The sequence below is a fragment of the Amblyomma maculatum genome, chromosome 10 (assembly GCF_055883805.1).
Source record: "Amblyomma maculatum isolate TAMU_Amacu chromosome 10, ASM5588380v1, whole genome shotgun sequence".
Classification (NCBI taxonomy): Eukaryota; Metazoa; Arthropoda; class Arachnida; order Ixodida; family Ixodidae; genus Amblyomma; species Amblyomma maculatum.
In genome coordinates this window covers 84,643,308-84,715,396 of record NC_139353.1, presented here as the reverse complement: position 1 = coordinate 84,715,396, position 72,089 = coordinate 84,643,308, and the positions used below count along the sequence as shown (strand labels likewise).

Sequence of the window (72,089 nt, the reverse complement as noted above, 5' to 3'; positions counted from 1 at the left end):
GATCAGGATTGCTTCGAGTTTCACATTATAACAAGCATTTGTCAAGTCCAGGCGGGGAATTACTTTGGCGTATTTAGAACGCCAGTCTATTTTATCGTGTTTGAGTCGGAGCAGCACGCCCTGCATGCACAAGTCCGGTTGGTAACCGACCATCTCGTGCGGCCACAGGTCGGTTTTCTCCATAAAGTGAGTCAGTCTGGTCTGGACTACGTGCTCATTCAATTTCCCCAATCACGAGGTTAGAGACGTAGGTCTTATATTTTCGAGTTTCGGGAGTTTGCCCGGCTTTGGGATCAGAATTACATTTGCCTACTTCCACTGCCGAGGCAGGTGGCCTTTAGTCCAAATTTCTTGCATATACTCCGTTAAAACGCTGATGAAGTCATCTTCAAGGTTTCTTAAAATTTTGTTAGGTATCCCCTCAGGATCAAGAGCCGATATCGTTCTTAGTCTAAATATGTCTGCCTGACCTCCACCTCCATGATCAGTGCATCGAGCTCCTCGCTGGGAACTCCGTCGCATTCTGGAAGTGGGGTGCTCTAAGTATCGGCAATGTACATGTTGATTACTGTGTCCAAAATGTTCGTGTCTGTACCCTTAAACGGGTGCCTGGCTTTTGATAATCTAATTCCTGATTGGAATTTCGAGTCGGATGGATCTAATAAGTGTCTAAGCAGACCCCACGTTCTGGAAAGACTAATGCGGCCTTCCATCTCCTCGCATCTGCTGCACCACGTCTGTTCACTTAGTTTCACAGCATAATTTTTAATTTCTTTTTTATGTCTAGCCATCCTCCTTTCAAAATTAAGGTTCTATTTTGCTTCCATACCATGTATGCGTGAGGCAGCTTGCTTGCACCTACCTCCGGGGCATCGTGCCCTTCAAGAGTCTTTCTTTCTTCTCCAACGTGACGCATGAGGGCCTCCGTTCATTTTTATGTTTCTAATCCTCCATGTGGCAACTCTCTATCTGCTTCCTTAATAGTTCCCATTGTGTAACCATCGGTTGGCGCACACGGCACGTCTTTGCTCCTTCATAAACGATCGAAGCCAGAATGAAATCATCGCTGCTAAAATTTTCCTCTGAGTTTTAACTATTAAGATCGGTCACATTTTTCGAGAAGGTAAAGTCACGGGAAGTGTCTACACAGACGCTGTTACCCACCCTGGATGGACTACTGGACCGTGTGCTAGGTGAATCTCAGATCGCGAGCGTCCTCACATAACTGCTGAGCTTTAGGATCTTGTTTACGTAACCCCATTCTGGATTTGCCGCATTAAAGACACTGACAATAGCAAGGTGTTACTCCCGGCTGTCAATATCGCTTTCCAAGAGAGGGCCCTGACTATCACCTTTTTTTTGCTTTGGGGTACAGAAAAACATTAAGAGGAAGATGCTCGGTGGCTCTTTTTGTCTTCAACAATTTGCTAAAGCACTGCCTCAATTTTTTTCCAATTGGTTTTGTGCACGATTGGCTCAATGTTCCTCTTAACCAACGTTGTGGCGTGAGATTTCTCACCTCTCGTACTTGCAAAAGATTGTTATGCCGAGAGTTTTTATACTTTGCCTATCGCCTGCACGGCTATAGCTAGCGGTTTCTCATCTAATAGCGTCGAGTACTGTTGCACTAACACTTGCTTCCGATGGAAGCCGCCACAGTTCATTTGCCAGATTAAAGACTGACTTGATGCGCCTCTCGTCTATTAGGAGCAGATCGAATGTTTCCTCAGCTCTTTGTTGTCATTCTTTGTGTCATGAAATATTCAAAATTAGGTTCTAATTTGGTCTTTAATTTTTTTGTAGTTGTACCAATGCGTTAGCGTCTTCACCATTGCGTTTGCATTGTGGGCGGTTTAGCCGAGTCTACAATCTTTTCCTCCGCCGGTGCCGCAGGCTGCGTGGGAGTCGCAGCCTTAAGGTCTAGGGCAGTTGGTTTCGATACCAATTTAAGTTACGCTCTGTGGGGAAGATGGACTGAGAACGAGCCTGTCGTTTGTATATGAAACTTTTGAGTGAGCTTATTAACAATATTTTTAAACGTCCTGACCTCCTTTTTTGAGTTCATATATCTCCTCGTCCTTCTCATCTTGTGCCTGTAAAATCACACTCCTAAAGTTTACATTTTTGACGTCCCTGTTTGGGCTCCGCATCGGAACTCAAAGGTTTTCCGCGTCCCTGAAACTCGATCTCCCACTGGGTCTGGATCCGGAGCGCTCTTTGGAATGGGTGTTTGACTGGCCGTGCTGCTGTCGCCCTTCGGTGGTCTCCTCCAGCCTCGGGAAGGAGTCGGTTCTGGCACGAAAGTCCTCGTTTCTGCGCCTGACCTTGGAACAACCTCGGCGATTCTGCTCGACAATAGCTCCGACTTGCTGCAGCTGAATCAAGGTGTGTCGCTGGGCGAGTTGGTGGCTGATCATCAGGCCTATCTTAACTGGTAATGATGAGCACGGCATTCTTTTGGGTTGACGTGGTGGCCCTACTTTTTTTGTCCTTTTTGCGCATCTGTCGCTCAATGTATTCATACGCTCACGCTTTGAACGCAATAAGTTGTTAGCGCTCACGTTCTGTCTACTTCCTTGTCCCGTCTTTAGCGCTATTTTCTTCTACCATGATTCCTACTGTTTCTTCTGAAGTTGCTGCTGTTGTTGCATATTGACATTGCGTTCCCATTTCCCCTTCTTCACCTCGTAAGGAAGGCCGTAGAGTTCTCTACACTTTCTGTCACCAAGAGGGTGTCCTTTCCAGTACAGTTGACACTTGAACTCTGAACACTGAACACACCCAACATACCTCCTTTAAACTTTGATCAGATGTCCCCCATTCACATCAATTTTGAAGGTATTGAAAAATTGTTCGCCAGCTTAAAATTGTCAAGTAGCCCTGGCCCTGACAATATACCTGCGAAGGTACTTAAGTCCATCAAAATTATTTTCAGCCTTATCTTTCAGATCATATTCACCCAGTCCTTAGTTAGCAGTTCGATTCCGGATGACTGGAAACTAAGTAGAGTATCCCCAGTGTTCAAATCAGGAAACCACTCTGATCCATCCAATTATCGCCCTATTTCGTTAACTTGCATAGCCTGTAAAATAATGGAACACATCATCTACTCCCAAGTTGCAAGCCACCTCGATAATAACTCATTTTTCTTTAAGAGCCACCATGGCTTCCGCCCCGGTCTTTCCTGCGAGACTCAGCTCTTTGAATCCACTACTGACCTTCACTTTAACCTTGACTCATCTTTCAAAACCGATGTCATATTCCTGGACTTTTCCAAAGCATTCGATCGCGTCCTTCACAAAAGACTGATGTTTAAACTTTCTCGCCTTTGTATTGATCCATTAACTTTATCCTGGATTAACTGCTTCCTCACGAACCGCTTTCAATACACCGTCATCGGAGGGCATCATTCCGCCTCACACGAAGTAATCTCGGGCGTGCCACAAGGATCCGTGCTTGGGCCATTGCTGTTCTGTGTCTTTATAAATGACCTCCCCTCTGGCATAGCATCATTCATTCGCCTGTTTGACGACGACTGCGTCTTATACCGTCGCATTTCTTCTCACGATGACCAAGTAACCCTTCAAAACGACTTACGTAAAATTGGTACCTGGTGCTCAGACTGGATGATGGAACTGAACGTAACCAAATGCAAATTCATGCAGGTGTCACGTAAACGTTCTAATATTTCCTATACATATTCACTAAAGGCAACTATGATATCACAGGTTGAAACTTACAGGTATCTCGGCGTCCTAATCAGCAGTAAACTAACATGGAATGAGCATATCCCCAAACTAGCTGCTGACAATTCGAGAACTCTGGGCTTCATTAAAAGGTCATTTTCACTATCACTGGCATCCATTCGCAAACTTTCGTACGAAACTTTCATTCGCCCGAAGCTCGAATACGCATCTGCAATTTGGTCCCCTCATCAAATGTGCTTAATTAACGAAATTGAATCCATCCAGAATCACGCTGCCCGTTTTATATCTTCAAACTATGAATTTCGTTTCAGCATCTGCAGCATTAAGACATCTCTCGGTATCAGCCCTTTAGCCCTAAGACGCAACATTTCTCGCCTATGCCTGTTTCATAACCTGTACCACAACTTCCACCATATCCGTGATTCTCTGTTAGTTCCACCATTGCGCACATCATTTCGTCTCTTCAACTTTATGAGCATTCAGCGCTTACATGGATCTACTAACGCCTTTAATAAGTGTTTTCTACCAGCTGCAATTCAAGAATGGAACCAGCTTCCCGAACACATTGTAACTGAACGTGACCCTACTAGATTTAAAGAACGCTTGACATGTCATTTCGCTTCATAACCGATCGTTTCCTCTTCCTTTTTATTTGCAGTGCCTCTTTCATTTGAATTGTTGTATTTGAGCATTCTGAGTTTTTGTACCTATGTTTACACCATGAACGATTGTTATCTTTATGTGTTACCTCCCCCCACTTATGTAATACCCCACCCGGGGCCTTTGAGGGTATAATAATGATGATGATGATGAAATGGTATTTTGGTGGTTGCGTCAAGCCACAGCCACGGTATTTCACATTTGCGGGTTCCGGCCTGTGATGACGTCAATACAAAGCGGCCTACTCATGCGATATGCATAACCAAGCCATTTAGCCATCTTAAGTGACACCACATGGTCTATGATGGCGGCCACCTTATGTGACAAAACTATACATAGGGTGGCCCATATGACAGCCGCCATCTTGGATCAGTCAGTTCAGTCGTTCAGTCGTGTCCGACTCTTCGTGACCCTATCGACCATATCACGCCACGCTTTCCGGCCTCTCACTATCTTCCTAACGTCACATAACTTCATCTGCAGCGCCTCGAGGATGCCATCTAACCATCTAGTTCGCTGCCTACCCCTTCTCTAGTGACCCTCAACCTTTCTCAACATGAAATATTTCTCCAGCGACTCCTTTCTTCTCATCAAATGATCAAAGTAGCTGAGCTTTAACTTTAGAATTTGACCCTCCAATGAGCAGTCAGGGTTTATGGTCGACAATATCGACTGATTTGATCTTCTGGCAGTCCAAGGAACTCTCAAGAGTCTTCCCCAGCACCACAATTCAAACGTGTCAATTCTTCGGCGTTCAGCCTTTTTCACAGTCCAACTCTCGCATCCATACATCACACTGGAAAGACCATAGCACGAGTTATACGGATCTTGGTTGGCAGACTAATGTCTCTGCTCTTTACTAGGCGGTCAAGGCTAACCATTGCTCTCTTTCCCAGAAACAGGCGTCTCCTAATTTCATGGCTGCAGTCTCCTTTCGAGGTAATCTTGGAGCCCAAGAAGAGGAAATCTGTCACAGCTTCCACTTCTTGTCCATTGATGCTCCAGCACTTGATAGGCAAGACGCCATGATCTTTGTCTTTTTAATGTTCAGTTTAAGCCCAAACTTCTACCTCTCTTCTTGTACGCGCATCAGGATTCTCTTGAGTTCCACTTCACTTTAAGCCATTAAAATGGTACCATCCCATATCTAAGGTTGTTGATACGTTTCCCAGCAATCTTCACTCCAGCTGAAGACTCGTCCAGACCGGCCTTCCTCATGATGCACTCAGCATATAGGCTAAATAGGCAGGGTGACAGTATGCAGCCTTGTCGCACTCTTTTCTTAATCGGAAACCAATCAGTAAGACCACGCCCAGTTCTGGCTGCGGCCTCTTGCCCTTCATACAGGTTCCCGAGGAGATATATGAGGTGATTTGGAACTCCCATCTCTTGGAGAGCTTGCCACAATCTACTGTGATCTACACAGTCAAACGCTTTCGCGTAATCAATAAAGCAGAAGTAGGTGGGTTTTTGGAACTCTCTTGCTTTTTCCATGATCCAGCGAAGGTTGGCAATCTGCTCTTAGATCTTCTTCCCTTGCGAAACCCAGCTTGCACGTCCGGAAGCTCCAGATCCACATACTGCTGCAGCCTACCTTGGAGGATTTTCAACATCACCTTGCTAGCATGCGAAATAAGTGCGATCGTGCGGTAGTTGGAACAATCTTTGGCACTGCCTTTCTTTGGAATAGGGATGTAAACTGACCTCCTCCAATCCAGTGGCTACTGCAGGATTGTCCAAATTTGCTGACATAATGTATACAGAACGCTAACAGCGTCGTCATGGTTGAGGTTTTGAAGCAACGCAGCTGAAATGCCATCAATTCCGCTAGCTTTGTTTTTAGCAAGGCTGGCTAAGGCCCATTCAACTTCTCTCTTCAGGATGCCCGGCTCGAGATCAGAAATCACAGCCATCTTATGCTGGGTTTGCACAACCGGGTCCTTCTTGTACAGTTCTTCTGTGTAATCCTGCCACCTCTTTTTTATCTCTGAGGCTTCCTTGAGGTCCCTGCCTTTTTTGTCCTTTATCACGCCCAGCTTAGCACAGAAGCTTCCTTTGATATCTTTGATTGTCTTATACGGAGCTCTTGTGTTCCTCAATTGGCTGTTGTCCTCAACTGCTTGGCACCGTATGTTCAGGAAGGCATTCTTATCTCTTGCGATTTTCTGAAAATCCGCATTGAGCCTCGTATCTTTCATTTTCCCCCATAACTTTTGCCATCCTCCTTTCCTCAGCTATTTACAAAGCCTCTTCAGATAACCAGTTTGCTTTCTTGCATTTCTTTTACATTGGAACTACCTTAGTAGCAACTTGTATTATATCACGCACACCAGTCCACATCTCTTCAGGCTCTCTGTCTTCTAGATCTAATTCTTGAAATCGATTCCTCACTTCAACAGCATATAACTGATGGAATTTGATCCAGATCATACCTGAAAGGCCTTCTAGTTTTCTGCGTTTTCCTCAGTAGAAGCTTAAATTTGGCAACAAGAATCTGAAGCTACTAGGAATCGCCCTTTGTTCATCCCCAGTAACATATGGGACGCCTTCCAACCTGGGGGGCTCATCTTCCGGCGCCATATCATTAATGCTATTGTGACTGGTCATAGGGTTTTCTTGGCAGGAAATACTGGAGTGGGTTGCCATTACCTTCTCTAGTGAATCACATTTTGTCAGAACTCTCCGGCGTGACCTGTCTATTTTGGGTGGCCCTACAGAGCAGAGCTCACGACTTCATCGAGTTTCGTAAGCCCCTCCGCCATGACAAGGCAGTGATCCATGAAGGGGTTCCTGGATAGCACAATGTGAATTAGGCTTGACCTTAAGATGGCTGCCTTCTTGGATGGCACTACTTCACTCAGTGGGGCCACGGGTGGCCGCCATCTTGAGTGTAATGACGTCTTCAAGGTGGACGCCAACTTGGACTGCTAGGGTGGCAAACCACCCTTTTGAGCACTGCTCCGAACTTCTATCTCATCCTCTTGATAGTCATCTGATACATTAGCTATCTTGAATTTTGAGCCACCAGCCTACCGACAGAAATCTCCATACGTGAAAAATAAGAGTTCACTAAGAGCTTTCAAAAGACCAGACGCTATTTCTGAAATCATACAAGCATCCCTCTAACGGCTTTTCATGTCAGGTGCTTAGATTAAGAAGCGCGAAACACCAGCAGTATCCTCGGTCCCCTCAATATGCCTCCAAGCAGGGTTGTACATTTGTTAATTATGTGAAAGTTGTATACCTAAACCTTTGGCTCTCATTTTCATGTCTATGGAGATACGAGTAATTTTTACGCAATAAGGCTCTGTTTGAAGGTAAATAAAGTGCTGAAAAACTTGTGTAAGCGATATGCTATAAAAAATACACAACAGGCACGAGACCAATCAAACAAAAGGAAGTATATTGGTATGTACAGTCAGGTTGTGATTTTTTTCCTCTGCAACAATTAGCGCACGAATTCGGTTTTGTGTTTTTGTGTTATGTTTAGCCTTCTGCAGTGGTTTGAACTGTCCGGCATCATGCCGCCAGACCATCAGCCCTCCAAATTTGGTCTATTGATTGAGCTGTGAGCAGCCCCGAGTGATGAGCATATACGTTTTTATCGACTCCACACTTTAGATCAGTGTGGTGAAGTAGGACTTGTGATTAGACCTGACTGTACATTCGATTCCGTTTTTTCAACCCAGTTTGGGCGTAATGGCCCTTATAAGAGTTCTACACATCGAATCGTAGTTTCCAATTGGCCAGTTAATTCCGCAGGCAGCGATTGTGGGTGGCAATGGGTCTGCTATAGCCCTTTTTCCTTATACATACCACATATCTTGGCCCGTGTAAATCGTTTTATCCCCTCTGGTATCTATGTTGTGAACAATATTGTGATGTGAGTTACGCAAGACTTTTTTGATGCTAATGAAGTCATAATGCCATGTTTCACGCCACATGAGAATAAATTGCGCCATAATGATAAATTGGCCATTTTTGTAAAGCATGCGCTGCGAATCGTCGCTGCTCTGCTTTGTTGTGATGTACAGAAACTGATAAAACACCCATCTGCCGCACAATAGTAGTGCGCGCGGAAAGATGAGGTTGTAGACACGAGTTATATTTCTCCAATGTCACATATTTATCAGTTTCACGTCTTAAATTTTACAATTTCCTTCGCACGACACTCGAGTTATGCAGTAGGTCTGAAAAGTGTGCCTGAGCATTCCTTTTCTCTTTATCCAAGCTTTAATTTCTGTCATGCTTTGGTTTAAGTTTTAAACGATAGGTGAGATCGTTTTTTCATCTTCCATCCTTACAAAATAATAATACTTCCGGTATTGCAAGGGCGAAAAGCGTTCTGGTTGCGAGGAATCTTAACTTATGTCGACCGTTGCGTAAAATCTCACAACCGATTGAGCACGAGCTCACATTCTGTGTCGTCAGGCCGAAGTTATTAATAGCTTCCTATTTTAACTGTCTTAATTGTTTTTCTTGGGTCGGGTCAAACACAAATGTTTGTCAATTCGCATTGAACAAAAAGCTTCCTTAGCCATCCTTGAGGCTTAGTCGCTCTGGTGATCATAACCCCCGCTTCCATGCGATCCAGCTTCTTTCGAAGCAGCTGTTCCTTGAGACAAATACTCATGCGTTAGCTGCGCAGTGTGCAGGCTACAGGTGAAAAACTATTTGCCAAAATCTTATTAAATGTTTTTTCAAAGCAAAGCATAACGCAGTGTACTCGCCGAGATAAAAGCCCAAGTGACTTGCAAGCCAACAGCGGCATTGTTTCACAGCCTCCCTTGAGTGTAACCCTGACATTCTTGTGAATTTACGGTGGATGCGCGCTATCTCTCATTGAAGATTTTAATGTACTTGCAGTTATTTACAGTTGCGGGCTGCAGCAATGTCCAGCTAGGATTTAAGGGTGACCGTGAATGCATTTTGTTGTGGATTACCAGCTACGGGTGATTAGCCTAAGACCTGTTGCTTGATTTCAGGTTAAGCATTGCTTCTCTAATCTTCGCTTCCTTGACCCAGTCTGAATGGCTGATCAAGATGTTGGCTGTTAGTATATCAGAATCGTCTGCACTCCCACGAAAACTTTGCAAAGTAGTTTCTCAAACAGCCACTAGGTGGTTCTGGACGCTGGGCATATTCGTGTAGCATGTACTCGTCCCCTCTATCTGAATTTATGCCTATCTTCCTGCACTAAATTGAAATAATTGCAGCCTTTTTTCTGAAGCAGTGATTGTGAGTTGTTTTTTTTTCACAGTCAAATATCTCGCGTTGCTGTTCCTTCCACTCCTTCCAATGTTCATCTACTTTCTGTCGTAGAATTCTTCGGCTCTTTTCTTGTTCGTGCGTGTCCCTAACGATCGGTTCTTTGATCACTGATTCGGCTAGCAGTTCAAAATTCGAGCCTTGTTCCAACCTCGTATAATAGGTCAAAATTGTTTACACGGCTTCTGAAATCGCTTCCAAAATGGATAATACTTATGTACGTTGTTCGCCGCCGGTAAGGAGCCGGCATCGCAAATTTTGACCACCTTAGCCCAGTCATTTACATATTCGTCTCACTGGAATAGGAATGCATTGCATACGTGGATGTTTCTTTTTCAGCGATCATCATCATCATCATCATCAGCCTGGCTATGCCCTACGCTACGCTTTCCTTCCCTTGGAATCCAGTTTGTTACCCTAAGCGACCATCGGTTATCCTCTCTTCGCACTGCATGTCCTGCTCATGCCCATTTCTCATTCTTAATAATCAGCAGCAAAGCGATATTCGTTGGCTGTGATAATGAGTGGCACTTATTAAAGCCACAAATAGTTCAAACGGGTTCTTGACAAACATCCAGTTCTTGGTTACGTTTACGTGCACTGCAGAGCTCCCATTGGCAGGACAAAATCCATCCTGCTTCTCTAAGTTGGGCTGTCGGTTTCTTTCTGACGTGTCTCTACCGGAGCATGCTTGAGGCTCTCACACTGTGTAACAATTTGTGATATCGAAGAGGCGAGCATGAGGTGGAAGGTACCATACAAATCCCCTGTAGTTATTGTGCGCGCGCTGTTGTACCGTAAATTGGGGCAATCCCCTTATCATCATCATCATCATCATCAGCCTGACTAAACCACATGCAGGGCGAAGGCCTCTCCCACATTTCCCCACTTAACCCGGTTCTGTGCTAGCTGCATCCACTTGACCCCTGCGAACTTCTTAACCTCATTCCCCCACCTAACTTTCTGCCGCCCCCTGCTACGCTTTCCTTCCCTTGGGATCCAGTTTGTTACCTATAAGCGACCATCGGTTATCCTCTCTTCACCCTACATGTCCTGCCCATGCTCATTTCTTGTGCTTAATATCCACTAGAATGTCGGTAACTTGAGTTATTTCTCTGACCCACTCTGCACGCTTCTCATCTCTTAATGTTACCCCTACCATGTTTCGCTCCATAGCCCTCTGGGTTGTCCTCAACTTAAGTAGAACTCTCTTGGTTAGCCTCCACATTTCAGCCCCATAGGTGAGTACAGGTAAGATGCAACTGTTGTATACTTTCCTCTTGAGCGATACCGGTAAGCTGCTAGTCATAATCTGCGAGTGCTTGCCAAATGCGCTCCATCCCAATCTTATTCTTCTTGTTATTTCCTTCTCATGGTCCGGATCTGCGGTTACTACCTGTGTTAAGTAGACATATTCGCCTACTACTTACAGTACTTCGCTACCTAATGTGAACTGCTCTTCCTTCCCGAGGCTATCACCCGAATACCACCCGGTGTGCGAGCGACATATTATGTCAATATTGGGATTAATGATTTTATTTGTCAGCACATCTGAACGCGCTTTTTATAATTGAATTTATCCTGGCCCAACTGCACAAAAAAAAATCAAGAGCAAGGAAAAAGCAGTCATTTAAATGCGAAGTACTTTAGTCTTAAAAATGTGCGCACTAATACTTTACGGGTGCACACACATTTTCATGTAAAGAGGTATTGCCACCGGCTGCTAAATGTCTACAACAAGCAAAAAAAATGTAAGAAAACGTTAAAATGAGAATTTCCGAGCAGATAATACACTATCCCGTGATGGAAATTAAATATGTTGAGCGAAATGTTTGATCGAGAAAGTGAACAAGAGGAAAGACAAATTGAAATGATATATAACCGTCAATGCTGGTAGAACAAACAATATAAAAGAGAATACTGCAGTGTACAGAAACAAAAATTGCTGCTACTTTATTTCCTTCCACCTTCGTAATCGCCAGTAGGTAGGTTCCATAGTAAGTGGTTGCTTTAGCGCGTACATGTTCTTGACATTGCATAAAAGACTGACAATGTTACATCCTTGATGTTTGCGTAGTGGAGCCTTGCAAGTTGCAACTTGAATCTGTGAAATCACACGAGGATTACAAAGGTCCAAAGATGAATATACTCAAAACAAAAATACACACACCTTTCTCCATTCGAGTAGTTGTATCGTTCAAAATAAAGATATCCCCGGGTTGCGTTAACTGTCACATCCACGATGCAAGAAACGTTGGTCCTCGAGTCAACCATTGCGTCATATGTCCATACCGGTTGTGTTGTATTGTAAAACTGAGATATGAAAAGAACAATGCATAGAGAGAGCATTCAATACACCATGCATTGAAGCATACAAAGGACTAATCTAGATTTTGAATAGGCCCTTCCTGGATTAAAACACTACCCAGCTATAGGCACGGACACTGAGTGAAACAATATTGTACATACTATTCAGCTCCCCCTTTGTACAATCTCTATCCGCAAAATTAAGACACGCGTTTATATTTTACCACAAACGGAAGTTCGTGGTTTAGGGCTATTAGGCAATAACGAAAACATAGATCAGCTTCAGGCGGGGTTTGATATCTATAGTAATCTTCACTTCCATGTACTGCGGATAAAAATGCTTCCTGTTAGTAAAATTATAAGTTTGCAGTACCACTTTTCATTTAGTAAAATATATCAAAAATTTTTATTCGCGGACTGCCTGAACAGCTGACACATAGATAGCTCGGCATATGTAAATTATTTCGCCGCGTAAAAAAGCGGGAGCCAATACTAACAGCAGAAATAACACCACATTGAGGCCGCTGAAGAAAGGAACATATGCGTTCACATTCTGCATATTACGAATTATTACTTACGCTGAAGGCAAAATGAAGGTAGTTTGAATGGATTGCAAATAAGCCTCTCTGTTTTCTTGACTGCATCGAACTGGCGCATTTAAGAGGAGCAAAGACCTAAACATTTGTACTGCCCCTCAATTGCTGCTAACAGCCGAAACAGACATATAACACTTTACTCATAACGCGCCGATCAATGTCGGTAATATCTGGATGATTTTTTCTTATGTGTTTGTTCATGCGAAGTTGGGCCTCGATGGGACGCTATTGCTGCCACGCGTGACTGATTGTATTGTTTGTTTTAGATTGATTTTGATTTGATTTGTTGATTTTGTTGTTTGCGCTACCATGAAGTGTAAGAATTCGTAGTGCTACCAGAGCCCAGCAAACATGCATCAAACGCATCCTGTAATTTTTCGGTTCTTTGTGGCAGGACATCAGGCCTCTGAAAATCCCATTTCACTTTCAGGCCAGTCTCCTGAATTTTTGCGTACGTCTTATTGACATCCTATAGGACATCTAGTGGAGGTCTTTGGGCCTCATGTCTTTGCAGTTTCGCCCTAGGTGGAACAGAGGAACCAAAGCCGTGCGCATAGAGTTGCGCTCTTAAAGCCACTTCCAAAGCGATCTTCATACAACTTGACGTACGAAACGCGATAGCTCAATCTCATTACTATAAGTGCAATGACTGCTGCCAAATGGCATCCGACCACTAAAACTCTTAGTGTCTACGTAGGCCATGACTGGTGACGCAGTTAGCGACAAGAATGCCCTCATAGAAGTTGTCTGAAATATAATCTACAAAAGACCCGCCATCTAACCTCCTAACACCCTGCTGCGGTCGCTCAAGGGCTAGGGTGGTCACTTACTGAACCCAAGGACGCGATATTGCATCCCGGCCGTGGGTCCCGCTTTTGAATACAACAAAAAGCAAGATGTTCGATCATATGCTCTGCGATGTCAGCGCGGATTAAAGAACCACAGGTGGTAGAAATTGTCGGACACCTCCACTACGGTGCCTTTCATAGCCTCAATGGTTTTGGGACGTTAAACTCTGCAAACAATTATTGGGCTACCATATGTGCAAAGATTGTTTTTGGGTTTAACTCGCGTACAAAAGGTTGGTGCGTCGGCATTGACCATGCTTATTACCCTAGCCTCCAGTGTTCTGTAGCATTCGCGCGTGCCGGCAGTTTTCTGCGACTCACCGTGTGACCGTAAATCCAAATATACGACCTTGTGGCGGCCCTAAACCTCCGCGTCAACACCACGGAACCGAAACTTGGCTACGTGTTATTTGCCCTCGAAAGAATTTAACACGCCTATGAAAACTCAACGTCCTGCATAAGGACCAGGAACACATGAAGGCATGAGTTACTGAAGGCTTCCATGAGTGTTGTGCGCAAGAAGGCTGGGCTAATGCTGCACTCATCCATTGAATGTTTTTTTGGAACCGGCCTTACTGATACCCAAGAGATGTTATGTATTTTAAGACACTGTGGCCCGGAAGTATACATAAAAAGAGGAATTGTTTGTTGGACTAGTGCGCAACCTTCCGAATAAAGTTACTCAGTTCATACAACGGCTCTACTTTGTTAAAAAGGTCCTCAGCTTAGAGCGTTTCGATAAAACTATCAATCCAAAGCCTCAGCTATTCACCATTGACGTACCATCTCCAAAGGCTAAAAACCTGCAGGCCTTGTGTTCAAAAATAGGCCGGGAAGACCCGGCCTATTCACCGACAGATTTTAATCGCCAATGAAGCCTCACATGGAATCACCCAGCGACATCGTGCGGTGATTGTACAAACAGTGGGCGTTCATCAGGCGATAGTTTCGACTCAAGAAGCTCGAGTGATTTTATGGGCCGCTTCACAACAACGCTCTTGGAAACGAAGAAACACGCCTATTGCTGGTCTTTCTGATCCTTTTTATATCTTTTCCCCCCTCGAGCTACTTATCCTACGGCTGAAGCCAGAGACCGAACAGATCTGACACCTAGAGGACTTCCAACAACAGCCCGTTTTGGTCTTATTGCAATGAAAGCGCCACATTCATGACTACTGTCCACACAGAGGGCCAGCTGCGTTCTTCCACCATGCCCACTCCTCGACCTTCCTCAGCGCAGCGTACAAAGGAAATAAGTTATTCTTCGCGCATACAAAAATGCCTCAGATCATCCAGTCTGTCTCTTATTTTATTGCCGGTCAGCAAATAATTTGAGAAGCCTGGCCGCAGCTACTTTCCTTCTATGATAGGAGCGTCGGGTCGCATAGACACAGTAGACCAAAGTGAGCAATCCATATTTTATAATTTGGTTTTCTTCGCTGAAAAATAACGCACAACCTTCGACACAGGCGCTAAGTGCGAAAGCCATAGCTGTAACGATTTTATACACGAAGACAGTTCGACCATAAAAGGACCAGGCTTACAACAACAACTGCCTCCAACAAAACTAAAAAAGAGAGCTCCATAAGCGCCCATTCTGCAGAATCAAGCTGGAATTAGACACCGATGACAAAAATGTAATCTCGAAATGGCTGTCAACGCTGATAAGGTTACTGCCTCAGCGGGCACAGGCACGGACTACTAAATCATTAGTGGATCGCTTGCCTCCCATCTTAAAAACCTGACAAGCATATGGGATGACTTGTTGATCCACACCGCTGATGCTAACTTTATTGTGTAGCCATTAGGATACACCGGATGCGTAGGAGTAAAGAAACGCACTTTTAACACTACGCTCATTGTCCTGCACTACTGTACCATTAGGGTACATAGACGTTTCCATCGATCAGCACGCGATCATCGACCTCCGAAGAAAGTGCATGAACCTCTCGACGGGGAAAGTCATATTGGTATGTCAATATTTACACATCATGTTGCTCTAATTTTCTGCGACGAAGAATGGAGCCTATAGTACGATAAAACGTTATAGTCAGGTAGAATTGCTGTTAAGTGGTGTAGGTGGTCTTGTAGAGCACTTCTTTAGTCCCTACATCTCAAGGCACGATTTAACGTACTCAGCAACATCGTCACGTTTAAGGGGAAAAACAATACCTCTGTTAGATTGGGCGCAACGTGCGTGCTAAATGTAGGCAATAAACAGAGGTATTTCACGAGGCCCCGGACCCTTTTGGGCACAGTATGATTTTGTTCATTTATTTTTTGGGTGTAGCGGTAGCTTCAAAAATTTATTGGTGTCCAGCACTTGGAAACTCATAATGAGAATATCAAAAATTTTTGAAATTATTGTAGACAGTAGCACACAGTTCATCTACGACCAACTGCTCACCATTGTTAGTGGCTTTGCATATGGCCATGAATGTGCTAAGATCCGTAGCTGGAAAAATATCAGCGAATACAAGCATCCACGGAAGGCAAAAATGCTTTTATTGCCGAACTTACAAATATTCGGAAGTCTTCGCCCTACCGAGCCTACCCACGGAAGGATCACCTGACTAGTCCTTCGACACAGTAGTACTTAGGAGAAGAACGGAGGAGATGAACATTTAGTCAAAGCGGCAGCGAATGCCTTTTATAGGCATCGAAGGGGCCAAAAATATTATTTACCAACCACCGCATTGTCACTGACTTAAATAGATAATATTTGATTCATATCCCCGGTTTTGTACCGCATAAACAATGGCAAGCGGTAAAGGAATAAGTGTACTGAATGCTTACAGCCATCATCAAACCCTTGAAGAGCTTTGTCGTGGCCTCATTCGGTCTGAGGAAGAAAAAGACACCACGCTTCGCTATTGTTTGAATTATCTGGCCGCAAAGTAGATTCGCCGCGTTCCCGCATATAGGCACAATATTGTGACTCTGCCACGCTAGGGTCTTTTCTTCCATGCCTCAAAAACAGTTCTTGAGAAACTGAAATCGGTGAAATAGACCGCAAGACGACCGCGTGGAGGACACAATATGTCATACTGGTGTTTAAGATGATGCTATTTGACCTGTGATCCGCACTGGTGAGTATCCAGCACGTAATTTATAGTGTGCTGAGAAGTGTCATGTTACAATGTACAAACTATTCTAACATTTCTAAGACATATCGCTGTCTCCATTTTAAGATTACGTTCGCCTGAACAACTTTCTGCAAAACACAATAAATTGGTATCCTTCGCCAAAGAGGAGCTGGTGCTCCGTGTAATTACGCCCTTTCATACCTCAGTTCGCACCCCCCTAGAGTCGAATCAATCTAAAGTAATATTTTATCCGCCTTAAGGTGACGATTTTTACTTTGCACAGTACGTTACATCATGCCGTACACAATCAATGACTTAAGACCCTACTGAAAAATCCTGTATAAATTCCATACAGGAAATCGTATACAGGTTTACTGTACAGGATCTGGGATACAGGATTGTGGGCTATATCAGAAAATTCCTATACTGCCTTGAAAAGTCCAGAATAAAATCGCGCGAAGCTCTGATACCGGCATGACCTGTATGATTGATGGCCCTCGTTTCCGGGAAGAAACGCGTCGCCAGTCTGGAAAACGCATGCAGAGCTATAAAATAACACGACTATATGTGGAAAATAAAAACTAAAAACTGATTGGTCCCGACGCGGTAGGTCTATGTGCTGACGTCCAGTATGTGGCGCCATCTATCGGCTTTAAGGTGATCTGGGCATGCGCAGTGGAACACGTGGTGGAAGGTCAGAGTAGCGGATCGCGGATCCCGGTAAACTAAACCTTTCTATTGTTACGTCAATTACGCTGCGTCGTTCGGTGTTGAAAGAAAAGGAAGAAGTGGACGGTTGTGCATGTGAAAAAGTAGGATGAAGTGGATGCGCGTAGACTGGTTCTGGGACAAGACTGTGCCTGAGACTTGCTTTGCGTAGCTGTCATGCATCCACCGCATATCTTGTGAATATTAAACCCATTTCCCCGTGTCAACTTGGTGGATTGTGCTGGATAGTCCTCGAACCTACCAAACTTCATCGACGAAGCAGATGCTTGGCCGCCTGACCTCCCATCATGGCAAGCCACGACGACAAAGAATGTCACTCTTCCTGCTCAACTGGAGCGGCTTCTAATTCTGGCCGGGAGCATCAAGTACCGTTCAGCTCGTGAACTCATCAGCGGGAGGTCAGAACATTTTCTGGTCTGGCCTATGAGGATGTCGAGTACCGGCTGACCCACTACAAAACGTGTCAGCAAATATAATCGCTCGGACTCGGCCATGCAACTCGCGAACGTGGTATTCTTTCTGGCCGGCACAGCGCTGCTGTGGTTTGAGAACCTTGAAGACAACCTTTCTACGTGGGAGAAGTTTGTGGAAGAGATAACCAACTGTTTTGGAGGCTCCACATCAAAAAGGCACAAAGCTGACAAACCCCTTCCCCATAGAGCACAGTTACTTGGAGAGACTTGCACGACATACATCGAGGAAGTCCTGAAGCTCTGCCGCATTGTTAATAGACGCCACGTTGGCCATCTCATGAAACGTTTCGCCGAAGATATTTAGATATTTACAATTTTCTTATCACAAGAGAACCCCTGGCCAGTACTTAGGACATTATCCAGTACTGCCGTACATTTGAAGCTTTAAAAATGCGGCGTATCGTCTCAAATTTGAACGCCTCTCCAACGTTCCAACAGTTGCGAGCGTTGACTACACTGTCCATGACCATCTCGCCTCTTTGGTCCGCAGAGTTGTCAGTGAAGAGCCAGCCAAGCACCTGCAAGGCGCCGACGCGCAACCTGTGAATTTATAATGCGCAGTTCAGCAACAGCAGGCTGAAAATCCAGCCTCATGGGCGTGTCAACCAGAACTTCCGCACTACTCTTACAGAAATTAGCGCGCCACTTCACCTCTGACCAGCCGCTTTTCTCCAAATTCAAACGTGCGTCATGCAGCTCCTATCGTCTCTCAACCACCGTCAAATTCCTCTGTATCCAGCGCCTACACTTTTCGTGAGTCGCCCGTTTGTTACAACTGCGCCCGCACATCGCGTGGTTTTGCCAGCGCCGGCGACAGCAGGCCTCACTTTATTCGACCGGCCTTTGGACAAGTTTCCGTGACCACGACAACATTGAGTGGCGTCAACCTCGTCCCCTACAGCCTTGCCTAGATGTCTTTGGCAGTGACTCTGCCGCTTCTGACCACAACTTTACACCACCATCCCCGCAAAGAGTACGGTCTCTATCCCCACGTCGACCGTCACCTTGCGTCGCGCACGTATGGACGCGTGGCACCTCGGCACCGTCACTTTTTGACAAGAGCTACGGACCAATTCGTCAAACCCCGCAAATTTGGCATGCATCCCACGCAGCAAGTTGCCCGGCAAACAGGGACACCACTTCAATCCCGGTGAGAAAAATTTTCACCACTTTAGAGCGGACTCGCGCTCGGTGGCGCCGCCGCTAAGCCTAACGGCTGCGCCCGCGTCCGGCGGCGAGGAAGCCACTCTCTGCAACAACATGGCGAACGCCCTGTCTCAACGCAGCTACGACCCGGACGCCATGACCTGGTCGACGGTTCCTCAAGCCGGGGAACCCAATTCGGCACAATCGGATCAGCTCCGGGACTCAGATCTCCTCCGTCTCGTTGACAGCCGCTCTCAGCGTCGGAAAGCCAAGATGACGACCGACGCCATGTTGACGTTCGGCAAGTAAACTCCACCTCAGCACGACCGCGTCTCGCGCGCGGCCAAGGATCGCCAACCTAAGTCATCGTGGAGGCCCAGACCTCTCCAAAAATTCCGCCCCAACGATTTCGTCGTGATCATCAAGCCCCGAACCGCTGTGGCCATCGGGACTGTCTTCCAATGTGGTGAGCTGGGCAAGCCTTGCGTGCCTATCTCGGCGTGCAAATGGCATCTGAACTCATCTTCGTAGTTTCCCGCGAGCAAAATCTACTCATTGCGAGCATCAAAACGAATACGTGGCGGACCGTCTGCTTGGTGATTTCGCTATCAAATCAGCTCAGGGAGATGTGCAACTGCGAGGCCATCTCAAGCAAAATGGCGAAGAAATTTGCTACGGCGTCATCACTGTGGCAAAGCACGAAACATCGGAAGCCCTGAAATATGGTGTCCAGTGGAGGCATGGCACTATCTTGGAAATTTGCAAATTTGGAACCACTGAAATGTGGATTTAATGGTTGGTTGGAACGTCTAGCGCTGGCAGTAATTCGGGCACAGCAGGATCGAATTACCAGCCGCAGGGCACAGCTTCAGCGCGAGCGAGATGGGCGCTGGAGACCAGCGATGGTGATCGCAATGCCGCAGCGTTTTCTGTTCTTTGTCTTCTTTACATTCCCCCGCGTGAAGAAGTCGCCATCCTGGCGACTCAGGGAGAAGAGACGACCAGAGTGTTGTAATATGGCTTGAGGCGGCTGACGTGGACAACCTCGCGGCCGCGACGGCGGTGGTCGGAAGAAGGGGTGACGAGCTCGATGGCGTAGTTCACAGGGGATATGCGTTCCAAGACGCGATAAGGTCTGTGTTATTTGGTGTCTAGTTTGTTGGTGGCAGGAACGCATAGCCAAACGAAGCTGTCGGCCAGGAACGTGGGAGCAGGGGTATCAGTATCATGCTGATCTTTGCGATAGCCTTGAGTGTTGGAGGTAAACGTGCGAGCTAGCTGACGGCGTTCCTCGGCCTTCTGTGCAATATCTGACAAAGCACTGTACTCAGAGGCATCTGGATGGTATGGCAAAATTGTGTCCAGAGTACAAGATGGTTCACGGCTATATAAGAGAAAGAAGGGCAAAAACCCAGTTGTTGCTTGGGTGGCAGTGTTGTACGCGAACGTTACAAATGACAGTACCTGGTCCCAGTTGGAGCTTTCCGATTCAGATGTAACATACATTGCGAGCATGTCCACAAGCGTACGGTTGAAGCGCTCCGTGAGGCCGTTTGTTTGTGGGTGGTACGCAGTTGTAGCCCGGTGTATCGATTTACAAGATGACAGGAGCTCTTGGACTACCTCGGAAAGACACGACCTCTATCACTCAGTAGCTCGCGAGGGACAACGTGTCGAAGAATGAAGTGGTGCAGACGAAAATGGGCTACCTCTCGGGCTGTCGCCGCGGGAAGTGCAGCAGTCTCGGCGTAATGGGTCAGGTGGTCGACGGTGACGATGACCCATCCACCAGCGACACTGCATGGTAGCGGACCATAAAGGTCGATTCCCACGCGACAAAACGGGCGAGCTGGACACGGTAAAGGCTGGAGAGGGCCAGCAGGGTGGCGAGAAATCTTGCGTTGTTGACAGGCGGTACAAGAGCGAATGTAGCGACGTACGAAATTGTACATTCCCCGCCAGTAGTACCTCTGACGAATTCGATCATAGGTTTTGAGGACGCCGGCATGAGCGCTTTGCGGGTCAATGTGATGGTGGGCACAAACCTCGGAGCGGAGGTGGCGCGGAATGACAAGAATCCACGTTCTGCCGTCGGAGTTGTAGTTCCTGCGGTAGAGAAGGCCGTCCCGAATGGCGAAATGGGAGGCCTGTCGGCGGAGTGCCCGAGGATGCGTAGCCGCGGAAGTAGTGCCAAGAATATCTAGCAGGTTAGAAACCCAAGGATCTTGTCGTTGCTCGAAAGGCATATCCTCAATGGTGAGTGCTGACAAGAATGCTTGAGGAGGGGACGATGAGTTAGGCGAGCGCACCGGTGACCGAGAAAGAGCGTCGGCGTCAGAGCGCTTGCGGCCAGAGCGGTACACTACACGGATGTCGTATTCCTGAAGCCTGAGAGCCCAGCGCCCGAGACGGCCAGACGGATCCTTGAGAGACGAGAGCCAGCAGAGAGCGTGATGATCTGTAACTACCTCGAAGGAGTGGCCGTATATTTAAGGGCGGAACTTCGTTACAGCCCACACGATAGCTAAGCACTCCTTTTCGGTAACGGAGTATCTAGACTCGGCTTTGGTGAGAGCACGGCTTGCGTAGGCGACAACGTATTCGGAGAAGCCAGGCTTGCGCTGGGCGAGGACGGTGCCGAGGCCGACACCACTGGCATCGGTGTGAAGTTCTGTAGGTGCAGTAGGGTTGTAATGGCGAAGAATTGGTGGTGACGTCAGAACATTGCGCAAGTCGCGAATGCATCATCGGAGGCGGGCGACCAAGAGGAGAGGTTAGGGGTGCCTTTCAAGAGCTGTGTAAGGGGGGCTATGATGGTTGCGAAATTCCGAACAAAACGACGAAAGTACGAGCAGAAGCCCACGAAGCTTCGCAGTTGTTTCAAAGTGGTCGGTTTCGGAAGTGCAGCGACGGCGCGCAGCTTCTCAGGATCAGGCAGAACTCTATCTTTGCACACAACATGTCCGACTATTGTGAGCTGGCGGGCACCAAAGCGGCACTTTTTGAGGTTCAGTTGGAGACCGGCGCGGGTTAGGCAGGTGAAGACCTGACGAAGTCGAGTCAGGTGGGTCGGGAAGCCGGTTGAAAAGACGACGATATCATCGAGGTAGCATAAACAGATTTTCCATTTCAGGCCGCGCATTACAGTGTCCATCATTCTTTCAAATGTGGCTGGGGCGTTACAGAGTCCGAATGGCATAACATTAAATTCGTATAGTCCGTCTGGAGTAATAAAGGCGGTCTTAGGACGATCCGCCTCTGCCATGGGCACCTGCCAATACCCGGAGCGTAAATCGAGTGAGGAAAAGAATTCTGCGCCTTGCAAACAGTCTAGGGCATCGTCGATTCGTGGGAGGGGGTACACATCACGACGAGTGATTTTGTTGAGGCGGCGATAATCAACACAAAATCGTATGGAGCCATCCTTCTTTTTAACTAGCACCACAGGAGACGACCATGGGCTACAGGATTCTCTAATTACTCCGCGTTGCAGCATGTCATCGAATTGTTGGGCAATAACACGGTGCTCAGTCGGGGACACCCGATACGGCCGCTGATGAAGAGGTGGGTAAGCGCCAGTGTCGATGAGGTGGGAAACGGTCGTCGTGCGGCTCAAGGAAGATTGCGGAATGTCGAAGGAGGCGCGGAATTGGTGTAGAAGGTCAAGAAGTTGCTCGCGATGGCGCGGTTCTTGAGCGCTGTCCACAGAATGGTCACAAAGGTCCCGCTGTAGCGGATCTGAGGCCACACGAGTTGGAGTCAAGGCGTCAACTTGGCAAACAGAGCATGACACATCATCAAAGGCGAACAGAAGGTCCACGGGCTCGATGCGGCCGAGGCACTCCCCTTCGATCAACATAGCGAGAGACGGAAGAGGATTGGCTACCAGAAGTGTGCTAGCGCCGTTTTTCATGTCAAGGACGGCAAACGGCAGCGGTAAGTGGCGGCGGCGGCATACAACGTTATAGGCCACAAAGAGGACTATCGCGGCGGTGGTAAAAGAGGCAGTGAGGGGAACGAGAACAGCGCTAACGGGTGGGATGGTTGTGTCATGTGCTACGAGGACGGTGCATCACTCGATTCAATGAGCTCTACTTGAGGACTGGCGTAGTCAATGATAGCAAGATGCTGGGAGAGGAAATCCCAGCCGAGAATGACGTCATGAGAACATGTGGGGAGAACGACGAATTTGATGATGTACAAGGCTGCAGCAATGACGACGCGAGCAGTGCAGATAGCTGTCGGCTGTATACTGTGAGCGGATGAGGTACGAAGCGATAGTCCCTCGAGAGGCGTAGTCACCTTTCGGATGGAACGGCAGAGCTTTTGGCTGATAACTGATACAGCGGCACCGGTGTCGACGAGCAAAGAGCATGAACACCTTCAACGATGACAGGAATAACATTCGCGGGATTAAGACGAGGACTTTGAAATTCTGTCGAATACGCAGTTCGTGCCTCGCGAACTGCGGCGGTTAGTTTTCCGGCTGGGTAGCGGGTCGCCGACGCATTGGCGAAATGGAGCGCCGACGTGGTGATGGCGAACGACGAAGGAGGAAGTCCGGAGGATCAGGGGGTGCTGTTGGAGGACACGATGGGACTGGGAACTGGGGGGCCAAATAAGGTGGCGCAGGCCGTGCCGCAAAGGCCATATTTATTCGGTGCCTGCAATAGCGTGTAGTGTGCCCAAGGATGCCGCAGTGGTAGCAAATAGGCCTGTTGTCTGAAGTGCGCCATGGAGATCGTGTCGGAAGCAAGGGGGGAGCAAAAGCTGTTGGTGCGGACCGCATGGGGGGCGAAGCATAGGCATATGCTGGCTCAGGCGGTGGACTTGAAGTGACTTCGGCATACGTGCGACGCAATACTTGAGGAGGAGTCGGCGGGAATGCCGGAGCGTAGCTCAGTGGCGCAACGCCGGACGATGAAACTGTGGGCGTGAGTAACGGCATTGAGGGTGCGACCGGAGCTGATTGAGGAACAGGATTAGGGAGGACTTCAGATACATGCTGCTGGTTTGCATGGCGAAGCTCCGGAACAAGGCCAGTTGTTGACGACTCCTTAACATATGGCTGCAGGGACAGTTGTCGCGCGACTTCCTGGCGTACAAAAGCCTTGATGTCTTCAGAGAGGCTAGATGATTCCCTCTCCGCGGCTAGTCCAGCAAGTGATGCATGAGGCTGGCGAATCAAAACACGCTGCTTCCAGAGCTCGTCGTAGCTTTGACAGATGTCATAGATTTCCTTGACCGTAGTCGGGCCTTTCGCGATGAGCATGTGAAAAGCGCCGTGATCGATTCCTGTGAGGACATGACGTATTTTAACGGCCTCGGTCATGGTCGGGTCAACGCGACGACACATATCAACAATGTCCTCAATGTAACTGGTGAACGTTTCACCGGGCAGTTGCAGTCGCGACCGAAGACGCTTTTCCGCGCGGAGTATTCGGACGGCGGGGCGGCCAAAGACATCAGAAAATTTCGTCTTGAAATTCGCCCAGGTGGCAAAGTCCGACTCGTGGTTTCGAAACCACAGTTTAGCGACGTCGCTCAAGTAAAAGATGACATTGTTGAGCTTACGGTTGTCGTCCCAGTTACTGTGACTGCTGACCCGTTCGTAAGTGGTCAGCCAATCGTCGACGTCGTCATCGCTGCTTCCACTGAAGGTAGCCGGGTCCCGTTGATGAAGCACACCTGTGCAGGTGACGGACGGAGGCAGGTGCTATGATGTCGGCTCCGTCATTGAGGTAGTCAATGTTCTGCTGCGAAGTTCCAGGGCGAGATGGGTACAGGGAACCTCAGATTGACCTCCACCAAGTGAAATGTTGATTTAATGGTTGGTTGGAACGTCTAGCGCTGGCAGTAATTCAGGCACAGCAGGATCGAATTACCAGCCGCAGGGCACAGCTTCAGCGCGAGCGAGATGGGCGCCGGAGACCAGCGATGGTGATCGCGATGCCGCAGCGTTTTCTGTTCTTTGTCTTCTTTACACCACCAATAAGGCTCGTCTTACTTTTGCCGGAAAATTGAAGCAACGGATGGTGACCTAAAACTGATAAATTGTCTAAGTGCAGCCCTACCGGCGCACTATCCCAGCCTGCGGTGTGTGTGGCACCGTGAGCCACAGGGCAGACACATGCCCAAATCCACTGCAAGATAAGTTTCGCCTGTGTGGAATACAGGCTTCTTTCGTCGAGGGAGTGCGGGCCCCTAATGAGTGTAAGAGCTGAAATGTGCGGTTTGTGGTGGGGCCATGCCACAATCTCCAGAGACTGTACCGCCAAGTACCGCCTCGAACCAATACGATTGCCCAAAAGGGTGGCAAAACTGACGCAACGGGCAAGAAGCCACGTCAACAGGATCACGTCACCGGGTGTGATGCCACCAATTCCAAGAAGCAAGCGCCTACAAGCGGGCTTGACATCAAAGGCGACCAAGCGCCTTCACCGCCCCCACACGGCGGATCGGGGAAGCAAGCCCACTCCCAACTCAAGCAAGGCGAAAGCGGTGCCTGGGCAAATGCGGTCAAAAAAGGAAAACAGGTGAGCGGCTCGGGTAGGGTTGCCTCCTCTTCCCATCCCTCTTCTCACACTCGCTTGGTGGCCGACGCCTAGCTTCATAACCTGGTAGCTTCTCTCCGGGTCCAAAACCAGATGCTACTTGCCAAAATTGAAGCCCTTGAAACTAAAACTGCTCCTCCCCCCACAACCTGCCCCCCAAGCAGAAGCCATGGAGAGCGATGCGGCTGCACCGGTGACCTCGGGCTCCTCCCTGGCCGTTCTTGAGGCCCGCCTTATCGACAAATTTGAAACCGTTATCGGGACGGCAATCCAGCGTATCATTGCCAAAGTCATGGAGGCCCTTCCTACCATGATCGCTCAAAATTTCGCGAATCTCCCCCGCACGTCTCGCTCGGCCGCTCCTCTCAAAAACGTATCCAGCCGGCCCTCAAAATTGACATCCGGCCCAGAAATTGACCAGCCCAGAAATTGACATCGAAAATGAGGAAGATAGCTGCCCCCTCCCAGGTCCTGAATTTCAGCCCCGGGTTGATGACTCCGGGGGATCTACCTTCCCTCCTCTAACACCAAAACCTGAACATGGCTGGACAGCCTACCTTGGTGTAGGCGTTCCCCCTTATCTAAATTGGCCTCCCCCATCACTGTAACTCAATGGAACTACCGACGGCTACGGTCTCGCACTAAGCGGGCCGACCTTCGGCTTTTCCTCTCAACTTTCGAGCATATGCTCGCCGTGGTGGCCCTTCAGGAGCCAGGAAGAAACGCCACCCTAACAAAATATACGACGTTTCAGCAGAACCCCTCGTCTTGTCTATGTGCTCATAAAAATTACACAGCAAATATGGTCGACTTGAGCATCCAACTTGGCTATTCCCATGTAATGGTGACTCTCCTCCCCCTCCGCAGGCAGGACCCACCACTGCACACTCTAAATGTCTACTGCCCACCCCAATGGCCGAATTTATCATTCTCTGACCTTTTCAGCCGTGCGCTTAGAGCTGCGGGTCGGGAACCCCTCTGATTGTGGGCGATTTTAACGGCCCCAGTCGAGTCTGGGGGTACCGCCGTGAAGAGAAACGGGGACGCAAGTTGGCGGAGTTTACGTCTACGTTGGGCCTCACTCTTCACACAGACCCCGTCCACCCAACACATATAGGTAACTTCGTGACTGGATACGTGTGCGGATTTAACCTTTACCCGCAACATTCAGTATGCGGACTGGGTCAGCACTGAGGAAACCCTCGGTAGCGACCACTGTATACAACACTACAATTCGGACCAGACCATTAGCAAAACCCACAACACAGGCTCTACTCCGGGACTAGTCCAAATTTAGGCAAAATTACAAGACAACTACATCTATACTCGAGCAAGGCTACCAGTCATGGTCCGAACAATTGGTTTCTAGCCTTTTTTCCACCGAAACGAAAATTCAGCTTTCCGAGGCGGTATCAGACGTGAATAGCCACCTCCTCCACCTCTGGGAAGCGGGGCATTGCCTTGTCCGCCGGTGGCGTCGACAAAAGCATAACCATAAACTTAAGGCTCGAACTTCCGAGCTCACCCACCAGGCGGCCGAGTATGCGGCCCAGCTCGCAGACGCCAACTGCGTGGATCGTTGCAACACGGCGGCGCGGAATATGTCCATCAGGAACACATGGCGGCTCTTCCGCGCTCTTATCGATCCAACGCAGACACACACAGACACTCAGAAACATCTACAACGTGCCATACACCAGTTTCAGGGCAGCAAAACTCAGCTAGCGCACAAGTTACGGGACCAATACTTGTGCAATACCCAGGACCCCCGCCGACCGGCGTACTCTTATGCAAGTTCGGAGAACGCTGAGCTGGATCAGCCGTTCCAGCTTCACGATCTGTGGGCGGCTCTGGCGAAAATGAAACGTGGCACAGCCCCGGGTCGGGACAAAATTTAGTCAAATTACTAGCTAACTTACCCGACCCGGCCTACCAGTTCGTTTTGGATTACATCCATTCAGTTTGGCTTGGGGATGCGCCACTCCCCATCGATTGGAAGACTGCTCTGGTCACTTTCATTCCAAAAGCTGGCAAGGCTATTAACACGGACAACCTTCGCCCCATCTCTCTAACGTCGTGTGCGGGCAAACTAATGGAGACGATGGTGCGTGACAGGTTGTCCGAGTTCATGGAAAATGAACACATCTTCGCCGACTCCATGTTCGCATTTCGCCTATACAGATCCGCACAGGATGTTTTGCTCCAAATTATTCGGGATGTTCTTGACCCGGTCGAATGCCCTCACAACGATAGGATCATACTCGCCTTAGACTTGAAAGGAGCCTTCGACAATGTTACTCATGAGGTAATACTCACTCATCTTTCACAAACCGGTTTCGGACGCAACGCGTTCAGATACATTAGGCAATTTTTGACAGATCGCCAATCCTACATTAAAATCCAGGACACCGAACATGGCCCGTTCCAACTTAGAACCAGAGGAACAGAACAGGGTGCAGTGCTGTCTCCTCTCTTATTCAATCTGGCTATGATGCACCTGCCGGCCCAGTTGGGTGCGGTCGCTGGTGTGCAGCATGCGCTGTATGCCGATGACATCACCTTGTGGGCCACGCAAGGTTCCCTTGTAGATATTGAGGCCAACCTGCAGCAAGCGGCAGCCATAGTGGACCGTTATGCTCGCCGCTGCGGCCTTCAATGCTGCCTTCAAGAATCTGAATTTGTACACATACGCCCCTCAACCAAAGTGTACGGCCAAAATTGAGCTCTTTTTAGAGACAAGATCAGTTCCTGAACGCACAGAATTCCGGGCACTGGGGCTCTTCATTCATCAACATAGACGGTCGGACATTACCTTGGTGAACCTCCGTAAGGTGAGGGACCAGGGGGGCCGCATGGTCCGCCGGGTTTCTAACAAATGTGGGGGACTGCGGTGCAAAGACACCTTGCGGCTGGCGCATGCATTCGTGACCAGTCGAATCTTGTATTCAACTCTTTACCTCCACCTTAGGCAACAAGACGAAGATGCACTCGAAGTCATCCTGCGCAAAATTTTTAAGAAAGCCCTCGATCTCCCCGTGAACACCTCCAACCAGCCTCTACTGGGCCTGGGCATGGTGAATACGTTGCGGGAGATCCGAGAGGCTCACTTAACCAATCAATACACACGTCTTTCTAAGACACTGTCGGGTCGCCGCCTCCTTGCCCGGCTACACATCCAACATACCACCCTTATGGAAGATCGTGTACGTCTCCCTTTCAAGTGGAGATGCGCCCTCCACGTACGGCCTCTTCCTGAAAACATGACACGTGAAGACTACAATGGCCGGCGCCTGGCGCGGACGGAAGCCCTGGGCCGCCATTATGGGTCGAAGCCCGGCATGTCCGCAATTTTTACATTTAGAATCTTCTTCCTCCCCGGTCTGTGTTAAGAAAACCCAGAACGGCAGATGTAGTTATCGGCTTGTAATCGCCTCCAGATCCGTGCTTCGTTGTTAGTGAGAGACCGATCTGGGGGAGGGTATACTTTTCGATCTAATTTGTAAGATTCTGTGATCTCATTGTATGTGATAGCGCAATCTTTAATTCCCTTGCATTCGGGCTGTTCTACTGCTGCCCGGTGGTAGAGATCTCGCGCAAGCAGGTGCGCAGCTTCGTTGCCAGGGACAGACTCATGTGTTGGTGTCCATATGATGGATATGGTTCCAGTAATGGGATTTGTGAGAACAATCTTTTTGGCCTCCTCTGAGATCCGTTTTTTTTTCAAAATTCCAGACAGCCGTTTTGCTGTCGCTGATTATAGTTTTGGCCTGTGTACCAGTGCATACGAGCGCTATTGCGACCTCTTCAGCAGTACTAATGTCACGGGTGCGTGTAGAGGCCGCAATTTTTAGGTTCACCTTCTCCATTTACTACTGCCGAGACAGCTGCTCCGTGTCGTCCGCATGATGCGTCTACATAAGCAATTTCATCGACTGCTTTGCGTTTCATTCTTTTAGCGATGGCTTTGGCTCTGTGTTCTCTGCGTTCTTTGTTGTAGTCTGGCTGCATGTTTCGAGGTAAGCGTGGTACCAGCATGTGTTCCCTTATGTTGGGTGGGATAGATGTTTTCGTCTGTGGGCCTCTGTATGATTGGAGTCCGACCCGGTCTAGGATGGCTCTGCCTGTCTCCGTCTGACTTAGTCTTTCCTTCAGTGAGCTTCAGTGAGCTCTCGCCGTGTATTATGAATCCCCATTTTCTCCAGCTTCTCTGTTGATGTGGAGACAGGGAGGCCTAGTGCGCGTTTGACGCATTTTCGAATTATGACGTCGATTTTTTCACGTTCAGTTTTTTTGAGATTGAGAAAAGGTGTGGCATAACATATGCGACTGATGATGTAGGCCTGTGCCATTTTGAGTAGACTACATTCCTTGAGACCGTGTCCCCTAAGCGCTACTCTTCTGAATATGCCCGTAACTTGGGCTGCGTAGTTCTCCAATTTTTTGATGGTGCTTGTGTTCTGCCTTCTTGCTTGGAGGGTCATTGCTAAGATTCTAATTTCCTCTGCTTGTGGAACCGGGTAGTTTTCAACACTTATCTTTATGTCTGCTTTATTGTTCTTATATATGGGGTTGTAGATGAATAGTTCTGACTTTTGCGGCGAGCAGGATGGACCACATTCCGCAGCGTACTAAACCACCTTATTTGCGGCAGCCTGGAGTTTGTTCTCTATTTTTGCGTCGCTACTTTTATTTATCCAGAGATTTATGTCATCTACGTACATGTTAAATTTTAAGTCCGTTATTTGCTTTAGTTGTGCTGGTAGCCCCCTCATAGCAATTTTAAATAGAAAGGGAGACAAGACAGAGCCTTTTGGCGTTCCCTTGCTACCCAAGGTGATTGTGGGTGATTTGGCGCTTTCAAAGCTCATGGTGACTTCTCTGTTAGTGAGAAAATTTTTGATATAGTTACAGGTTCTGATTCCAACCCCAACTTCTTGGAGGCCTTCGAACACTGCCTTATGCTTGACATTGTCGAAGGCTTTGGTTAGGTCAAGTCCGAGAATAGTCTTTGTACCTGAAGATTCATGTGTTATGATATCATATCTAAGTCTGAGCATCACGTCCTGTGTGCTTAGCCCCGGCCTGAAGCGCACCGTTTCGTGTGGCCAGAGGTTCTCTTGCTCCTTGTATTTGGTAAGTCTCGTCTGAATAACACGTTCCATTAGCTTTCGCACGCACGAGGCCAGTGATATGAGTCTTAGGTTTGCGGCTTCCCCGGTTTGGGTATGAGGACTATACTGGTATTTTTTCATGCCTGCGGTAGTTGTCCAGTCCCCATACCTTATTCATGTATTCTGTCAGGGCAGTCATTGACTCGTTGTCTAGATTTCTCATAATAGCGTTCGTGATACCTTCAGGTCCTGGGGCTGATCTTGTCTTCAATCCAATAATCTCAGCTCGGACTTCAGCCCTAGTGATGGAGGCGTCTAAGTCTAGGTTAGGTTTCCCCTCATATGCTGGTAACGTTTCGGTTTCCGTTTGTCCGATGTAGATTTCGATTAATTTACACATCAAGTGTTCGTCCGAGCCTTCGAAGGCATGCTTAACTTTAGTTTGATTTACGTTGGCTTGTGCTTTAGATTTTTCCGGATCGAGCATGTGTCGTAGAATGGTTTGGTTTGGTTTGTGGGGTTTAACGTCCCAAAGCAACTCAGGCTATGAGAGACGCCGTAGTGGAGGACTCCGGAAATTTCGACCACCTGGGGTTCTTTAACGTGCACTGACAACGCACAGCACACGCTTTGAAAAGGCTCATGCCTTGTTCCATTTCATCACATCTGCTACACCAGTTTTGTTCATTTAGTTTGATGGCGTATGCCTCCATCGCTTTATTATGTCGAGCTAGTGCTCTCCTAATATTACGGTTTCATCTTTGTGTTTTAGGCTTTTCTCTAGGTCCTGTTTCTTGTTCCACATGTTTAGAAGTTTGCTATCGATACTCGGCGGTGCATCTTCGTCTTCTAGAGTGACTGTTGCTTCCTCCACGTGTTTCTTTAGCGTTTGTGACCACTTATCAATAGCGTCGATTTTCTCAATTCCCTCGGTCTCTCATATTTGCCTAAATCTTTCCCATTCCTTGATTTTGGGTTGTTTGGGTTTTCTAATTTTGATTCCTTTTCCTAGTGCGACTGCAAAAATGAAGTGGTCACTACCTAGGCTTTGCTCGGTGTTTTTCCAGTCCGCTGTACTTACTTTCTTGCTTAAGGTCAGGTCGGGGGTGGTGTCCCTGCTGACGCTATTACCCGTGCGTGTGGGTGCATTTGGATCAGTGTGCAGGGTGAGTCCTAGTGTTTGCATGTCTTCCCATACTTGTCTGCCCTTAGGATCCTGCCGATTGTACCCCATTCCAGATGGGCTGCATTAAAGTCACCGGCTATGATAAGCGGGTTATTTCCTGCGATCTTTAGGGCTTTTCGGAATAGGACTTGAAACCTAACTTTTCTTTGCTTCGGAGTGCTGTATATGTTCAAGAGAAAGATACTCTTTCGATCTTTTCTTCCAGTGAGGATTTCGGTTAATACTGCTTCTATATCCCGAGATGTGATCTCGTGATTAGTAGCGGCTATGTTCCTCTGGATAAAAGTCGTGACTATGGATTTTTCGCCCATATCGCCGTTGTGGCTTTGATATCCAAACAATTTGGTTGGGTTTTTCCCAGTCTCCTGTATCATGACAGCTATGGGTTTGTCGGCAGTTTGTTCTATGTATTGTTGCAGTAGCGCTCGCTTTCTCTGGTACCCTCGGCAGTTCCATTGCCAAATCGTAGAGTTGTCTCTCTGATTATGGCTTTTGTACATGATTGTTACCCATTGATTCTTCTAGTTTTGCGATTCTGTTGCCGGATTCAGAGAAGGCCAGTGATGCTTCCTGCATTTGTTTAGTGATATTTTGAATCTGCACTTGCATCTGTCCCTGAGCCCCTAGAAGTTGCTGGATTAGCGTGTTAATATTCTCGAGTTGCTTATCAAATTTATCATTACGCTGTTCAAAGTTTCTATTAAGGGTTATAAACGGATCGGTCTCTCCCCCCTTTACGCTTCTGGGGTGGCGACCGGGTGAATTCCAAGTTCATACAGTTTGATTCCTCTGAAGTAGAATTAGTAGTAATTGAAAGGCGGGCTGTTAGCCGTGGACGTTTCGGTGAATTTAGATTTAAGTTCCTGAATTTCGCGACTCATTTGTTTGATCAACTCTCTAAGTTCTGCGTTTTCCGCTCTGAGTTTTGCCATCTGTCTATTTTCAGCCCGGGAGGTTTTGCTAACGAAGCTTACCGTCTTGTTGTCTGCTGACTTGAATTTGCCCCATGGATTCTTGGGATCTCTGAGAGGCAGGCCAGGTCCTCGTCCCTGGCTCGTGTCCCGGGATTTCGAGGTCTTTCTGGTTCTCGAGCTTGATCTTGATCTCAATCTGGTCCCCGACCGTGGGTCCGTGTTTGCCCGGTTCCTTCCTCGGGGTTCTCGTCCCCGGTGCTCTTGTTCGGAAGAGTAGAGGATGGACCCCTGGTTTCCTGAAGTTGTTTGCAGTTGTTGTTTTTCTAGCCTTTTCTCCCACATTTTCTTCTTTGAGAGGTAGGGCATCCTGTATATTTTGCGGCATTTGTTGTCTCCTAGAACATGGTCTTTACCGCAGAGTTGACACTTAGGTTCACATGTGTGCCCAGCGCCTGGATGTTCCAAGCCACAGCTGCGACACTTCACGTTGGTCGTGTCTGGGCATACATCGGCTCTGTGTCCCAGCCTGCCGCATGTTGTGCAGACTTCGTACTTCTTATACAAGTAGCACCTCATGTTGATTCCCTGGAAATTGAGTAATTTCGGCACAAACCAGTCTTCGAAAAGTATCAGAATGGTTTTGGATCCCACTCCCAGTCTTCTCATACCGGAGTTTTGCGGATTAGTCCCACTCCATTCTATCATTTCTTTAATTTCCTCCACTGAATATTCGAGTGGTACGTCGTGAACGACGCCTTTGCCTCCATCTTTCGGCATGGCGATGTATGACTTGGCTTCAATTATGTTGGGTCGAATCTTCAGAGCTTGAGATGCTACGTACTTGTAAGTTGTCTCGGTATCCGTGGTAGCGACGAGTATTGACTGCTGAGTAGAGTTTGGGGAGATGATGTCACCCTTCGTGGTCGTCAGATCCAGGCCGGCGGCTTGCATGATAACTCGAGACAAGTTCAATCTTCCTGCAATGTTGATAATACTGTTAATTCCGCCTCTAGGGCGAATGATGATCTTGTTAGCGGTGCTGGAGGGAATTCGCTCCTGCTGTCGCTTAATCGATATTTCGGCCAGCTTCCTTTCTTGAGGGGGCTTGGGCTTGGGTAGGCTCAGCGTTCGAACGTGGTCGGCTTAGGCGTTGTTGACTGCCACGTTTCGGTTTCTCTTTCTGATGAACCTTTGTCCGTTCAAAATATCGCTGGCGGAAGCGTCTCTTGCCTCCACGGTTTCCATTATCTTGCTCTTCTCAAGTCGCGATGCTCTGGGGCCTCTCCCAGCCTCTTCGGGTAAAGCCCAGCGCCCAGCGAGGCTTCAGAGTTGAGCTAGGCCTAGGCCTCGGTCAGAAATTTTTAAAGACCCATAAAATCCAGAAAATTGGGCCTACCGTCGAAAGTCCAATGTACCCGTGGTGTTTCGAGGTTCAGGTATCCGTTGGTAATACAGATTGGAGGTGAGACCTCAAATACCGCATTCGCAGATTGAACTTTTGCGGAGCGAAACAAAGTGGCGTCCGTCTCAGAAAGCGAACGCATGCATCTCCCTCGAGGATGTGCTTCATTTGTACCGGGGGAATCTGTCCAATTAAATGTCAGTACTTGCGCGTGAAAGCCACGTTTAAACGAAGTCTACGTATCAAGCATGCCTGATGACGCGGAATATCACGCGGAAAGTTAAATTTAAATGTTCGATCGAGCCTTCTTAGACGGATGTGTCGGGCGTCTGGTTGAGCCCAGTAAGCTGCTGTAGCAATATTCATACATCTCTTTAGAAGACACGTCGTATCCGCTCCTGAAAAAGGCACAGCTGTGTGGAAGCCATTGATGAGTGCGCTTTTCGCTTCAACATCGGCCTGCTCATTCCCATGGAGGCCGCAGTGGACAGGGATCCATTAAAACATTATCATGTGGCCTTGCAGCTGGGCAGATGGGATGAGCTCCATGATGTTTAGTGCCAGGGACTGATAGGCAGTGTGGCGTAAGAAGTTTTCCAAAATTTAAAAAAAAATGTTCAACGTGTGGCATCCCAGAGACTGTGAACCATGTATTATTGGTGTGCCCAGAGTATGCGAACGAAAGAAATGTGCTAGCTGCTTCCTTGAAGCGTTTAGACAAAAGGCCTCTGTCGGAGGAACTGCTGCTGGGCGCTTGGCAGGACAAGGGGAAGGACGTCCAGGCAGTGCGTGCTCTTTGCCGTTATTTGAGCGCCAGCGGACTTGATTCGAGCTTGTAAAGCAAGCTGCTGTGTCTGTATATATATTTCATATGCCTTCTCCCACATCGTCACCCATTATGACCTTCTGTCCTCTCTCCTTACCCTTTCCCGGTGCAGAGTAGCAGGCCAGATTTGAATTATTCGGGCCAACCTCTCTGCCTCTTCTTTTCAATAAATCCATCTATCGATCTTGTACCGGGGGAAACTTTTACGTCAATTACGCTGCGTCGTGTGGTGTTGAAAGAGAAGGACGAAATGGACGGCTGTGCATGTGAAAGAGGAGGACGAAGTGGACGCGCTTGGACTCGTTCTTGGGCAAGACTGTGCCTGTGTACTGAGACTGTGCCTGAGACTTACTATGCGTAGCTTTCATGCATCCCCCGGATATTTTGTAATTATTAAACTCATTTCCCCGAAGCACTATCAATAAGGGCTTTCTTCAAATATATGCAACGACTTAGCATGCCATACTTTTTAAGTTCACCAGCATTTTAAGTTCAGCAGTCAGAGTTCTGTATGCGTGAAGCATTGCCAGAGCGATTTTCTAATCACAATATTTTTCACGCTTGCTGCCAACCTGCAAATCACCTCTTTTCTCTTCTACGACAACGCTCACTGAGCACGCATGCAGAGATGTTACATCTACATGTGAGATATCATAAAAAGGCAAGTAGTGCTCAGAAGAGAACAAAATTTTATGAATAGGCCATGTGGCTTAGGCCCTCAACAGGATTTAGTTTACTCAATCCGCTGCTGGAACAAAAATCTTCCACAAAACGGTTGATTGCTGACAGTATATCCTTATTCGGGAGGGTTCCAGCTATCGCCATTTCAAAAGTACTGGAGCTTGATGGCGACAAAAATTAACTGTTTGATAACGACAGAGGTTAATTTTGCGGTTCCAGAAGTCTCAGCGAGAATCTTTTACTGACTCGTTAGTTTCATTCAAGTGACATCCAGGTTTCATCACTGCAGATGCCAGCATAAAGTGTATTGAGTCTGTTTGGGACGTTAAACCCCAAAACCAAGCCAAACCTTTATGGGAGACGTTGTTGCAAAGTCGAGTCAAAACCAAGAGCCATAAACCGGGAACGAATACTGGATCATCGAGATACTGAAGGCGATTTGTGGAGAGGTTTTCTACGCTCTAGAGTAGGGCAGGCATGCAAACGCTACTTGGTGCACAAATAAGTGTTACTAATTTTTTTTAACATCCTTGAAAATGTCACTCAAGTTGTCAACATAAATATACGCCTAATTTGCATTATTTATTTTTAATAACGCCGAGCAAAGGAGAGATGCATGACATCATGCAATTCATTATCATCTGATACCTGCCAGAAGCCTTCGAGAAAGTGCCACTCTAGGATAAATGGGTGGGGCACTGGGATAAATAATGGTTTCTACGTCGTCCCTGTGCATAGACTCACTGTCCAATACAGGCAACTATTTCGGTCTTACGCGTATTCCTGATAACGAGGTTGCAGGGATGTTATGAGGAATTAGCGGCACTTTTTTGAGGCTGCTGGTGGTTTGTTCCAAGCGTCAGTGAGAATTGGGAAACCTTAATTGATTTCACATATCATCCAAAGACAACTCTTAATATTTTTTTAAAAGCCAGCACTACTATAGACAGAATAGAACCTACATGTTCACGGAAGAAAGCGCCCATGACTACGGAGCTATCGCCTCTTAGAGATGTGACAACAATATAAAAAATCCTACGTTCTTTTTCATGGCCATAATAAGCACAGTCCAGCTTGCTATGTTATCTCTTTGATGGCTAGAACTTACTTGACAGGAAATTCGAGTTTGGTCGCTTACGATATGAGAGCAGAACAAATGGTGTTCCAAATACCTGTGTTTATTGAGATTTTATCACCGCTCTAACCGACTAACACCGCGCGTACTGCATGACAACGTGCTGGTGCCGTTTCATCACGATTCTCAATCTCGACTGACCGAAAATCGGTCATATCAAGAGTTCTTTGGATAGCCGCTGCGGAAGACGCTCCTGCATGTTGCAGTTTGGCGAACACGGCGTTAGGCTTCCTATCTCGCTTATGTTAAGGTATCTTCACCTGATTTGGCTAGACCTCTCGGGTACATCCGAGCAAAATATACTTCGTGGCGTTTCGAGAACAGAATAATATTATCAGACACCTTATCGACACATAGCTGTGTGTGAAAAAGATTGCTACTGGACGACTGATGCTCAAAAGCGACCATTTTTCCTTTGGGTATGAGAGAGCGTATGAGCGAGCAGACATGGAGAAGTTTCAAACTGGTAGGCTTGTGATTAATCGCTCTCAGCTAAGTGCACTGACAAGTGGGAAAAAGCGGTTACCTCTTCTATATTAGTCTTGAATCCGTAATTCAATTCGTTGTCGGTAAATTCTGACGCTCCGGCAGTAAAAAACAATACGATCACTAACCGCGAGCACATTCCGTAATTGCCCTCTAGATTGTTATTTCAACACTACTGGCACTGTTCCCCGTCCGACGTGACGGTTTTTATGAGAAGGCGCGAATCTAGGAGCTACATTTTAAGTGCTTTACGAGCGATGCGTATTCTTAAGTGGCTGTTTTCTCGCACGTTTTTCAGAAACTTATGTGATCGATCACACGTCTTCATAACGACATTAATTTATCAGCCAGCAGCCTGCTGCTGACATTTCATACGCCACAAATAACAGAAATTCAGCGATTTGGCAATTTTTTTCTCTTCACTTGGCACAATAGTAGGCTAAACCGTATATGCATGCCCGAAAACCTTTCAACAATTGGACATATCTTTTACTCCTCCTGAGCTCATTTGCACTAGCACAGACATCGTAACCTAAGTATTATATGTATTCACTTCAAAAAATGGCCAACTTTAAAAGTCAAGTGGCATTAGTCATTTTACTGGTTTATAAGTGTACGTATTATGGAGCGTTTGTTTTAAATTCCGGAGAGGTCAATGGTATCCTGCGTTACATTTCAAAACATTGTTTGCGTTATCCTACTAGCTTCAACGAAACAAAAAATGTACTAATTTGTTGGAAAAGTACATTTCAAGTAGGTTTCTTTTTTTTTTATTATAAGTGAGCTGACTCCATAAGTGAGTCTTACTGGAAACATAAGCCTGTTCGGACAACTTCCTCTATGAAACTGTGATAACAAAATCCAGCCTGTAGCGCAAGGAAAGCACGGGAGCGTAATTTGCATTTAATTTAAAATTGGTCTAGATCATCTTTATGGTCGGATGAAAATAGGCCGCATATGACCAATAATATTTATTTTATCTTTTTCCCCAAACCTTGTGTCATATTGTCTGCGATGAAATTTTTGTTCCTTAGCAGCGCTTATTGCTCGACTGCTGGTTTTGATACAGGGTGAATTAATGGGCCCCTTTCAAGCTTTATTTTGCTTTACAAACTACAAAAGATATTCATTTGCTGCCAATAGAGGTGAGCTTTTAGTGACGTACCCTTTTGCACGAGAGAGCTTGACTAAGAGGTTAAAAACGAAAGTAACTAATAAACATCTGAGTTTTGATATTAAAAAATATTTCGAAAGAAAGGCTGTCAACATCAATGATTAGCACGGTTCTAACTTTACTTCAGAGGCAAATGGGGCTAAATATGGGGTGTAAAACAGCCACAATTTCAAAGCTCGTTCAGTTGGCTTTCCCACATTTCAGTGTTTTATAAGGCCATCATTGGACAAAGTAATCTGAGAAAAACCTTCATAGCTGCTTCAAATTTATCAAAACACAAATGATTTATTTATTTGATATTTAATTAATGCGATAAGCATGTTTGAATGTGCAATGCAGAAAGCCAGGTCAAAGAGTGTTCAAAAGTGTACATCCGGTTTGCATAATTTAAAATACATGAATGATATATACAGTTTAAAATGAGGCCACATTTGCTTCCGACGAATTATGTTCTAGGTACCATATTGTGTCTAAAAAGCGAAATATGAGCCTAGTTTATCTGAGTTAGTTAATATTTTGCAACTTATATGCAGCAAATATGACTGCGGTGAAGATATTCCACCATCTGCAACCAAGGGTTCTGGCTTTACTGTCGCCCCCATTGTTTGCAGGCATGGAAGCCATCCAGCTGCAAATTTACCCTCACGTGTTAAAGTTACAAAATTAATATTTGTTGCACTAAGTCATTAGCTCAAAACGAAAATTGGCAGTGGCTTAGCGCCTGTATGCCTGGCTATATACGCTATATATATATATATATATATATATATATATATATATATATATATATATATATAGTATGCGAGAACATATAACGTACTTTGCCGCTTAAAAAATTATAGAGCGAAGTATACGCTTCCTTAAAGAAACATTTATTGAACTCGACGTTTTGACCAGAAGCTGGCCTTCATCGGGAGTGAGAATGCAAAGATGTGTGTGGGTTCTTCAGGCGAAGAGTGGAAAAAGAAACAGGTGGCGGAGAGGCGTACAAGGTATTGTAGTGGCGGGTGGGGTAAAAAAACAGGTGCAGGCGGGGAGTTAAAAAAAGTGCAGGTGGGGAGTGCGAGAAAAAAAAAGACGGCACATGGAAGGAAGCACAGTAATAGGTATGACCACAGGCGACGAAAGCGGCAAATGTGTGGCCTTCATTGTGTGTATGGTTGTCTTCTTCATTGTCCCACAGGAATGAAAATCCGAGACCAGAAATACTCAACACTCTATCCTTTCCACATTCCAATTTGTTCCCATGCTCCAGTAGTCTCCTGTAGTCCAGTCCTGACATAGAGACCCCTTTGTCAGATGCAGGACTGGTGTTGTCTACAGGTTTCCACTCTCTTGTGGAACCTGTTATATAGGTCAAACAGGGCACTGTATTAAAAGGAGACTACTGGAACACCGAAACAACTTGGAAAATGGCAAGGAAAAGCATTTCTGATCTCACAATGCCATTCCTGTTGGACAATGAAGAAGGAGAAGAAGACGTGTACTCCCCTATTTGACCACATTAGGATTTTGTATCACCACAAAGAAAAGTTGACGAGAGAACTAGTTGAAGCAGAAATTATTTCAAGGGACATTAAGTGCGCCAGCAAGACTTCTCTTGCTCTTTCTTGTGACTTTTGTATAGCAGTGACTTTTTGTATAGCAGGTGAACCCAGGGGTTGTTTCACGTGAATGCGTAATTTTCGTCATATTTGTTTCTATCGGGGCCTTAGATTAAAGGCTTAGGCTGAGTTGTGAGTCAGCGCTGGTCCTGTGGCTTCCTTATATCTTGTGTGTCTTCCGGTTCCCGCGGTTTATAATAGCCTTACAGCGTTATAATTTTACAGAAGCAACCTATTTGACCTATGGGATTCTTTCATTCACCCTATTCTGTTAGTGATACATGGATGAAAGGGTTTACCCGAATTTCTGGACAAGCGTTCAGACATTTACCAACGTTCCGGTTTAGAAATAGGCCAAAATGTTTCCTTTCACTTCAGAGACCTTTTCTTACTTGGGACCGATGGCACTGACTGCAACCATGTTTCCAAATATGTAGCCAAATAATTGACATCTGCTGCATTAATCTGAAGCCTAACAACATGAGCAGAGGATGCTATATCTTTTTTTAAAGATATGGTTCACGCATTGTAAATACACTCAGGCCTTTCTTTTCCCCATAATCTTTAGCTATGAGCTTTACTAAGGCCGAAACTTTGAGTGGAAGGCCAAGTTTGCTGCGGATAACTGCAGTCTCTACGGTACCAGTTCGATTGTCTCATTCTGCTTGTCCATGTCGTGTACTTTCTGGTTCGTCAATATGAAAAGATTTGTGGTGCACTTACGCTGCACATTTTGGGTAGGACGTGATAGAGGACAAAGGCCCTGTAGGGAGCACCCGCATAGATAAACAGACGTAGACGCAGAATGTTCGGTGACAAAGCCTCTTTTAAACTTAGAATTTTTAGTGGCCATTTGTCTTCGCAATAACGTATCAGTTCTAACTTAGTTACAAAGGCCGCCTTATGGTGGCACCTCCAGAACCGTTAGAATTTTCCCCACAGGTTCGGACGCCTTCCTCTTATCTATGTCCGTTTTTTTTTTTTGTGAGAATTTTGTACGCCTAGCAGCGCTTTTGTTTTTTCAAATTATGCCTTCCTCTTCAATAAAGGTTCCATGCCCATGCCGGTTTTTTGATAGAAAATTCTCTATACGCGATCGGGTAACAAGTGCCACGCACTCTTACTAGTGTCTCCTTGACTTGCACGACAGTGCAAAAAGGCGGACACATTTTCAATTATTAAATGCCTGTCATGCCGTAAGATGTAGGTTATTCAAAGAAGTTTCTGCATGTCGAGTACTCGCTGTTTTGGTGCTGCGTAAAGAAAATTGAAACCTGTTGGCGTCGTTAAAGCGATATTGAAGTGCGAAAGCAATAGTTTGGAGTAGCTCACCGTGTTAGATTGTATAGGTGCAAATGATGCGGTTAGATTGTAGATACAAATACAAAGCACTTGTAAGACGCATAAGAAGCGCTGCGATATATGTTGTTAAACTTTGCAGGGGAGCTATAGGTGCAAAGCTTCGCTTGAACCACTCCAGGTGAACATGCCTGCATAGGCTTGGGGCAGCTTGTCTGACATTATATCGAAGAATCCTGGAAGACTAAACCTTGATCTCAACATTTTCTCTCACAAGCCCCCGCTAAGAGCGACTAACAGTTTGACTACGCAGGAAACGGTAAACTGATTATATCTTCTAAAGTAATGCTTGCGCCCAATACCAACCTTCTGTTTGCACTGGTGAAACTGTTTTGAGCTGATACAAAGCTGGTGAATTCCGTTTCATTGCATTTAGCCTAATGAAGACTTCACAAATTTTACTGAAAGCCCTTTTGCTGTTTCGCCATGACATAGAGTGTTGAGTATTTTTGCAAGGTTAACAAATACATCCTTCTCCATTTATGCAAGAATATTCTAAGAAATGGGTGTCAGGTTCGTCGCTACGCTATTTCAACATTGTAGCTTATACTCGGTAACATGTTGCATTGAGACCAAATGAAAGAACTGGTATGTCCTCCTTGTATGAGAGATATGCGCTTTCTGAAACTACGAAGCACTTAACAGAGGGCGAACTTTCGTGTCGGTTTGAAAAATATTTTCGAACACTAGAAAACACGGTGCACAGATGCAGTGTTTTATTCCCAGTTCAGAGATAAACATGTATTTTTTAAATGTGCTTTGTACAAATGCACCTATTTTCCGATGAAAGGAAACTTTATTCCAAGAGGCCACTTGGATAATTTGCGCGCTTGGTCTGACCCCAGGTTGTACTTCTTGAGGAATTCTTTGGTTTGCTTCTTGCAGATTTTCCGAGCGTTGTTGTGTCCTTTGAAATTTGAAAACAAGTGTGACAGATATTAAACGCGAGGCGTACGGTTTGACAATCTTCCTTGAAATTATTTTCCAACAGAATAAAGTTATTAGTAGAGTTTAAAAAATAATTTACGCCGTGCTAAGTCTGTACTCTAAGGCCCCTCGATGCTTCTATAATCTTGACAAAACGTTTTGAAATAGTTGGGACCGATCACTCTCAGTTCATTACAATATGAATGCGAGCCATTCATGCGCTATAAACTCTCTTTAGCCGCACCATAAGAATGTCTGCTTCAAACCCGCGGTCTATTATTGACTCAAGCGTTATTTGCCTAAGCAGACAATTGCTGTAATTTAAGCTATTTCAATAAGCTACCTACAGATTATTTAGCACATAACATGCTGCAGCAATTCGGCGAGGACAAAATGTTGATCTCAATTTGCAGCTAACTCTGCAGTAGTCTGATTTCCGGCATCATAAAGTATACGAAACATTGTCATATAATTTGCGTGGTTTGACCAAGCACATTTAGAATATTGTCATAAAATGCGAAATTTATTATTATAATACATTCGGTGTACATGAGTAAACTGATCAGACGTTACTCGAGCTACAAAATAAAATGAGATTTCCAATCGATTTAGTGGCCTTAGCCCTTACCCGTTGTTGTCTCGAATCAGCTCGCTTGAAGTGTAATTTATTTTTTTGCAATTATAAATTACAGTGGCCTACGAATCAGATAACTGGCTAAAGAAAATGGGTCTGTGCAGAGATCTCTAGAACTTAAAGTAGTATGTGTAACGTTAACAATAGGAAGTGTGCAGAACGGGTCGGAGAAAACGCTAGAGTTGATGACATTCTAATGGAAATCCAGAAGAAATGAGCTAGCACAAGGCATGTAGTGCGAATACAGGATAGTTGATGGTCGCTACTGGCGTAAGCAATTGTATTCCAAGGAAAGGAAAATGCAGCTGGTCCCGGCAGAGCGTTAGGTGGTGAGATGAGGTTAGAAAGTTCACAACAGTCAACTGGATGCAGCTATGACACGCCCGGGTTAATCGATGGAGCATAGGGGAGGCCTTCGCCCTGCAGTCGGTATATACAGCTGCTGCTTGTGATTATGATGACTGATAAGATATCGCCTGAATGTGTCAGGAATGAATGAATGAATTTATTCCTACAGTGAGCCCATGAGGAAGAAAATATTGACCTGGACACTTCATTCTCAGCAATTGATGTGCGCGCATGATTAACACAAATCTTTTGACATCGATAGCATGAACACAGGCAGAAAACGATGGGAAGGAGATGGGTGCCCTGAAAAAAAAAACGCTTGCTCTATTTTTTTTAATAACTTTGTTTATTGCCTCAGGGCATAGGCTCTGTTTTATAATGTCCTCAAAATAGCATACCTCAACGCAAGTTGCTTATGTCAGGCGCCTCGATACTTCCGAGTACAATGTGCTCTCTCGTTAACAGAACTTCTCCAGCTGCAGCGCATACATTCCATAAAAGGCCAGAGTATAATGGCGTCTGGCATTTGTCAATGGAAGCTCCAGCTAGCCTTTCGCTGCGTTAAGTTCGAGTAGGCAGTAAGGGATGCTTAATCATAAGCACAGAAGCTGATAAGCTCCTACCACTGAAGTATTCACAGTGCACTACACCACCAGTTGTGATCGGCTCATTGCTACTCTGTAGCCCATTCGTGTGGCAGCAACAATACTCAAGCACGGCCATTAGGGCTGATAAAGACGGCGAGCCTGAGGCAACCGTTGCAACCTTGTCCTATGTGCCTTATCTCGCACATCATTTCCAATGCTTGCTAAAGCCGGTCTGATAGCATGAAGTTGGTTTGTATATTTTATACAACGTATAAAAAAACGAAACTTGGTAACTATGGACCGACATTCGCCGCGCGTTTTACTCCGCTTGGAACTAAATGAACTCAGTTTTTTTTATTGCCTATATACCAACAAGCGAGACAGATTGAAACTCTTTACCTTATAATATGCTGATATATTTCAATGAGGGTAACACAAAATGCTTCGAGAAGTGTCTATATTTCGACTCGAGAGATTTATGGTGGCCCCATGATAGATTATATAAAGCAGTTCCTTAATAAATTTTATTTGGAAGCAAATTTGGCTACCTTTCCTGGTAAACCCTGTGTTCTACTGAGTAAAATATCTGACTTCACCCCACCTTGAGCTCACTCTCATGTTTTAATGCGATAGAAAAATGAAGTTGAAAAGATGGGACGCTTTTTTCCTCACTACAGTAAACTATACTCCCTTACAACATTTTCATCTCATGCAGCCAAAGCTACACAGCCTAAACTCGCCAGCACACTGCACAGCCGAATATATTCTCTTCATAAATTTTGCTGTTCGAGCTCAGGAATATACCATTACGGAAGAATTCATTGTCATGCATATTTGCTATAATACATGACCTATATCTACCGAAATAGGCTTATTAAAAGAGTGTGAGAGTTTAAGTATTTACTTGTATATACACAAAACTTTTACAATAATGTGTATCCATCCATGTTGAGATTTATATGTTGCATTTTTTGGCCTTGAACTTTGCATTTAGGAACTTTAGTACAATTTCGTTTAAAGACCATGGAAGGTCCTAGCATAAACAGAGTAAAACCACCACAAGGATAAATGTATTCTTGTAAGCTTTCTAATGAGAATGCCGCTGATGAACTAAGAGTGAATTAGCCATCACAGGCCGCATGCGGGTCAGTACTAGCGTTTTTCTCTGTGCCAGACCTCTAGGTATTAGATCATATCTTCTGTACAGAGACAATAAAGAGGTATTTTATGTAGTTTAAAAGAGATTGAATTTTTTCAACTGATTCAGCAATAGAAAGAAGTACAACTTACCACTGCAACGTTTCATGCACTTGAGGCACGTTTCAAACCTATTGCCATTTCCTTTACAGCCGCCGTAAATAAGGCCCCGGCATTTGTCGGATTCAGGGTCGTAGTACCATAAAGGAATGGCAGCCTTGCATTTGCCTGCTTTCGGCTCCAGGCTGCACACTTGCTTGCGCTTAGATTTGGCTGAAATAGAATTGGAAATCACTTGCTGTCAGCACGCTTTCTTTTATTGTTTGTTTCGTACCTGGATCGCCACTAGCACCTTACTTCAGGGGGACTACATGCTGAATGTATGACGTCACATATTGATTGCAGGCATAGATGGAATATACACAATTCTTCATAGCCAACTACATCAACCTTCAAAAGTTATAAATAAAATGAAAAAAGCGAGTAGCGAAAGAAGTTACCACTACGAGAGAGTTCCCTGACATTGAGGTCTTGGTCCGATAGTCACGATATAATACTTTGATGTGTGGATGTAGTTTTCGTGATTTATGCCAGTTCTTAAATGTTGAATGGTATGAAATAATTTCATTTAAACATTTTTGCTAGCCTTGTAAGTCTTGCTATTTAATTTTATGTTTATTAGCAGTCATGCTAAGTTTCCGGCAGTAATCTCCAAGAACAAATGTGATTGCCCTGTTGTGTATTCTTTTGATTTGATGACGTACCCAATAAATATGCCAGAACATACATATTGGCCGAATATATCTAAAATATAGCTGAATTTTTAAGTTACATGACCGATTTCTGATGTAGAACCAGAGGAAGATGTTATAGTGTGGAAGACGACTGAAGAAGGTTAGAAGGGTAGCCTCAGTTCTCAAGCCAAGCCAATGTTTCGACGTGAGGTCCAAAACGAAGACAAGTCTTCTTATCAAAACGTTGGCTCAGCGGGTGAACTGGGACTTCCTTCAACACTCAACCCTTTATTAGTGCTCTTTTAGAGAGACGACTGTAATACCTCTCGAAGGAATCCAAAACTGAGGCTGCCTATAATTCCTAAATGTTGTTAACGTCCTTGTTCCAACGTAATCAGCTGTAGAGAAGCCTAGGTATTTAAATTTTTTGGTTTTGTTTAAAGTCACGTCATCTGTTATATACTTTACGTTACTTTTTGTATACCTATTTTTGTAAAGCTGACATGAAGTGAAGAGTTCTAAGAGTTTTAATAATATTTAGGGACATCGCCCAACTAGAAGGCAAACTTGCATAGTATCAAAATCCCCCTTCAAGACTTTGAAATAACAATTGGCACTTCTTTCGGCATAAATAGCAGAATCATTGAAAACCATTTATGTAAGCTCCCTGTACCAATTGAAGTGTCATTAATGTACAACAAAAACGCAATCGAACCAAACGCAGACCCTTTGGGTATTCCTGAGGTATTGTTGCGTATTTGGAAGAAAAACCATACAGCATGCCAGCCTCTCTGCTTGTGGACCAATATTTGACAAGAGTGTACTTTATGACAGCGTTATTTTTTAATTTTTTTGTCCTAAGGGCGTGGATACATCAAGTGTTTTGCTTAACTCTAAGAAAATGCACTCAGCAATCAATTGCTTATCAGTAGCCAAGTCTAAATCATGGGTAAACCAGCAACGGTGTATCGCATAGTATCCCTTGACTAAAGCCATGCGGCTGAAACATAGCGAGTTGTGTTTGTTTAACTGAGTTATGACTTAGCTACATATTGCCTTTAAAGTTTTAGAGGGGACACTATTCAAGAAAATGGGTAGGTAGTTCATAACTGGGCTTCGTATGCCGCTGGTAAAAATAGAACCGCCCTTTTTTGCAGAAGATGCCATTTACTGACATTTTTCTGTGCAACAGGCCCCCACAATTACATACAGAGTAAGAGTGTGTTGCAAATCAAGTTTTGATAGCTGCGTTTCCGTAATATTGTAACGTAACGTTACACAGAAGGCGTTCTGGCACTCTGACACCGAAGGACACCAACAGCCAGTCAGGGCAGCACGAAAGCGGAGCACTGTTTCGCTTCGTCGTCTTCTCCGAATCGCCGGTTCAAATCTTCGTCGCCTATGAATGGCATGTGTCATTGCCCCCCTTCTTGGCAGCATCGCCTCGATGCTGCAAATGCTGCTTGATGCGATGAGCTGACAGATGTTATGCTAGGTTGGTGTGGGATACCACAACACAAAACGGGGCACCATCAGTCTCAAGAATAGTCAGCGGGGCGATCGTGGTAGGGTTTCATCCGGACGACGTGTACAACATCAGTGAACTTGCGTCGTCTGCGGCTTGAGGGATCTTGGGTCGCGGATTCAACTTCGTAAGTAACGTCGCTGAGGCGGCGGAGGACACGATATGGGCCGAAGTACCGGCGCAGCAATTTTTCAGACAGCCCACGATGACGAACGGGCGTCCAAATCCAGACATAGTCTCCAGGCTCGTAGGCAGCGAAGCGCCGTCCCTTGTTGTAACGGTCAGCGTCTAGTTGCTGTTGTAGGTATATGCGCTGCCTTGCCAGCTGCCGTGCTTCTTCCGCACGCTGGGTAAAACTAGCGATGTCCAGGTCAAGCTCATCTTCGTCGTCGGTGTACACGGGCAGCATTGTATCCAGTGGAGTGGTCACTCGACGGCCGAAGACAAGCTCGAAGGGTGTGAGCCGCGTCGTCTTTTCGGGATCAGGGAGAACGCCCTGTGCGCTGACAACATGGCCGAGAAAGCGTAGTTCCTTGAAAGCAAAGTGGCATTTCTCAGGCTTGATCGTTAGTTGCGCGCCTTTGAGTGCTTGAAGCACGATGCGCAACCGGTCCAAGTGTTGCTCGAAAGTAGGCGAGAAAATAACGACATCATCTAAGTACACCAAGCACGACTGCCACTTCAGACCTGATAAAACCGTGTCCATCATACGTTGGAACGTGGCCGGTGCAGAGCAAAGACCGAACGGAAGCACCTTAAACTCGTATAGGCCGTCGGGCGTCAAAAATGCAGTCTTCTCTCGGTCTCTCTGATCCACCTCAATTTGCCAGTATCCGCTTTTGAGGTCTAATGAGGAGAAGTACCTGGCGTCGCGTAGTCGGTCGAGGGCATCATCAATCCTGGGCAGCGGATAGACGTCCTTTTTAGTCACGTTATTTAACTTTCGGTAATCGACACAGAATCTCAAGGTGCCATCTTTCTTTTTGACAAGGACCACTGGCGATGCCCATGGGCTCGTCGAAGGCTGGATCAAGTCGTCCGCAAGCATTTCATCCACTTGCATTTTAATGGCGTCACGTTCTTTAGGAGAAACCCGGTACGGGCGCTGGCATACCGGTAACGTGGACTCATCGGTGATGATTCGGTGCTTGGCGACAGGAGTACGACCAACCTTAGAGCCTGTGGCGAAGCAGTCTGCGAAATCGCTCAGAAGAGCCGAAAGAAGATTCCTCTGATCGGGCCTCAAGTCGGGGTTAATTTTAACGGTCTGCAGAGCATGACAAGGTGCGGCCTCCTCTTTAGGGTTCGCTCCGGTGGTGCATAAATGAGGCAAGGCAGTAACATCGTGAAGGACGGCAACAGCCGTGTCCTTGGCGAGATGCCGCATCTCCTTAGCAAAATTTGTCAGGAGGACAGTAGCACAACTGTTCTGGAGTTGTACGAGTCCTCGAGCAACGGCTAATTCCTTCTCGAGTAGTAGCGGAAGGTGCCCATCCGCGATGCCCTCGTAATCGTGGAATAAGTCATGCTTTACAAGAACCAACACACTAGAACGTGCCGGAACCCTCACGTCATCGTCGACTATACGCAAAACGTTCAGACCCGGATCTTCGTTTTCAATGCGCGCCACGGCTCGTTTCGTCGAAAAGGAAACACGCGCTTCTTTCAGGTCAATGACAGCGCCGTTGGTCTGCAGGAAGTCTAGACCGAGGATCAAGTCTTTCGAACACTCAGGAAGCACGATAAATTCTCCGACATACACAAAACCACGGATGCCGACCCGCGCTGTGCACTTGCCTGCAGGTTCGATCAAGTGACTTCCCGCCGTGCGAATTTTCGGGCCGGACCAATGTGTCAAAACTTTCTTCAATTCTCGGGCGAGACCACGGCTCATTACTGAATAATCGGCACCAGTGTCGAGTAACGCGGTGACATCCACTCCATCAATCGTTACACATAAATCGGAGGTAGTATGCCGGATGCTGTCGCTACCTGACACAAGTGAAATCTCGTCGGGTCGGCCTGACGATGACGGAGGATCTTCACATTTCCCGACATCAGCGACCCTGCCTCCGAAGGCCGCTGATATTAGTTTTCCCGGCTAGGGCTGGGAGAGGAGCGGCGTCGGGAAGTATGGGGACTTGTAGAGCGGTAGCTCGTCGGGGACGTAGACCGACGCTCTTGGTAACCGGACGTTACGGGATACTGTCGCGCTGCAAGGTCGCTTGCAATCTCAGTAGGCCGTTCGTCATTCCGAGGGTGGAGTTCCTCCGAGGCGAAACCCCGCATGTTGACGCGGCGGTACGGGCACGCCCGGTAAAGGTGACTGGCTTCCCCGCAATGATAGCACAGGGGGCGACGGTCCCGGGGCCGCCATACTTGACGGGGTCGCTGGTAGATAGGCGGAGGGGAGTAGTGAGGCCCCATGCGGCTCCATGCGAGTCCCTCCATGCGAGGACCCTGCGGCTCCATTGCTGGAGCTGCGGCGTTGATACTATGATCCGGCGGGGGAGCCCTACGTAATACGGACGCGTAGGTGGGCCTCGCGTCGATCGTCTGGTGGGGAACGCGCTGCTGGAGAACGTCAGCAACTTGCTGAGCTGCCATACGCACCTCGTCCCGGACGACTTCAGCCAGTGAAGGAAAAGCTGTTGTGTTGCAAGGCATCCGGAGCGCTTGCAGTTCCTCCCGCACGACAGAACGGATGAGATTTCGTAGCGCATCCATGTCGCTGCCGATATGCACAGGAGGTGCGTCGGACCCAATGATGTTCACGTCACGGTTGTACTGACGGGCTCGGTGTTGCAGCGTTGTCTCCATGGTCGCTGCCTCGCTGAGAAACTCCGCCACAGTGCGCGGTGGACTGCGCACCAGTCCGGCGAAAAGTTCTTGTTTAACGCCCCGCATCAGGTGACGCAGTTTCTTATCTTCAGGCATTTGTGGGTCTGCACGCTTGAAAAGGCGTGTCATGTCCTCAAAGAACATACGCACGCTCTCGTTCGGGCGCTGATTGCGCGAGTGTAGCGCAGCTTCTGCTCGCTCCCGGCGGTCGGCGCTAGGAAAGGTGGCTTTGAAATCACGACGGAAGGCTGCCCAGGATGGGAAGGCAGCCTCATGGTTTTCAAACCATGTCCGTGCAGACTCTTCAAGGGCGAAGTACACGTTGTGGAGCTTGCGCTCATCAGTCCACCCGTTGTAACGAGCAACTCGCTCGTAGTTCTCAAGCCAGTCCTCGGCGTCCTCGAACACGTCGCCATGAAAGGAGGGGGGTGTTCGCGGCTGATGACACAGGATGTGGGTGGGAAGCCTGCTCTCAGATGTCATTGCAGCAGGTTCGACGGCCGTCTGAGGATGCGTCGTTCTGGTAGCAGCCGGAAGGGGTCCGAATTCAGGGGGCTCTCCACGTAGGCGGCGGCCGAGGCGTTGATGTACGGGGGTAAGCTCCGTATTGGCAGGTTGATTCTGCAGGACTGGATCGATACCTGGCGATTCCTCCACCAGATTTGTAACGTAACGTTACACAGAAGGCGTTCTGGCACTCTGACACCGAAGGACACCAACAGCCAGTCAGGGCAGCACGAAAGCGGAGCACTGTTTCGCTTCGTCGTCTTCTCCGAATCGCCGGTTCAAATCTTCGTCGCCTATGAATGGCATGTGTCAATATCATAGTAGTCATCCCACGACATGTTTGCATTAATGAGACCATCTTGGCTTTCACACTACGCTGAAGCCACACGCAACAGTGGAAGAAAGATAGTGGGTTTCTTTTTTGTGCTATTATTAAGCAACGAGTTCGATTCCATTTATTCAACCTGGTTGTCATTAGCTATAGCATTAGCGACTGCGTATCTTTCCCACAAAAGCACTAGTATCATGGACATATTAACGTACTCATGGTCATTCCTAATAGAAGTCATGCCATTACTATATAGAATGAAACGCAGCAGAACAGAATTCCTTCCTGGGGAGCACCTTTACAGACCTCTTCACAGCACTAAAGAACGCTTCCATTGTTAATGGACTGAATGCGATACTGCAATTAAGACTGGAGGAGATGCGGGATTGTTCGGTGAATTTCTTTTAACTGCAACTTTTAAGTCAGATCTTGGTGATTGAGGTGGTCAAATGCCTTTGAAAAGTGAATGTAAATTCCAACGCTTAGCTGTCAAAGTTCAACAAATATGCGAACCATTTCTTTTTGAGGCATCAATGATGTTTCCATAAATTTCCCGTCAAAGAAGCAATGCCGCGAATGGGTCAAAAGATCTGATTTCTTACAGAAGCTTTACAATCACTTATAAATATTTTTTCAGAACTTTGGAAAAATGAACAAAACTAATTTGGGCTCTATACTCTCGTAAATCATTTATATTGCACATGTAATAAACGATAGTATTGGAAATTTGCACCAGCTTGGTGAACAAAACACGCCGATGAGACAAGGCTGTAAGTGTGTGTGTGTGTGTGTGTGTGTGTGTGTGTGTGTGTGTGTGTGTGTGTGTGTGTGTGTGTGTGTGTGTGTGTGTGTGTGTGTGTGTGTGTGTGTGTGTGTGTGTGTGTGTGTGTGTGTGTGTGTGTGTGTGTGTGTGTGTGTGTGTGTGTGTGTGTGTGTGTGTGTGTGTGTGTGTGTGTGTGTGTGTGTGTGTGTGTGTGTGTGTGTGTGTGTGTGTGTGTGTGTGTGTGTGTGTGTGTGTGTGTGTGTGTGTGTGTGTGTGTGTGTGTGTGTGTGTGTGTGTGTGTGTGTGTGTGTGTGTGTGTGTGTGTGTGTGTGTGTGTGTGCTCGTGCGTGCGTGCGTGTGTTCATTAGAGAGCGACAGAAAACATCTAATGGAAACCAGGCAATTTAACCGGCATTAAGGATTCGCCGACATGCTACTCTGCGTAAGAAAAAGAATTAGGAAGAGAGAGACGCGAAAAAGGAGGAAATGCGGCCATTAAATGCATACTAGCGTGCATCACCAATTAAAGTTATAAAATGAAATAACGAAAAGCGTAGTGCGACAAATGGGCTGAAAATTTCCAAGCGTAAAAATGCCTGACGTTCTCCAATGCGTGTTGTCTAGACCAGGCTTAGGGGCTTGAAGCACTGCGGGGAACGAGCAGTGCAATAACATTAAGCTCATATTTTCCTAGTAATACATAAATGTTGTCTATTTGCCGTGTCTTGCTGCATCCGAAATTCATCCGGTGGCTCTAAATATACGCTGTGGATTTTTATCTTGATTTCTCACGCCGTATACAAAACGCACTGTGTATGAACGGCAGGGTCCATAAAGAATATATTAAAATTTTCAGCAAGGCCTATACACTATATATGTCGGCCTTCCGAGCTAAGGTCATTAAAACATGAAATGGCGAGCAGATGATTCAGTAACCAATTCAACTTACTCCAAACACCAGCAATTTTGTCACAGCAGGTCCACCAGCAAATTGGTTATATAAATTAGCAATCTTGTCATTTGTCTGAAAGGACTTTAGCTTGTTACAGTGCTGCTTGACACTTTTCAAGTCATGGGTGAACCTTAATGTCTAGAATTTGTACAGAATTCAATTTATTTAACGAGGCGTGGTTGATCTTTCATTGCGGGCATTTGGCGCTAATATTTGTTGTGCGTCTTCAGGGAGTTGTTAATGGGAGATACATTTTCAAATACGACAAAATTCTTCGTAGGCAGCACCTTCAGGTCACAGCATTTAAATGAATTCCACTACTCGTACCCGATGCTATTAAGAAACGCATCTAGGTTTCGCGGTGGAAACTCTGATACGACCGTTCTGCATTGTGAGGCACAAAAAATGTGAAAATTACTACTTATATCTCTAAAAAATATAGTCGGCATTTGTACTCATGATAAAGGTATCATTGACAATCGCTGTGCACGCGGCACCAGCATGGGCATTTATGCAACAAATACCAGATGGTTGGATTATACAGTTGTCAGAAGCAATTCTCTATCCGAATGAGCCTTAAACTGGTCGGTTAAAATTGCCTCTGAGTAGTACTTCACGCATTTTCTCGTTAACAAGGCTCATCGGATAGTGAAGATGAACAACAAAAGAAATGAAATCACCATCCGTAGTGCGATATATTACGCAGTAAATGTAATTGCGACAAGATAGAGACGGGCATTCAATAGCCTAACAAACTAAAACAAATTCGCGAAGGGGTTTGCATTGCATCTCATTTTCCATGCATTAGCGCCTTGTTAAAGCCTGTTTACTCTATTTAGAACAAAAACTTGTATTGCCCTCACGCTTGTATATTTAGGTATTTCAATTTTACTATGTTTCTGTCAGCATTATCAAATTCATATAAAACTCGAAATCGCCCAGCACCACTGACCGGGCATAAGCTTTTTGCCAGGCAGACCGAATGTTTAGGTTTAAAAAAGTGCTTGGCCGTCAAAGGGGTACGATTAGGATCGTTAGCTTGAACTTTACAACTTCGAATTCGATGTCCTCAGTTCGGGCTGCAGCATGTACATCATGAAACAACGATTCGTTTGGTACCACGCGCACGTCTCTATGACCACTGGATTGCTGCCACGGCCCGCGAAGTTCGCACCCAGTCACAGTTTGGCGGAACAAAGATCGTCTCTGTAAATGCCTCGCACATGTTGGGATTTAGCTAGAAAACAGTTATGTGCTCCATATGGTGCTAGTTCCGTTGGCGTACTGAGAGCCTTGTATCTCGAAAGGGTAGACGACAATTTTTGCCAACAATGGTGGTTTTAAGTGGCGACACTCACACCTATACCCAGGTGAAGTAGTTAAGGCCGGTCGATGGTATACTGGGCAATGCAGCGGTGGAGCGGTGGGGCGTGGTTTTGGGGAACCGTGATATCAAACATGTTGGACCAGATGGTGAACTCCATCGAATGCATGATAACGTGTAAGCTACAAAATTATTTACAATGCTGTAGCTATGACCACGTGACTTGACCACAGTCTTGAATCTGAGACCAATAAAGGAACAGACGAGAAACCGGCAAATGCTAGTAGTATAAGAAATAACGCTTTTGAGAAGGCAGCCAGCAATTTTCAAACACAATGACGTTCTGACTGACGTTTCTAGGAGAGACCGTCACTTTGATAGACAGTGTCAGCAATAAAACGTTGTACTTTACGCATCATTTAGAAGGCCTTGAAATGGTGCGATTATAGGCTATATTTCCTGTTTTGAGTTTGCTTGGACAGTATCTTTTCACCATTCGTCCAGAAATAACTCTATTTCTCAAGTCAGGTACGGAGTTGTTTTCCTTGCGATTTATTTCACATACCTTCAAAACATTTTTGCCTTCCTTGATAAGCCTTTCATTCAACTGGACGCGTAAAACAAAAGCGCTTTGCGATGTCAGAATATTATCTAAATTTGTATCTTTTAAGCAAAACCATCAATGCGGGAATTTGATTCCTTGTACAGTAATAAAATCGGCACTCCTTTGGAATCAGTGCACGCAACGCACCTGCTTTGAGCTCTCCTAGTTCAGACAGTACAAAACCCTTGACAGTACAAAAACTCCACATAGATTAAGAACCTCTAATAGCTAATAAAGGTTGTGGCTCAGAAACGCGAGCCATCTAGTCTCGATTGCTGTTTGAATGCTTGTAATCTTTAAAAAAAATCTTAATTTGACATGTATTTCAATAGCAAAATTTTACCTCGCATTCGGGCAAATTTAGGAAAAAGGCCTGATCGACCCAGACTACGACGGACAACACGTGTGTGAACGGTGCAGTGACCATGTAGACTTAACCCATATTCTTTGTGATTGTGCATCGAGCGACGCCTTCGCCAAGAACAAGGAACATTAGGACAAAGTGTTAAAAAGTGCTTCACTACATGATCAATTTCGGGCTGTCCAGGAGACCCGCGTGGTGGCGGAGAGCTTCAGGCTCTCTGTGACGAAGTGGGAGCTGCCCTCTACACCTGGCGCCTGGCTCAGTGTCCTTCTAGACCCCTACTGTGGGAAATAATGTTTTACCAAACCAAACCAAACCCACAGGAAACAATTGAATAACAAAATTTCTCAAATACCACCTTATCGCGTGGTTTGTTGTGCAATTATGTATATACGTGGAAACTCTTCGAAAGTCTATTATTATTTTCAGATGCATGTCGGGACATGTTATATCCAAACTAGACAATTTGTGAACAGGTAAATATCGAAATGTGGATGACACAAGGTGTCACACTGATCCAAACAATACCAGAAGAGGGGTTTTGTTTCTTACTGTGACTCCTTGCCTTCATAAATTCACTCATGCATAAAATGTCCTAGACATCGCTGCGTTTCGCTCATTCCGCGACATTTTGTCAGAAGTCTATAAACACTTAAAGCGCCATCAGTAAACGAAACCGGTCATAGATATAGAGGCAGTAGGATTCCGGCACACCAGTCGTCGTCACGGAACCATTTGTGAACTTTGTCTTATAAGCTTAGATACCAGTTTGGTTACAGTAATAAACAAGCTTATTCTCTTTTGTACAAGCAATATTTTGAAATAGTTAATTTGGGGCTTAGTGAAGGAACCTAAGAGGTGCTGGTTGTGAATTGAGTTACTTACGTAAGCAAGATTTGTTGCATTCATCTTCAGTGGGAAACCTGTTGCGGTTGCCACCACAACCACTGTACATGAATCCTTTGCAGCGTAATGTCCACATGTCGAAGTACCATGATGGAATCCTATTTTTACAGTTCCCAATGGCTTTCCATCGCATACAACGTGACCACTCGATTCCTGAAACTGGATTGCACATTAGAGACAAAGAATTGTAGAGAAAATAAGTTAAGGTCAGCTGCCCACAATTGCAATGTATTAGAACAAGGAGCCACGCGATAGGATCTTTCTGCTGTAACATTGCCTTTCTAAACTTTCAAAGGCTCTACCTACCACGGCGGCTATGTATGTGCGTGTGGGCGAGTTTATGTATGTATGTATGTATGTATGTATGTATGTATGTATGTATGTATGTATGTATGTATGTATGTATGTATGTATGTATGTATGTATGTATGTATGTATGTATGTAAGTATGTATGTATGTATGTATGTATGTATGTATGTATGTATGTATGTATGTATGTATGTATGTATGTATGTATGTATGTATGTATGTATGTACGTATGTATGTATGTATGTATGTATGTATGTATGTATGTATGTATGTATGTATGTATGTATGTATGTATGTATGTATGTATGTATGTATGTATGTATGTATGTATGTATGTATGTATCAGTTCAGTTCAGGCGTTCAGTCGTGTCCGACTCTTCGTGACCCTATGGACCATGTCACGCCACGCTTTCCGGTCTCTCACTATCTTCTTAACATCACATAGCTTCATCTGCAATGCCTCGAGAATGCCATCTAACCATCGCGTTCGCTGCCTACCCCTTCTCCGGCGACCCTCAACCTTTCCCAACATCAAATCTTTCTCCAGCGACTCCTCTCTTCTCATCAGATGACCAAAGTAGCTGAGCTTTAACTTTAGAATTTGACCCTCCAATGAGCAGTCAGGGTTTATGGTCGACAATATCGACTGATTTGATCTTCTGGCAGTCCAAGGAACTCTTAAGAGTCTTCGCCAGCACCACAATTCAAACGCTTCAATTCTTCGGCGGTCAGCCTTTTTCACAGTCCAACTCTCGCATCCATACATCACAACTGGAAAGACCATAGCACGGGTGATACCGATCTTGGTTGACAGACTAATGTCTCTGCTCTTTACTAGGCGGTCAAGGCTAACCATTGCTCTCTTTCCCAGAAGCAGGCGTCTCCTAATTTCATGGCTGCGGTCTCCTTCCGAGGTAATCTTGGCGCCCAAGAACAGAAAATCTGTCACAGCTTCCACTTCTTGTCCATTGATGCTCCAGGACTTGATAGGGCAAGACGTCATGATCTTCGTCTTTTTAATGTTCAGTTTAAGCCCAAACTTCTCACTCTCTTCTTGTACGCGCATCAGAAGTCTCTTGAGTTCCACTTCACTTTCTGCCATTAAAGTGGTATCATCCGCATATCTAAGGTTGTTGATACGTTTTCCAGCAATCTTCACTCCAGCTGAAGACTCGTCCAGACCGGCCTTCCTCATGATGCACTCTGCATATAGGTTAAATAGGCAGGGCGACAGTATGCAGCCTTGCCTCACCCCTTTCTCAATCGGAAACCAATCAGTAAGACCATGACCAGTTCTGACTGTGGCCTCTTGCCCTTCATAAAGGTTCCTGAGGAGACAGATGAGGTGAATTGGAACTCCCATCTCTTGGAGAGCTTGCCACAATCTGCTGTGATCTACGCAGTCAAACGCTTTCGCATAATCAATAAAGCAGAAGTAAATAGGTTTCTGGAACTCTCTTGCTTTTTCCATGATCCAGCGAAGGTTGGCAATTTGGTCTCTAGTTCCTCTGCCCTTGCGAAACCCAGCTTGCACGTCCGGAAGCTCCCGATCCACATACTGCTGCAGCCTACCTTGCAGGATTTTTAACATCACCTTGCTAGCATGCGAAATAAGCGCGATCGTGCGGTAGTTGGAACAATCTTTGGCACTGCCTTTCTTTGGAATGGGGATGTAAACTGACCTCCTCCAATCCTGTGGCCACTGCAGGGTTGTCCAAATCTTTTGACATAATGTATGCAGTGTGTTAACAGCGTCGTGGTTGAGGTTTTGAAGCAACTCAGCTGGAATACCATCAATTCCGCTAGCTTTGTTCTTAGCAAGGCTGGCTAAGGCCCATTCAACTTCACTCTTCAGGATGCCCGGCTCGAGATCAGTAATCACAACCGTCCTATGTTGGGCTTGCACATCCGGGTCCTTCTCGTACAGTTCTTCTGTGTATTCCTGCCACCTCTTCTTTATCTCTGAGGCTTCAGTGAGGTCCTTGCCTCGTTTGTCCTTTATCACGCCCAGCTTAGCACAGAAGCTTCCTTTGATATCTTTGATTATCTTATACAGAGCTCTTGTGTTCCTTAATTGGCTGTTGTCCTCAACTGCTTGACACTGTATGTTCAGGAAGGCATCCTTATCTCTCCTTGCTATTTTCTGAAAATCCGCATTGAGAACCTTGTATCTTTCTCTTTCTCCCATACCTTTTGCCATTCTCCTTTCCTCAGCTATTTGCAAAGCCTCTTCAGATAACCAGTTTGCTTTTTCATGTACATACGTAATTATGTATGTATGTACGTACGTATGTATGTTGGTATGTATGTATGTATGTACGTACGTATGTATGTTGGTATGTATGTATGTATGTATGTATGTATGTATGTATGTATGTATGTATGTATGTATGTATGTATGTATGTATGTATGTATGTATGTATGTATGTATGTATGTATGTATGTATGTATGTATGTATGTATGTATGTATGTATGTATGTATGTATGTATGTAGAAGGCTTATTTTACCCGTCGATGACGGCGTCGAGCTCAACGAGGAAGCGGGGTTATTCAGACCGGCACTATGTTGTTGTTGTTGTTCTCCTCTAATGTGACGGCACATACCCACACAGGGGGATCGGCCAAGAATTGAGGTGCAGAGATATTAGATTTTGAGATGTATAACTACATCGCAGAAATAAAAAAATAAATGCTAGGGAATATGCTCTGCGCGACAACAACTTCAAAGACTGCTTCCTCTTTGTCAACGTCCAGCGAGGGAGCCCATCTTCTTCACAATGCTCTCCAGAGAAAAAGGAGCCATCCTGGCGACTTAGGGTGACGAAGATACAATGGGGTCATAAAACTGCTTAAGGCACTGCACATGTGTACAGTCTCGCGGCCATGGCGTGGGAAATCGGAAGATGGCGTAAGCGGCACAACAACGTAATTCACTGGTGAAGTGCGCTCGAGGACACGATAGGGCCTATGGTACATGGAGATTAGTTTTGTTGAGAGGCCGGGGCTGCCGCATGAAACACACGAGTGAGCCGGGCTCGAAGTGTGGTGCGTTCTCCTGATCGGTTTCATGGCGATATTTTTGGCGCTACTGGGAGTCGGTCGTGAACGACCGGAAAATCTGGCGGCATTCTTCGGTGCACTTTGCAGCTTCGGTCACTGTAGTACATTAGGATGGGTCAGGGTTGTAAGCGAGGACAGTATCAAGGGGAGCAGATAGATGCCGACCGTAAAGCAAAAAGAACGAAGAGATACCTGTGCTCGATTGCGTAGGAGTGTTGCACGCGTAGGTGATATAAGGAAGGACAATGTCCCAGTTCGTGTGGTTAGACCCGACATACATCGCGAGCATGTCACCGAGGGTGCGAATAAATCGTTCAGTAAGGCAGATTGTTTGTGGGTGGTAGGCTGTGCAAGTCCGGTGAATGAATTTGCACTGATCGAGCAAAGCTTAAACGACGTCAAATAAGAAAACACGGCTTCTGTCGCTGAGCAATTCACGAGAAGCACCGTGACGGAGAATACATTCTTCTTCAAGTTGAGCTGTAGGGCGACTTTCGCAAGACATGTCAAGACCTGCTTCAGGCGAGAGAGGTGGGTCGGAAAGTCCGGCGAGAACACCACGATGTCGTCAAGGTAGCAGAGGCATGTCTTCCACTTCAGGCCACGCAGTATAAAATCCACCATACGCTCGAACGTAGCAGGGCCATTACAGAGACGGAAAGGCATGCCGGTAAATTCAAAGAGGCCATCGGGGGTGACAAATGCTGTTTTAGGGCGATCTCCCACAGCCATGGGCACCTGCCAGTAACCGGATCGTAAATCGATCGAAGAAAAGAGTTCAGCTCCGTGTAAGCAGTCCAATTCCTCATCAATACACGGAAGGGAGTAGACGTATTTCCTCGTGATTTTGTTTAAACGACGATGGTCAACGCAGAAGCGCATAAAACCGTCTTTCTTCCTCACCAGGACAATAGGGGAGGACCAGCGACGGTTAGAAGGCTGAATCGCTTCATTCTGAAGCATAGTGCTTACTTGGGCTTCAATAACTCGGCGCTCGGTGGCAGACACTCGATAAGGGTTCTGTCGCAGAGGAGCATTGGAACCGGTGTCAATGTGGTGAGCAACAGTTTCTGTGCGGCTCAAAGCAAGCTGGTGAGAGTCAAATGAAGAACGGAACTGATGAAGCAGAGCGAGAAGTTCAGAGCGTTCAGGCCCAGGAAGATTGGCGTCGATGGAGCGGAGAAAAACCTTGGCAGAAGACTCGTCCAGCGCAAGAACAGGCGATGTGAGGCCAGCCAAGTCAGCGGGCTGCGAAGTGGGTGTTGCGTCACCGGTGAGAATAGAATTAATAAGCTGAATGGAGCAGAGGCATCCACCGCGACGCAGCGACACGAGAAATGAGAACGGATTACAAATCCTGAGCCCAGTGAGGCCAGCAGATATTGTAAGTACGGCATAAGGCAGAGGAAGACTTTCGCGGTTTAGATAGGTAGGCGATGGGTGAAAAGTACGTCTGTGCTTCGGGAAAAAGCACAAGCTGTCGGCACAAGAACGAAAGAGCACGCAGGGAGATCAGTATATTCGGCAATGACGACTTTGAGAAAAGAAACGTACGGCGACGGTTCGTCTAGCGCAAAAAACTGCAGTTCGGCACGAACACAATTGATCGCCGCATTATTGCGCGATAGAAAATCCCAATCCAAGATAAGATCATGAGAGCAGGAAGACAAACCGACGAACTCTATTGCGCATTCAACTTCTTGAATGATGCCTCTAGCTGTCTACATCGCTATAGGCTCTACAGGCTGGACACTTGCCGTGCATAATGAGAATCCTAAAATAGGTGTCGTCACTTTGCACAATGAACGGCAAAGGCTAGCAGCCATGGCAGAAATAGCAACGCCGGTGTCGACCAGAGCCAGTACTGCAACGCCCTCAACGGAAACTTCAAGAAGATTTGTGGGAGATTCATGAGGCCTTTGACAGTTCGCTCTTTGCGCAGTTCTCGCCTCAGGAACAGGGGCATTCAATTTTCCTCTTGAGCAAGATGGGGACGCCGTGGCAGAGGAGATAGAGAACGGCGACGCGGCGAGGTTGAGCGGTGAGGAGAATAGGTGGCACGGTCATTTGCGACAGACCTTGCAGATAGTTCGGCGGCTGCGTACTGATTTCGGAGCGGCTGCCAGGGAGCTGACATTTGTCGCGGCAGAAAATCGTAGGCATCGCGATTTCGGCAGTACCTGGCAATATGGCCAGCAAATTCACAAGATTAACAGATGGGACGGTTATCACTCGTTCGCCAAGGATTGCGGATCTGCGAACGAGGTGGAGCCAATGGCTGTGGAGCATGAACAAATTTCTAAGCAGGCCCTGGAGGCGTAGTGTACACTAAATGGTAGCTAGGTGGCCTTGGTCGGGCAGCGACGGCAGCGTACGTCAGTGGTGCGGCAGGGACGTCGGCGTATGCGAGGGGCTTCCATGGGTGGCGTGGTCTGAGGCAGGGCGTATGCGGAGGGACAGATGGAAGTGCCTCCGGCACGCGGTCGGCGATGACTTTTCGAAGTGGCGCCAAATTGCGGGACAGCTCGCAGTTTGTGGGCAGCAGAGGTATTTGGCGACTAACTTTCTTCCAGATGAAGTCTTTGAGCTGCTGCAGCAGCGAGGAGGTGTGAGACGTAGAGGAGAGGCCAAAACGTGACTCCCCAGGCGCTGAAGGCTGTCGGGGGAGGAGGTGCTGCATGCGCAACTCATCATAGCTCTGGCAAAGGTTGACAACTTGAGCAACAGTAGTCAAATTTCGGGAGTTTAGCATTTGAAAAGCGTGATAATTGATGCCCTTCTGGATGTGTGTTTACCTTTTGTGGCTCGACATCTGAGCGTTTTCGCGACTGCACAGGTGGAGCACATCTTCAATGTAACTGGTAAATGTCTCCCCGAGTCCGTGTGATCGATCCTGCAGGCGTTGTTCGGCACGCAGCTTGCGTACAGCAGGACGACCAAACACGGTGTTAAGGTTCGACTTGAACGAGTTCCAGTTTGTGATATCAGCATTGTGGTTACGATACCATAGATTGGCAACTCCGGTCAAGTAAAAGATAATGTTCATTAACTTTGCGGCGTCGTCCCCCGTATTGTACGAACTCACTCGCTCGTATGAAGCAAGCCGGTCTTCACATTCAATGTCGTCAGTCCCACTGAAGAGCGCAAGGTCTCGCTGGCTCAAGGAGCCAGAACAGACGACCGGGCAGGGTCATCGCGGCGGTTGGTGGGCGTTCATCCTTGGCCTTGCGAGTTGCCGGTAGCGTGCGGGTGCGAAGCTCCAGCTTGAGGCAAGGGTATCAAGCGGTACCTCCGCCAAATGTAGGGGAAGGTTTATTTTACCCGTCGAGGATGACGTCGAGGTCGGCGAGGAAGTGGGGCGATTCCGGCCGGCACTGTGGTCTGCACAACAACTCGAAAGACTGCTTCCTCTTTGTCAATGTCCAGCGAAGAAGCCCATCTTCTTCACAGTATGTATGTATGTATGTATGTATGTATGTATGTATGTATGTATGTATGTATGTATGTATGTATGTATGTATGTATGTATGTATGTATGTATGTATGTATGTATGTATGTATGTATGTATGTATGTATGTATGTATGTATGTATGTATGTATGTATGTATGTATGTATGTATGTATGTATGTATGTATGTATGTATGTATGTATGTATGTATGTATGTATGTATGTATGTATGTATGTATGTATGTGTATGCATGCATGTATTTATGTATGATACATTCAAACTTTGACAACGTACTTTTTGGCGCCGTCATTTCTTCCATTTCCTATGCAAGTGCCTTCAAATTACCATACGCATTATCTTTCTTGCACCGCCCATATTACAGCAATCATGAGCAAAGCTTACCGCATCCTGTTTTACTTAAGGCTCAGTTGAAAGTTGTCTTCTTGTGTATAGATCTCGCCTCGATAACATTAGCTTGTCCTAAGCTGGAATATGCGTGCGCTGCTTGACCCTCATATTTATTGTTTGACTCAAAAACTCGAATAAGTTCCTTTATGTGCGCCACGAGAGACCGGTAGTAAAAGCTGCCATACAGCACAAATTGAGAGCTTGACGCAGGACAACTGAAAACCTCAAGGTAAGGTTAATCCACTGCATTTACTCTTATCCTTCTTTTATCACTGCGACGAACTCTAAAGCTGACCTATTGACCTCAAAACACGCCTGAAATACACGCCGTGACTGTAATGGGCCAAGATGCCCACACAGATGCCAGAAGCAAATGTGCATGACTCAGGGCTTTCAGTTAACGCTGATTCAATCAATCAATGAACCTTATTAATCATTCATTACTCCCAGATTTTCACCCAGCTCACAACACTCCCTTCGCATCTGTCAAGCCAGAGCAATTTATCCGATTCATGTACGTATTACTGTGCCCCAGTTATCTTTCTTTCTTAGGACAGCAATCAACTGAAATGACGTCTGCCAAAGCAGCACTCCGAACCAACAACGTTTAAATTAAAATATCAAAACTATTATTGCACTAACACATGCTATATTATTGTGTGTTAGTATGTTATGTTGCATTATATTTCTCTCTTTATGAAAAGTCGCTATTGCGAAAAATTTAGGTGAACATGTTGTTTCACACTTAGACAAAACTGAAAGTGCGTTACTGGCGCACGTTTCGACCTGCGGCGGCCGAAAATTAAGACAAGTAAGTAGGCCGAACGGATATAGTAAATAAGCAGCCGATCGGACTCGCATTGCATCTGACTCTGCCGCGGTGCTTCCCCGGTTATCGCGGTCATAGGTCAGAAAAGCCCGCCGCTCATGAGTTCCCAAGTTACTCCATAGTGTCGAAACAAGTATATATACTTATATATTCAGAGAGTCGAACTGAAAAACTTGAAGCATATTTACTTCGACGTTTCGCTCCTAGCGCGAAATTTCTTGAAAAAGATCGTGCTACGACCGAAATGTCTAAATAAATATGTTTTCAGTTTTCAATGTGACTCTGAATATAATATATTTAATCAGTTCCCATGAAAAAGATTGATATACCTTATATATATATATATATATATATATATATATATATATACATTGACGCATGCCTAAAAACATGCCCAGGATGACTTTACTAACGTTCCAAACGGGCACCAGTCTTATTAAGCATTGTTCACAGTAGTAGCTAAGAAAATCAACCTAGTCATGTTTTGAAGCGTCCGTTCGCCTACTTTATCAGTTCTAGTTCATAGTGCACTCTCTGCCTCAGCTCTCTCTACACTAGGATATATATATATATATATATATATATATATATATATATATATATATATATATATATATAGAGAGAGAGAGAGAGAGAGAGAGAGATCAATTAAGGGGTAATGAGGGTGCTCGTTATAATACATGAAGGAAAGAAGCCAACAGTCGGCAGGCCAAAAAAAGCGTTTGGGATGGTACTTGTATGTCTTCATTTTTTTTTAATGTTTGCTTAGACAATCACCGAAATTAGTAATGTAATCTGTTTAGGGGAAAGATAATTAAAAACAAAGGCGAAGAAAAACAACGTGCCGATGGTGGGAACCGAACCCACGACCTCCGAATATCGTGTCCGGTGCTCTTCCAACTGAGCTACATCGGCCGCTGTCCCCCCTGCTACTTGCTTGGGTATTTATGTTGTCTGTATACGAACCTTGAGAGTGCTCATCATCGGGACGTTGTTTTTCTTCTACTTTGCGTTTAATTATCTTTCCCCTAGACAGATTACATTTCTAATTTCTGTGATTTTCTAAGCAAACATTAAAAAAAAGACATAAAAGTGCCATCCCCAACGCTTTCTTTGGCCTCGCCGACTGTTGGCTTCTTTCCTTCATGTATTATAACGAGCACCCTCATTACCCCTTAATTGATCTTCTTGTAGCTTACGGGGGTCTCGGTTCTGGCAGTCTTGAAGCCATATGTAGCGTAAGAGGGTTCTAGCACAGCTTTCGCCCTCGCTCTTGATCACGTTCTGCGTGACGATGGCGGTAACAAAGGACGTTCTACGTCCGCCGCTATGGCTGAGGGTGGCGCTGCTGAACACTCTGAAGGTTCGTATACAGACAACATAAATACCCAAGCAAGTAGTAGGGGGGACAGCGGCCGATGTAGCTCAGTTGGAAGAGAACCGGACGAGATATTCGGAGGTCGTCGGTTCGGTTCCCACCATCGGCACGTTGTTTTTCTTCTACTTTGTGTTTAATTACCTTTCCGCTAAACAGATTACATTACTAATTTCTGTGATTGTCTAATCAAACATTAAAAGAAGACATAAAAGTACCATCCCCAACGCTTTCTTTGGCCTCGCCGACTGTTGGCTTCTTTCCTTCATGTATTATAACAAGCACCCTCATTACCCCTTAATAGATCTGCTTGTAGCTTACGGGGGTCTCGGTTCTGGCAGTCTTGAAGCCATAGGTAGCGCGAGGGTTCTAGCACAGCTTTTGCCCTCGCTCTTGATCACGTTCTACGTGACGCTGGCGGTAACAAATGACGTTCTACGTCCGCCGCTATGGCTGAGGGTGGCGCTGGTGAACACTCTCAAGGTTCGTATACAGACAACATAAATACCCAAGCAAGTAGCAAGGGGGACAGCGGCCGATGTAGCTCAGTTGGAAGAGCACCGGACCACCATGCGCTTTGCTGGCTTTCCTCACTGAAAAACCCGTCCGGCAGACTGGCAAGATGGGCTCTTCACTTCAGGAATATGATGTCCGCGTTGTTTACCGCTCTGGCCGCAAATATCACGACGCCGATGCACTTTCCCGCTGCCCCCTTACAGCTGAGGTCGCGAGCCTTTCCCCTTCCGACGATTCCCCGCCATCGCTTCGCATCAATGACATGCCGTCAGCGCAGCGGCAAGATCCTTGGATAAACTCTACCCTCGATTTTATCTCCAATCCTACAGCTGCTTCTCTATCGCGTGCTCTCCGCCGTCAAGTTTCCCACTTCGCCATTCGTGATAACCTCCTCTACCGCCGCAGCTACTGCGCAGATGGCCGCAAGTGGTTGCTAGTTATTCCCCGGCAGCTACGTTCGCAAATTTGTGACTATTTGCACGCTGACCCACAATCCGGTCACGCGGGCGTCTTCAAGACATACACTCGTTTCCGGCTGCGTTACTACTGGCGGAGTATGTACACCTTTGTACTCAAGTACTTTCGCTCATGCCTCACCTGTCAACGTCGCAAGCCATCTCCTCAACGTTCTGCTGGAGAGTTGCTGCCGTTACCCAGCCCACCACGCCCTTTCGACCGCGTCGGCATTGATTTGTACGGGCCGCTTCCCTACACTGCGGCCGGCAACCGCTGGGCTATCGTAGCCGTTGATCATCTGACGAGGCATGCAGAAACCGCCGCACTTCCATCTGCCACAGCGTCAGAAGTAGCTTCCTTCATTTTGCAGCGATTTGTTCTTCGCCATGGCGCACCTCGAGAGCTGCTCAGCGACACAGGACGCGTTTTCTTGAGTGGCGTTGTGAAAGCTTTGCTCACCAAGTGCAACATTATTCATAGAACCACCTCCGCCTATCATCCCCAGACTAATGGCCTCACTGAGCGTTTCAATCGTACCCTTGGCGACATGCTCTCTATGTACGTCTCCTGCAACCTCTCGAACTGGGACCTCGTCCTTCCGTATGTCGCGTACTAATACAATACCGCAACGCAGTCTACTACTGGCTTCTCTCCTTTTTTTCTCCTCTACGGCCGTCACCCCTCTGCTACAATCGACACCATACTCTCGTATCACCCATACACATCATAGTATACACCTGCGTCTCAAGCAGCCCAGCATGCGGAAGACTGTCGACAAATCGCCCGCGCATTCACGGCTAACGCCCAGTACCGCCATAAATCCAACCATGACAGCCAACACACGACACCGGACTTCTCGTCTGGAGCTCTTGTGTGGCTATGGATATCTTCCAATGCCCCTGGACTGTCTTCAAAAATTCTTGCTAAATACCATGGCCCATACCGAGTTCTGGAGCGCACTTCTCCAGTTAATTATGCGGTAGAACCTGTTACGCCGTCCCATGATCTACGTTGGCGCGGACGCGAGATTGTTCACGTCCAGCGCCTCAAACCCTATTACGACCCTGCCGTCTTGCTCACCCCGTAAGTCGCCAGGATGTCTCCTCTTCGTCCCGCGGGTAATTGTGAAGAGGAAGACGTGCACAAGGAACATGCCAGTCAGTGGCATCGTGATCGCTGCGCGTGCTGGATCTGACTGTGTTCGCCGCTGATCTGCTCAGTCCTGCTGATCAAGTTCTGATGATCTGATGAATAAACCCCCCATTCTTACAATATATATATATATATATATATATATATATATATATATATATATATATATATATATATATATATATATATATATATATTTCACCCTGCCCCAGCCACCTTCGTTCCGATAATGTTTCAGAAATAAAATAAAATATCAGAATTCAAAATAAACCAGGGCACCCAATACCAGTTGCATAGAGCTGCCTTGTAGAAAACAATAAAAGTTCGCTATTCATATAAGCACTTTCTGTGATTTTTCGTAAACGTTTACTATTGACTCTAAAAAAAAACGTTATATTCCATGTTGAACGGCACTTGCAGATACCCCTATTCCATCGCCTGTCATTGAATGTCAGTCTAATATCGTTAACAATATAGTAATAATATATCCCTCTATTCACGTGTCTCGTTTCGCTCCTATTGAAAAATATGGTATTTCCTCTGTATTTGCTATTTTGGCAAAAACTGAACATGTTAGCATCATTCCATATGCTATAAGTATTGTCTCTGTGACGCCCCTGCTAAGACGTGTACTGCGTATGCAAAACTGACTAGAACGCGTTAATATAATTCCATATGCTTACATAACTGAAGCATGCAAACTGAACTGCGTTCGTAAACTCCAACTGGAAGCCAAAGGTTCAGCTGATGATCACCCGGCGGACTTTTTTTAAAGACGGAAAAAGGAATAGAATGCGCTGCATACTGTATGTTGTTACTGTGTTAATATTGTTACGTGAAGAAGCAATATTTCTGGGATTCAAAAAATACGTCCCCACCAAGATCCTTATTGTGACAAGAAATTGGGCACCTAACTACACAACCCAGCACTGGGTATATTCCACGAGACCTGCCCCATTATCTATTCTGCCCCAAGTGCACTTAGTAAAATTCGAGTGACATTGGCCATTGCAAATAAAAATGTTTCATTGATACTTCACAGTCTGTTAAAAGACTCTTTCTTCCTTAATATTTTATGATATAAAATTAATGCTAGCTTTATCGGACGCAAGTATAGTACCTGAAGCTTACCGCAAATTACATCATTTAAACAAGCGTTTTGTGATAGTTTAGAACGCTGTGTTCAGCGTAGGCTTCTCTCAGCGGCGATAAAAATATTAATCAAGACAAATGCATGTGTTGCGGAATAACAGCGTGTGAGTAAGAATCTAATAAAAAAAAGTACAGAACTCTGAGTACTGTGCCAATTAATGCCACGTCATGGAAGGCGTAGCTGTGAGCTAACGCTCGCCGAAAATATTGTACAGAAGATCTCTCTATATTAAAATAGCTTCTAAAATAATCTAATCCTTATGCAGCGCTTTAACAGCTCTGGTACAGAAGCTTAATAAAGTAACTATACTAATACGTATCAAGTAATTAAAATGCCGTGAAACGCACTTGTGCGCATTATAAATTAATGTGGCTCGTCAAACTATATTTTTGTTGCAGCAAAATATATTCTGAGCTTCAGGCAAGCTTCAGTCGTGAAATACACACGCATCACAGACTACGATTAACAATATCCAACGTACCTTGCGTGGCTATAAAGCAAAACACAAACGCAAAGAAGAAAACTCGCGTTCTCATAGTGCAAGCTGCTTCTTTAAGGGAACGGAAGGCAAAGACCACACTTGAGCCACTTTCATTGTGTTCGGGTCCGGCAGGTGCAAATGTGTTTGTGCCATTTTTATTCCAATACATTGTCGCGTCTTTGTTCGGCTGTTTCAAATGGTCGTTCACTTGTTTGAGAGTACTGTACTGCCACCAGGTGGAAATTCGCCTCATTGCTTGAATCTTTGAACAAAGTAGAACTATTCCGTAGCTCATAGTACTATGCAGTCACAGTAAACGAATTTTAATCTACAGTCCGAATTCAGTGGCTACAAAATATAACTTTGCTAGCCGGCCACGCCCAGTACACAGAAAAGTGCGCCTTTATTCATTTTTTCGACACGCGATAGGCAGCCTGAACTTTTTATTCTTAATGTGCACTATTTTTTTACGGAATAACCAACAGCACTTAACGATATGTACAGAATTGAGCCAAATAATTATTTTAATCTTCTTTTTTTATGCACTAAATAAAATTACACGGTTCATCGTTTGGGTGAAAATCAATTTGGTGTTTTCAATTGTGAGAGCACCATTTGTGAGTGATTTGCTTGATGAATCTATTAATTCAAGTGGATATGTTTTGCTTTGAGGTGATTGGAAAATGAGGAATGGTGTGACACAACCGCTACCAGCAATTCACTTTGCTCTATCATATGCCAATAAATATTTTATCGACGGTTTTTATGCCTCTCATTTACCAAACCGATAATTTTCAGACAACGCAAACATGCCTGGAGATATTTTGCAACAGAAATTCAGAAATTGCTGTTTTTCTGGCACTCAAACACCACACGCCGCTGCTTTACAACAAAAATGGCAGCATTACGCTTCGCTATTTTGTGCACTAGGCAGCGTGGGCTTTTGAAATCGCTCACCAAAATATATAGAACAGGAAAAAGTTACTGATCTATTTATACAACCCAGATATTTATTATTGCCCACACGTCCCTTCCTGCTTTTCCTCTCAGCATTTCCTAGAAGAATTCGAAAAGATGGTACTTCCGGAAGCATTGGATGCCTGTCTGATCGGAGGCGGTACGTGTTCAAATTTAGGCTTACATGTGGATGTGTCTGGGTAGTCTTCTCTTGGTATGACATGTACATGACGAGTAAATGAGGAAGACGACGACACACAACACGAGGAGTTGGCACTTCACCACTAGTTTTATTTATAGGGCACGGATTGCAGAATAAGCGACATAGCATTGCGACGACATCACAGAATAGCTTGAGTATATGAACGTTAGGCGTTACGTGATGCTGCATACCAGATACTTGAGGAATCGCTCAACGATTATGACAAATAGCGCATAATATAACAGAACGCAAAGAAGTTTATTGGTAGCACGACCATCATGATTCACAACAGACGTTTCCCGCAAGAAAATGAGCGTGTGTAATATAGAAACTAACCTAAGACTGCACACGTCATGCCCACCTGCGAACAAGTTCACGCACATGTCAAGAATTGAATGTACTGCTACTTAAAAACTGGGTACAGTCCGCCCCTGATAATGCCATTTTTGTTTTTCAAAAGTTGCGACAGCAGAAATAGAACGCCTAGTGAGGAGCGAAATGTGAAAAGATTCTGAGAAAATATTCATCACATTGCAGAAAGGAAGATTTTTTATTTTGTGGGATTACAAGTGATAAGTACTTTCTGCCCCGATTAGCCACGCTGGCAGTCCAAACCGCCGACCCCATACCGCGATCGCGCGCGTTACCGATAACACAAAGACCATATCAGGCTCTGCTCGTGGAGACAAGGAAACAACAAGCGCTAACACACAAAGAGGCTAATATTGCTGCAATAAAAACAACGTCTGCCAGCAAGAGATCATGGTAATGAATATAGATCATCCTACTCAACAGTAAAGGTAAGGGTAAATTTGCCCCCACGCTAGCGCAGGGGATAAACTCCAAGGCGGGACAGGACAGCAGACGAGAAAAGTCCCGCGAGGATACATTCGCTCGTGTGAAGTTTACTGTGCTGATGCCCTAGGCTACCCTCGCGTCAACCGTGACGAAGCGATAGGTGGTGCTCGCGCTGCTACGACGCTGACGCCATCTCTCGATAGTAATGTTCCCCATCAACGCGGGTACCATTTCTTGTGGCAGGCTGCGCTGCTACGAGGTGCTCTCGCCTACTTGGCTGAGAAGTATTCGGAAGATCCATACATCTTTATTGATAGTTCAACTTTTCACGGCTCCTCCTTATCCGGACTTTATGTGCCCTCCACAGGCTAAATGCTGCATGACGCCTACAAGATAGAACATCCTCCACCACAGGAGATCTATACAGATAAAATACGCTTCTATATTTTGCGTCATAACCCAGGACGCTAGGTAATCTTCTCTGACTCACAAGGATCGCTTACACCTTGTTAAAGCTAGTGAAAAGAACAAATAACCAGCATATTTATCATTACCTTTTATACCTGCACCACTTGGTTGTTGCTGAAGGTCGCTTTATAATTTATCATTGGATTTCGGCTCACTGCGGCATGCTGGCCAATGAGAGCGCAGAAGCGGACGGTGAAGATCTACAGCGTCACAACTATAGGTACATCTACCCACCCTCAAATCAAGACTACCTCTAGGGCTTCTCTGTCATTTAGAAACAATTAATCATCGTCAATGCTGTCTTTACTAATAGTCTACAATACCGTTTCAGGCAAGCAGACAGTCCGTATTGTGATATCTACGGCTTAATTCAGACTGTGCTCCAAATTCTCTGCAAATGTCCAGCTTACGCCAGCGAACTTGAGCAGTATGAACAATGGATGCAGTCTGTCATCCAAGTACCACTCACAGTCGACTCTATATTAGGTACTTCAGGATGCTAGAAACAGCAGCGCCATGCAATCACATTCTAATTTGCTATTTAGATAGTATTGGTATGTTACATAAACACTAACGTAACCACCGTCTTGATCATAACACGATACATGCACACTAGTAGACTTTGGTGTGTAATCCAAAAATCCATCCATCCATCTTCTATGATTACACTCTTTTCT

At 46.0% G+C, this 72,089-nt stretch overlaps 1 protein-coding gene across 1 annotated transcript; it reads right to left on the bottom strand.

Annotated features, from left to right (window-relative positions):
- Positions 1-42,007: 42,007 nt before the first annotated feature.
- LOC146176925 (amblin-like) lies at positions 42,008-69,067 on the bottom strand. Its single transcript, XM_084583038.1, has 4 exons — positions 68,988-69,067; positions 55,773-55,952; positions 45,039-45,218; positions 42,008-42,159 (listed from the first exon to the last, which is right to left on the bottom strand). Exons 1-4 carry the CDS (start codon positions 69,040-69,042, stop codon positions 42,026-42,028), a joined length of 549 nt encoding a protein of 182 aa, XP_084439164.1. The 5' UTR covers positions 69,043-69,067; the 3' UTR covers positions 42,008-42,025.
- Positions 69,068-72,089: the final 3,022 nt, after the last annotated feature.

Bases quoted from the DNA above. Each gene is read 5' to 3' on its own strand.
- LOC146176925 (XM_084583038.1), bottom strand. From the start codon at position 69,042: ATGAGAACGCGAGTTTTCTTCTTTGCGTTTGTGTTTTGCTTTATAGCC. The intron at 55,953-68,987 runs GTACGTTGGATA...TGTGCAATCCAG, and splicing joins TTGCTTTATAGCCACGCAAG to TTTCAGGAATCGAGTGGTCA. The intron at 45,219-55,772 runs GTAAGTAACTCA...ATTCTATTTCAG, and splicing joins ATGCAACAAATCTTGCTTAC to CCAAATCTAAGCGCAAGCAA.